This window comes from Arvicola amphibius, chromosome 15 (assembly GCF_903992535.2).
Source record: "Arvicola amphibius chromosome 15, mArvAmp1.2, whole genome shotgun sequence".
NCBI lineage: Eukaryota > Metazoa > Chordata > Mammalia > Rodentia > Cricetidae > Arvicola > Arvicola amphibius.
Genome location: NC_052061.1, coordinates 46724502 through 46796590, shown reverse-complemented (window position 1 = coordinate 46796590; position 72089 = coordinate 46724502).

Here is a 72089-nt window from a genome sequence, read left to right as displayed (position 1 = left end):
CTTTTCTGACTCACCACAGTGGAACTGAGGGCTGTAAACCTTCCAGTGAAACCTGCCTTTCTCGGGAGCCACCAGGGTCGGGGGACATTTAGGCGAGTTCTCAGCCCTCCTCCTCAGGGACGATGATTGGACAGAGCGAGAAAGAGCTAATCTGGTTTGGGGGTGGGGGTGCGCACGTGTGTGCTGTGCTGTGTGGGCGTGTGTTGTGTGTATGTGTGTTGAAATTACAAACTTCCCCAGGCTAACGCGATATGCAGGGCAGGCCTGCCCGCCGCCGTGGGTGGTCTTCCTTGAGCCCTCTGGAGGGGGATCGGATGGAGCGGGACATGAGTTTAGCAACATTTCCAATGGGGTAATGACAGCCGTAATGATGGCTGTCCCGCTTGGGAAGAGGAAATCAAAAAAGCCTACACAGCGACAAAAATAAACAAGCATGTAACGTCGGCCCAGGGAGGCCGGCCCGTTTTGAACTTGGAGAACATCAAAGCAGGGCTGGTTATCGGACATCCCAGGCTCCAGGCTCCACTGCGTCCTGCCCCTCACTTTTATCAGTCTTGTGGATGTGCCCAGAAACTCACAGCAGCACAGCTGTGGCTGCCCTGCAGGGTTCTGTTTCTGGGGACGCTCAGACTGCAGCAGATAGGAGAAAGGACTTAGGATGACCTGCAGTGTTACAGGGACAATGGAGCCACCTACACATAGATTCCAGATTCTGGACCACAGAAAGCAGGCTGAGTTTGGAAAGCATCCAGGATGGAGCATCACGGCTGGGATGGGACATGCATCCTCCAGCTCACATTTGGGAAGGGACACATATCCTCAGCAGCTTGTCCTGGCATGGGCTGCATGGCCCTGAGCCAGGGGCCTCCCCTCCTGTTCAGATGGGGTGAATTACACCCAGCATTCAGGCAGTCCATGTGTGCCCAACGTACACCATGACCAGACAAGGCATGGGGTTCCAGGAAAAAGGTGAAGAAATCTGCTCCCCACCCCACTGAAACAGGATCAGAGAAATGGCTCAGAAGTTAGAACACATACCACTCTACCGCAGGAGCCAAGTTTGATCCCCAGCACTTATGTCAGGGGGTTCACAGTTGCCTATAATTCCACTCTGACCTCCACAGACACCACACACATGAGGCACACATAACATAGACACAGACTTTTAGTCTACACGACTAAAAGTCAATCCCATCAAATACTGAAGAAATCAGATTTTTCAAAACTGCTCATGATCCTTAGCCGTCAGGAAAGTGTAGATTAAAACTTCACTGAGATTCCCTCACCCCCAAGTCAGAATGGAGATCAATAAGAAAACAAATGGTGGAAGGGATACAAGGAAGCAGAACTTTGTCCTCTGCTGAAGGGAATGTGACTGTCCAGCCTGGACACGGGTCAGCCCAGATGCCCGTCGGCAGATGAGTGGAGGGAGAAAATGTGGTACGGGTACCCAAAGGAGTCTTGCTCAGGTGCAGAGGAGGAAATGAAGCCATCTGCAGGGAAATGCAACACTGGGAATCCTCACGTTCAACAGAGTGAGCCAGACTCAGGGAGGAGAGACCATGGGTTTTCTCACACATAAAATCTAGATGTTGAATTAGGAGGACCATGGAAGGAAAGAAGAGAGACAGAGGAAGGAGAGGAGGGAACAAGAGAGGGAAAGAAAGGCCGACATCTGGGTCTGGAGAGATGGCTCAGTGGTTAAGAGGACCCAGGTTCAGTTCCCAGCATCCATGTGGTGGCTCACAGCTCCAGAGGATCTGATGCCCTCTTCTGGTTTCCCTGGGCGCTGCAACCAGGTCACACATCCAAGCAAGCAGATGTTCTTAAAAGAGAGGCAAATACCACTTGACCTCTCATACAATATATTATTTGTATGTTATTATTATTATTATTATGATGATGATGATGATGATGAAGATAGATAGATAGATAGATAGATAGATAGATAGATAGATAGATAGACAGACAGACAGACATTATTTTGGGGGCAAAGAGGATTTGAGGCAAGGAAGAAAAAAATAAGAAATAAAAGAGACCAAGGAGATGATAAAAGATGACCAAGGAAATAAAAATTTCATAGTAAGTGACTCTTTTGTATACTAACAAAATTAATAAAAATTTAAACAAACCGGGCAGAGGCAGGTGTGTGTCCCCGTGGTGATTGATGACAGTGACTGTTGACAGTGGTAGACACAGAAGCCTACACATCAAACGTGGTAAGAAACAAAATAAAGACCTTAGGGGCTGTTGTGTGCTGTCTCGACACTGATAATTTGCTGTGATGCAGAACTCGGTTTGGGGCCATCGGGGAGAGTGGCAGGACACATCACACACACACCACACCCCTCTCGGGTCCTTCTCACACTGTAGATACAGCTGAAAGGAAAACCAGCAGGACTCTGCCCTACTGGGCTCAGGTCCTGGCAGAAATGTCCACACTGGCGTCTGAAGGAGCAGTATTGGATGCAAAGGTGCACGTAGAGGAGACCACTGTGGCCATTTCCAGGGATACCATATGCCCAGCCCAACCCTAGCAGCCATTTGAAGCCCAGTGTGGCCAACTGTGTCCCCTTGGATGCTCTAGAGATATCTGTCAGCCTCCAGATATCCCAGGTGTCCCTTGGCTTGTGGCCACATCCCTCTGTGTTCATGCTTCCATTGCCACACAGTTTTTCCTGTTTCTGTGCCCTCTTCACTACTCTCCCAGAACACTAGTCGGTGTCCTTAATCTTAGATGGTTTCATCAAGGTCCTAAACCAGGCAGAGGGTGGTGGTGCATATCTTTAGTCCCAGCACTTGGGACACAGAGGATCTCTGTGAGTCTAGGCCAGCCTGGTCTACATAGTGTGTTCCAGACCAACCAAGGCAACATAGTGATACCCTATCTCAATAACAACAACAACAACAATAATAATACAATTAATAAGCCATCTCTGCAAGAACCCTTTTTCTACTAAGTACATCTCCAGGTCACAAGGTTGGATGTGAATGTGTCTGTGTCATGAGGGCATTTCCAGAGAGCTTTAACTGAGTGAGTAAGACCCACTCTTGATGTGGGATTCCCCCCTGTATGCCGTGAATACCATTGGTTAATAAAGAAATTGTTTTGGGCCTATGCATGGAATAGAATAGTAGGTGGGGAAAACTAAACTGAATGCTGGGAGAAAAGAGGCAGAATCAGGGAGACAGGTGTGCTGAAACTTTGCTGGTAGGCCACGACCTTGTGGTGAAGCACAGATGAATGGAGTTGGGTTAAATTAAGATGTAAGACTTAGCCAATAAGAAACTAGAGCTAATGGGCCAAGCGGTGATTTAATTAATACAGTTTCTTTGCGGTTATTTCGGGGCTGAGCAGTCAGGAACCAACAAGCGGCCTCCTTTCAACACACTCTTAACTGTGAGCAGCACCACTCCCTGGGCTGGGGTCCTGGACCAAATAAAAATGAGAAGGTGAGCTGAGCACCAGCGTTCATCTCTCTGTTTCCTGGCTGTGCCTGCAGTGTGACCAGCTGCCTCATGCTCCTGCTGCCATGTCTACCCTGTCATGATGGACTGCACCCTTGATCGAAGGGCCAGTTAAACCCTTCCTTCCTCAGATGTTCTTGTCTGGCTTCGGTCACAGCAACAAGAAAGTAGCTAACACAGGTGCCATTAGCCCATTTCATGGATGAGAAAACAGGCTACACAGAAACCGATCAGGTAAGCGGTAAGGCTGGGATTTGAACACAGTCCAAATGTGTTCCAGAGTGAAGACTTGGCTCACTCAAGGAAAGCCAGAACTCCATGGTTCAGCTACATACAGGGGCACTTGGGTGTGCAAATACAATGCCAGAAGGGGGTTTCCTATAACCCTCTCTCCAAATACTGGTGCCTTCTCAGGACTCTGACCCGAGACACAATCACCAAAATCCAGTTGTGGCATTCTTGGCCTCCACGCGCTGAGCTTGCTGCCTGACCTGATAAGACTTCTCTGTGCCCAGGCTCAGCTGTGCAGGTTGGCAGGTCTTCAAGCTGACCCACACAGATGTCTTTCCCAAGGCAGATTGACTATAGGTCTGGGGCTCCCAGGAAACCTGGTACAGCTGCTAAAGGGAACTCATGTCCAAGAGGCAAAGGGCTGGGAATCAGATTTCCACCTTGGCTGCTTCTTAGATCCTCTGAGTCAACACAGAAAGAAACAAAAACACAAGATAATCCATTGCTACTGGATTCAGATGTGGAATCTGAATAACCAATGAGGCCCAGATATCAACACTTGAGGAACAATTCCCGCCATCCTCTCCACTTTCACATGGTCTATGTCTTGGGTTTGCACCTATGAGCTAAGGACAGATGTCAGGAGTAGGCAGAGCAGCTGGGAGGATGAACAATATTCTTCAACACTACTGTACACAATGGGTCTGTGAGTGTTACCTGCTCTATTACTAGGTAATAACACTTATCACTGTCTTCTTCTTCTTCTTCTTCTTCTTCTTCTTCTTCTTCTTCTTCTTCTTCTTCTTCTTCTTCTTCTTCTTCTTCTTCTTCTTCGTCGTCGTCGTCGTCGTCGTCGTCGTCATCGTCGTCTTCTTTGTCTTCATCTTTTTCTTTTCTTCCCTTCCTCTTCTCCTCCTCCTCCTCCTCCTCCTCTTCCTCTTCCTCCTCTTCTTTCTCTTTTCTTGTTTTTCAAGACAGGGTTTCTCTGTGTAGCCTTGGCTGTCCTGGACTCACTCTGTAGACCAAGCCAGCCTCAACCTCAGAGATCCACCTGTCTCTGCCTCCCAAGTACTGGGATTAAAGGCGTGTTCCACCGCTGCCCAGTTTATGGCTGTCTCCTTAAGGAAAGGACACAGTAGAGAGACAGAGATGTGAACATCTAAGCAAGATCTCAGGCAGCAAAGCAAAAAGAGATTGGAGCAGGCTGATCTAAGGGCAAAATCAGCCAGTGAGTCCTGCATTGTGAAATTTGATAAAGATTTATGAGGTGTCTGGCACATTCATGGGGTGATGACCCCTCTCATTGTGGTGAATGGAATTTTCACTGTAGGACACTTCTTCCCATTATCCTCTAAGGAAGCCCACAGGGGTCAGAACCACAATGGGGGTCTTTTGAGGCTACAACTACCTTGTTATCCCCCACATGTGGTAACCAGGAAAGTGCCCATGCCTCTGTTCTGACATCATAGGAACTACCATTCTGCAGCTTCAAGAGCGGTTACTCATGAAGTTTTTAACCATCTTAAGACACAGTCACCAAGCTTCAACTGGGGTGTCCTTGGCTTGCTTCCTAAGCAGGAGGCACAGCTGCTGAGGACTATGGCAGTTCCTCTGCTCTCTCACATCTACCTCCTTGCCTACCTGGTCCCGAGACCACGCATCACCATGTGTGAGACCCTACACAGTGTCCTTCAGTGACTAAAGAAGGCTTGGGAACGTGATTAGATGGCAGTTTCTGAGGCTGTTTGTATTCCAGCTTCTTCTTACTGCCCACTGCCTTCCTGCTAACACCAGGGACTGGAAGAATCTTACACATTTTTTTCACATTGATTGATTGGTTGGTTGATTTCTGTGTATGCAGCACCCTTTTGAGAGCCACAGGACAGCTAACAGGGAGTTGTTTCTCCCCTTCCCCCATGTGGGTGCTGGGAATTGAACTCAGGACCACAGGTTTATCAGCAAGCACCTTTTCCCACTGAGCCATCTCACTGGCCCAAATCTGCTCTTTATGTTTCTTTTTAAAACACGATTGTTAGGTGATTTTAAATGACAGGTACATCTTGATTTGTGCTTCCATGGGGCAGTCCCACCATGTCCATACAATAATTCACACCTTCTCAGAGCTGGGACATTTGCCTTCCTTGTCCTCTTTGATCTCCCAGCAGCCTGGTCAGCTGGCGCGTTCTCATCTGCATTGCCGGAGTGAACTGCTAGGAGCTAGACAGACAGCACCCACCCGCGCAGCTCACTGGGAACCAGGCAGTCGGGACCAGACCTCTGGCTGGGTCAGCAGCGCCTTGTGGTCATCGTCCTCAGAGCCATCTGCCTGGACTCCCCGCCCAGGCTCCCTGCATTCCAGCCCAGGCTGCCAGGCTTTGAAGTGTGACAGCTCTGGAGTCGTCCAGGAGCCTGGACTCCAGGGGCCATCTGGCTCTGATCCCATAAGCCCCAGGGAGCTGGCAGGATAGCTGGGGAGGGGGACAGCTTCCCCCATAATCCACAGCCCTCTTCCTGCCCTCAGTCTTCCCTATGTCCCCTCTTCTAGCCCTGATTTTTCTGAGACTCCACCCTGAAGCCCTCCCTGCCTTTCAGCCCCCACCCTAACCCCCCCTCTGCTGCCCAAGAAGGGCGGGGCCCAAGGAGGGGCTGCCATACTGCTCTGGCCAGCTCCGTTCCCATTAGGGTGACTGTTGACAGGAACATGTCACATAGGAAGATGGATGCTGGCTTTGTCCCATAAGTCCTGAGACCTCGGAGCCAGAGGTGGCCCTGAAAGGCCTTTTCTCGGTAAATTACGACGTTTATTTAGCCCTTGAAAGGTTGTATACACAGCCCGCCTGTCCCCGATGAGGTGGCCACAGCCACTCCCTCCTGGACAGCCTGGGATGCGGGTGGGGGCGGTCCAGATGCGCTTGCCCTCCAGGGAAGTGCTTCAGGCCAGCCTGTTTCCAATGCCCCACTTTGGGCATTTCCTCAGGAGCCCAGAACTCATTATTCTTGCTCTCTTTATTCAGTTAGGGGTTAATAGCGCACTGTAACTTTGCCACAATGCCAAGGGCCCTCAAGGCAGAGCCTACGCAGCATCCCATGCGAGTTCCTGGAAGGACCTCAAAGGTGTTCTTCCACGGGTGCCCACCATGTACTAAGTCCTTCAGCTAGGACTCAGCAGCCTCACTTTCAAGACAGGAAACTGAGACTGGGAGAGAAAGGTAGGGCCTCCGGGGAAGGGAGGCATCTGAACTTGAAGGGACTGCCCTTTCTTGGGGACGGTGACTGCACAGCTTCTCTGGGGACCCTGCTGACCATCCCTCCTTAAGATTGTCACCCAGAAACAGAGTGACAGGGTGTATTCTCCTGACTGTAAACCTAAGCAGATGGCCTGGGCCCCTCCTTCTCTCCTGTCCCAGGAGTGGGAGTGGGGAATGGCAGTTACTGGGAACCAGGCTACCTGTCGCCTACTAAAAACCCAGCGCAAACTTGGGTCCGGCATCTCACCAAATCTCTGGCCCACAGGTGAAATTCAACAAAACACACGTGCACAATTGTCCCAGGTGTTAGCACTGCCCATAACTGCCAAAGCTGCCCGTCCGCAGTGGACAGAGAGCAGGCGATCTGTATGTCACATGGAGCAGGAGGGAGGAGGAACTGATTGTCACCCAAGGGAACCTGTAAAGGCTGTGGGACCTGAAGGAAGCCAGACACAGAAAAACCACACACTGAGTAACTCCATTTACGTAAGACGTCCAGAGCAGGCAAATCCATAGAGCGGAGAAAGGAAAGTGGCTTCCAGGGCTGAAGGGAGGGTGGGAGGATGAGAAATGGTGGTTGTTGGGTCCCAGGTGTCTTTTGGGAGCTGACAGAGTTCTATAAATAGATAGGAGGCCAAGGTTAGGGACCATCAGGACATGGAATGTCATCATGCTATCCCCTTAACGATGGTTACTCTGGCAGCGTGTCCCTGTTTCTCACCAGTTAGAAAACTATTCACTATTAAGCTCCCCCTCCCAGCAGGAAGTGGGCACCAGGGCCATGGTCAGCTGAACAAACAGCTTTGGTTGCGTTTCCTACACGATGCAAGTGTACGAGGATGCAGCTCTGACCACCGACAATCCCTGGTGCCCAGTGCCCCACTCTCCAGTCACTGTTACCAGGCTCAGGTACTTTTGACTAAAAGGCAAAAGGATCAGGCTCCCAACGCTCATGGCCACAAAAGCAGAGTAGCCATTCCCCAAGGCCCAGAGCTCGGCTTAGGTCAAGCCTCTTGTCAATACACCCAGGGATTTGCAAGTCTTCCAGCCATCTCTGAAGGCCTCCTTCCCTGTCCCTGCTCCCCACCAGGCCTTTCCAACAGGTAAAAGAAGAAGAGACATAGGCAAAGTCCAACTCAAGCCCTATAAAGGGAGCTGTTGAACCCCTCACTAAATGAATACCAGTTTCTTGTTAATGTAGTGAGCATTGCTTCCAGGTCCCCCAAAGGGGCAAAATGGAGGTACTAGGACATGAGATCAATTATTTCCAAACCAAACTGGTGAATGGAATTCCCTGGTCCATCAACTGGCCAAAAAAATAAGTGGTTAAGAGTCATAATGCCCAGTGTTTGTGAAGTCACAGATGAAAGAGTGTTTTCAGATTTTGCTCACAGACTACCAAATTTACAGTCTCTCTGAGGCATAATTTGGTGGTGTGTGCCAGGAGCTCCCAAAGGGTCCACTCCCTGTGATCTGAGAACTGCTCCAGCTAGGATTTATGGAGGGAAGCAGAGGCAGGTCCACAGAGATGTGTGTGTAAGGGTCTATGCGGGAGACTGTGCAATTGAGGTCAATACAGGAACCGTCTAAGTGTGTGGCCACGTGGGATAGTCTGCCCAGCAGTAAAACCAATGGCCAGCAGACACTGAAACTCAGCTTGGCCCAAGGCAGAGTCTCCTGCCCTCTCTGGACTTTGCCTTCTTTATTTATACCGCAGGACTGGATTTTCAGTTTAAAAATGTATTCTTAAACAATGTTTCTGAAAATGAAAATAGTTGATGAGAAAATACATGCCTGTAGTCTGGGGCTTAGGGATTGAAGCAGGAGGATAGTCTTGAGTTTGAGGCCAGCCTGAGATATATAGTGAGTTCATGGATAGCCTGGAATGTATAACAAGAGCATTTCAAAAAGCAATAGAAAATCATTCTTTTAAAAAAAAAGTTAGCCTTTTGATTATTATCAGGAGGGTGTGACACACACCGTGGCTAGTGTGGCAATAACTCTGTGGAATGGTTTCTCCGTATCCACCTTTACGTGGGTCCCAGAGATCAAATGGTCGTCATCAGTCTTGCACGGCAGGGGCTTTACCCCCTGAGCCATCTCACCATTTGCCCTCCCCCAGATAATGAGCTCTGGGTTGCTCCATCCTTTCTTAAGCTTGAAGGAGGGAGAAGAGTTTATGCACTCTGGAACTGGAAAGTGGTTTGCTTCCCATCCTCAGGAGAGAAGCAGCCCAGGGCTCAGAGCTCAATTTCTGCCGGACCTGGCTGGCTGCAGCCCTGCCAGGACCACTTCATAGGAAGCTCTAACATTGGCTTACTGTCCATCTCTAGGCAGCATGCCCCTTTCACTCTCTCTGTGCCTCAGTTTCTCCAGATGTGCAATGAGGCACTTGCTCAGCATTTCTGAGAGTCTATCATCCCAGGTCCATCAAAACTGTCAAAGTTTTGCCATTCCTGCTTGCTTATCTTCACACCTAAAAAGCTTTTCATTAGATTTATTTGTTTTATTTTTTTATATGTGAGTGTTTTGTTGGCATGCTTGGTGCCCAGGGAGGTCAGAAGAGGGCATCAGATGCCCTGGAACTGGAGTTGTTATGGATGGATATGAACCTCCATGTGGATGCTGGAAATCAAACCCTGGTCCTCTGCAAAAACAAATGCTTTCTTAATCACTGAGCCCTCTCGTTTTCTTTTTTAAATCACTTCGCTTTAATTTTAAACCAATATTTAAAAACCTTTCCATGGTCTTGCAAGTAGGAAAGAAATAACAACATAACTATGCATTCAATGAAAATGAAAGCAAAACGGTTATTGTTTTTTGTTTGTCCAGTTTTGTTGTTACTGTTGCTGTTGTTGCTGGTTTTGCTTTGTTTTTTGAAACAGAGTCTAGCATAACTAAAGCTGACCTTAGTCACTGTGTAGCTGAGGCTGACCTAGGACATTTGGTCCTCCTCCCTCTACCTGGGATTAGTGGGGTACACCACCAGGCTCATTTTATGCTGTGGATCAACCCAGGACTTTATGAATGCCCAGATGAGTGGCTTTATAAACTGACTTCGGTGCCCAGTCCAGTGTTGCTGAATTCCCATGACAGGGCCACCTGGTGGACTTGGCCTCCAGAGACCTCGCAAGAGGGACTGAGACACAGTCGCTCTGAAAAGGGCATTTGTCTTTGATTTAAGAAGAGAAGAAAGGAAGCTACCAGGCCACGGGACGTCATGGGCAGTTCCCCACAGTCCAGTGGCAGGTGGTCCATGCAGAGGGTTTTCCTTGTGCCCCCTGAGTCCTCAGCTTCCTGGACTGGGGCTGCCATGGTTTTCATTAGTTCACAGAACAAAGGAGGGTGCGAAGTTGTTTGTTATTCCACGTCAGCAGAATTAGTGGCGGCTTTACGCTTGGTGCTCAGTAGTGTTCCCCACTCCAGAAACCTGGCCTCCGCCAAGCCATGCAAATTGCTCTCAAATCTCTTATTAGGGAGGCTCTTAACTGTTGAAAGATCACAGGCCACCAAGGGGCCAGAGAAACCACAGAGACTCTGAAAGCAGGGCAGAGTGCAGTCTGAGAGCTGGCTTCCCTGGGTACCCAGGGCTGAAAGAGAAATCTCCCAGGGACACTAGGCCTGAGCTCCACCCACAGCCCCACCCTGCACGTGGGGAGCACCAGGCACATGGTACAGATTCCTAAATAAATGGCCCAGAAAGGTTATGCGGCTCTGTAAGAAAACACCCTCACTCCTCCATCTCGAAAGGCTGAGCGGGGTTGCCGACAGAGCTCTTGCCTAGCGTGTGTGATGCCCTGGGAAAGCCTCAGCACAAGAATAAATGCATAAAATGCAGATAAGTAAAGCCCACTAAAATCTCCTGCATTGGCATTGTGGGTACATGAGCCCAGCTGACAAAATTGCAGCCTCACAGAGCATGCTCTCGACGGTGCATCTGTATCAGGCACTGCTGTGTGAGGCGCGGGCGGCAGAAGAAGCAAGCATTTCTCAGCATGAAACGGGTGGATACTGTCAGCATCCTGGCGAGGACTGTGTGCTGTAGCTATGAGAAGTGTCACCAGGGCAAATTATGTCAGAGGATTTCCCTGTGTTATTTCTCAAAACTGCATATGCAGATCGGTAATGATGTCATAATCATTTTTAGAAAAACACAACTATATTTCGCAGAAGACAAAATAAGAATATGTAATAGTAACAGCAACTCCATCTCACTGAGAGGTAGGGAGCCAAATGATCAGGGCTGAGTCACACCCCCCCCCCCCCCCCGGGGTTCACTACACAGCTCAACCAGGACAGACCACCAGTGAATGACGCTGCCTCTAGAGCCTTGGCGTTGTATCTGAAGCCTAATGATGTCATGCTCCTGTTATTTAACTCTTTGTTGTCGGTCTTACAGCTGCAGAAAGTTTTAGACAGCTGTGGGCTGGGCATCCAGGAGTAAGTCACTTAACCCTCTTGGTCACCCTTCCCAGGGGAGGAGACCCAGAAGGTGTCTGAGGGACACAGAGGACGTCCGGATCTCCCTCACACCACCATCCCTGAGCTGTGAGGCAGGTGGGGCCACATTTAGACCCTGGCTCTATGGAGTGCACCCCAACTGAGGCAAACCACACAGGCATCTGTCCTGCAGCCACTCTGAGACTACAAGGTCCCTTGTAGATCTTCCTGCCTCTCTGAGAGAACCCTTTAGGCCTTCCTTGCCCCAATCCTCTGTCCACGCAAAGGCTGACTTGGCATTTACAGCTTGTATCTTTTCATCCCTGAGAACACAGGTCCCCAACTTCAGGGGGCCTCAGTACAGAGCCTGGGGCATAGAGGGAAGGACAGCCACACAGCTAGGTGACTGTGGTGTGAGCCGACTGATGATAAAGGAGACTTGGGCCTCAGGAAGGAAAAGAGGCTTTAAAACTGAAGCAGTGATCTGATCACCCTGCCCAAGAAGCCATTTCTACCCTGCACCATAGTCTTGCCCACCCCTGCAGAGCACAGGAGCCCCATAAGCTGAAGACGGGTTCTGGGGCTTTTCTAGCTGTATGTCTTGGCACATGTCATCTGGGCCTCACTAATGCCATCTGTAAAATGAGCACAAAATAATGTCTGGTCACTGGAAAATACTCAAAACTGTGACCCTCCAGCACAGCCCCGTTCAGTAGCTGCTGCACGCCTGGCCAATCCTGCTATGGATGTGATTTGTAGGAAATGGCACAGTACGGGCTATCATGGTCACAAGGGGTTCTAGACAACAAAGACCCAGGGTTGGAGAGGGGCACAGAGGGTCCCTTCTGCCATGGCCACTGAAGGTGGTAGAGCAGAGCAGGCACCTTGGACAGACAGCCCTCACTAGAAGGTCCATCCTGTTTTCCCAAGGGTCAGATGCCGACTACTGTGTCCCGTGCCCAGAATGAAGAAGTGGGTATTTTGGCCACCGGCTGTGCCACTAGGCCAAGACAAGCCCAGGCCAGACAGGCATCTTGAGAGGGGTGGAGCCACAACCTTAGCAAGCCTGAAGCAGGCTGGGAAGAAGCTGCAGGATAAGCAAAAGCTTGAGTTGTGAGGTCCTGGCTCTAGGCTGTGTCTCTCTGGGAGCTGGAGGGCATGGGGGCATGGACGCTGTCAAGGTCTTCAGACTTCCTGGAGCACGGGCCACAGGCAGACCCTCAGCTGTGAAAATTGTCCAAGGTGTAGGGATGACAGGGATGAGAGGCCCAGGAGGGTCAGGGCTCTACAGAGGCAGCTGAGACAGAGCAGACTCCTGGGGAGGTGAGACGCCAAATGGTGCTGGGGTGGAGATCACAGAGTCCCATCTTCCTTGAAGCCCTCTCCCACCCTTTCTTCTCCTCATACTATCTAGAGAGCAGGGCTCCCTTGACCCCACCCCCACCCAGCCTGCCTGCTCATCTCAGCCCTGCTGGCCTCTCCCCAGTTCCCCAGCCCCCCAGCTATCTATCCCACCTCCCTCCCTCAGAGACCTGTCACCTCTTCTTCTCCCTCCCAGTCTCCTTGAGTTCCAGGCAGACTGCAGACCCAGCCCTGCAGGCTTTGATGCCTTGAGGCGTAAGATTGCTGCCATCCACTGCAGAATGAAAGCCAGGCTCCTGCGTATTGATTGATCGCAGCGACTCTGGCCTTCTACAGCAAGGAAGGCGGGGGGCGGGGGGGCAGGGGGTGACAGGCATGCTGCCCACCCTGTTGTTGTCCCTTCTGCCTGGCAGGGACCTTCCCAGTGAAGCATAGAGAAACCAGGATCCCCCTTAGAGCCGGGGACTTTTCCCATGTTGCAATTGCAGTTGGAGCTGATGTCAATGGTGATCTGCTCAAAGCCGGTCTTAAGGACCACCGTCTCTCTGAGAGGCGAGGGGTGTCTGTTATCAGGCTATCAAGCAGGCTAAGATACCCCGGCAGGTGACAGGTGATCCTCCAGAGCACCTGAAATACACCTGGCCCCTAGAGGGCGCCCCAGAGTCCCCCTGCACCCCACTGCTTTCTTCTGAGTTGCCCCCAGGTATTTGAGACACTCTCAACTGGGTCTTACCTGACAACCTCAGTGTCTTAAGGGGAAGGGATCACCCTGGGTCTGTGTGAGTCTGAACAGAAAGGTAAACTGTTCATCTTGCCTGTATTGGGAGAGGGTTACAGGTTCCCAGGCTGGGATTCTGCGGGGCAATAGGCTTGGGTAACATTTTCCTGGGAAATCTATCAGGATGGGTCTGTGAGGCCCCGAGCTTCCTGCTGGGTGTGGTTGTCTTTCGTCAGGAACCGTAAAAAGACAAGTAAGAGTCGTCTTGCGTTTTTGAAGCACCTTGTATTCCAAGGACATTTGAACAGAATGAAATGAGACAGGGCTGGTGAGAGGGCTCAGCAGACAGGGTACCTGCTGCCAAGCCCGGCAACCTGAGTCTGACCCTGGAACCCATGGTGGGAAGAGAAAGCTGACCTCCACGGCTGTCCTCTGGCTTCCACACCAGAGCTACGATACATGCGCGTGTGCGCACACACATACTCTTAATCATTTTTAAATTAATAATGAAGAAAGCCACTGTGACTATTTTTCTACGTGGCAGCCTCCTCTCCAGCGTGGGCGTGCCCTCCACTTTGTGCTGAAGGTCCAAAGATTGGTTCTCAGCTGGTCCACATAGTCAGAAGACTCTGATGTGTAGGCGGGGAACGTGGGGACAGGCATTCACGATGGGGATGCACTAGCAATCTCCCTCAACTCACAGAAGGAGAAAACATGGCCTGGGAAAGTGGCTGGCTTTGGAGTGATGGGCTCCAACCTTTCCCGGACTTGGCAAAGACCCCAAACCCTGGCTCCTAGCTGGCCCCCCCGAGCATAGAAACATCTCCAGAGTACCACATGTATCCACTAAGTTTACAGACGTGACAATGGAGCAGGGGTTTGAGTCCCCAACGATTTTTTCTCTGTTTTAAACACTCATATCTGAGACCTTGCAAATAAAATGTAAAATTGTAAATGTGGGATTAGCCATTAGGGACCGGCTTGGGTTTGGTGACAACTTGGGTCACTTATTTTTCCACGGCTCTAAGGTGGGAAAACATCACCCCACACACAGAGTTCTTGGCCCCTGCCCGCCACCCATGTCCCTGCCTCAGCCACACTACACTGTGTCTTAATAACAAGCAAGAAAACCCGGGTCACTTGCCTTCCGTTTATTATGTCTCATTAACTGTTTCAATAGCCACCTAAAAGCCGGTCTGCCTTTGTTTTATGCACAGAGGAAAACACTCCTGCGGAGGAGGAGGGTGTGCTTTTGACCACCGTCAAGAGCAAATTTCCCTGTACACGGACAGAGCTTGAGACACACAGGCGGCCAGATCCTTAAGATCAGGTTTAAAATATTCTCCAGTGAGCCTGCTGCCTGAGACGTTTTAAACATGCTTTATTTAATAATGTACCATTTGACTCATGCGATTTAAATATTTGCTCCGATCAGCAATCATTTGATCCCCACTTCGTTCCCAGCTGAGGACTAATTTCTCTGGGTTATTTTTCTTTGGAGCTGGGTGAGTCTTGAGACAGGGCGGCTTCTCGGCTCAGTGGAAAGAGAACCCGGCTGGCCGGCCATAAGCAACAACTCCCGGGTTTTTATGATGTTTATGTGGCCGTCCCCACATCGATCTGACCGAATACAGAAGACATCATTTAAAAGACTACTATGGCCAGATAATCAGAGGGAGATTTTTTTTTTTTTTTTTTTTTTTTTGCAATAGAACATCAAAATGTGAAGGAATTCGCAATAAAGAGGTGATTTTGGCCGGGAATATATCCTGCTGTCAACCCACTCTCTGCTTTTTTCCCAGCGGGATATTTTTGTGACGACTGTCCGAACGTCTTTGGACAACCATTCGTTACCAGCTAAGGTTCTAAAGAGGAAAGATGAATGAGGTTTTATTTTAAATTTCAGAATACTGTGTTAGAAAGAAAGAAAGAAAGAAAGAAAGAAAGAAAGAAAGAAAGAAAGAAGAAAACTGACTTGCCAACTTTGGGGACAGTTCATAAGTTTTGTTTCTTTTTTTTTTTTTTTTTGGTTGCTGGTGTTACATTCACTAAGTGTTAACTTAACTAATGCAATATTAGAAAACAAACCTTGCATTTTATCTCTCCATGCTGCTTTCACAAACAGCAGGCTTCCCTGTTGAGGGGTCATAAAGCCATCCTTAACCCCACAGACGCCGGACAAACTGACAAGCCTCCCTGGTCCAGTGCAGTGAGCCGCCTGGGCGCGGGGAGAGGATGGAGGGGCTCTGACCTTATCTTGGCAGCCACGGCATGGGGGCTCTGCTCCCACAGGGAGGGGTGATCTGGTGAAAGCAGCAGCTATTACTGGAGGGTGCCACCCCGCCGCCTGAGCCCGTGTCCTGACCTGACGTGTTTACCCATGAGTTGATTTACAGCGTCCAGGTGTTGGCTTGGGAAACATCTCCACAATCGGACAGACCCTAACAGTCGGTGAGTCCAAAAGACGTTGAAAAAGAAAATGTCCTGGGTCCAAAGCAGGTTCCTCCCCTGTGACTTCAGCACAGGAGCTAAACGACCACATTGGCCTAGCATGGGTGCACTGGCCCCACAGGGGAAATCTATCTCTCAGCTGCCATTCCAGGCTGGTTTCCTCCCTTAATTTCCAATCATCACATTTTTGTAGGTTTCACGGAGCAGAAGGGCATCCCTGGCTTTCCAGGGCTTCCCACCCAGGCCTGCCAAGCAGTCTGAATAAAGCAACTATGGAAGTCGCCTTGCCTTGCTCCCGGTTCCCCACAGGAGCCTGGTTGGCATTCTGCTTTCAGGGTCCCCTCTGGAGAACCGAGTCCCGTCACCACTGCTGGCTTTGCCTGCAGGTGACTGCGAGATTATGTAGCATAGTTTCCTGACTTTGGCCATGAGAGCCCAAGCCAAACTCAAAACAGACTCTGGGATTTAAACATGGCCTTTATAGCTTGGTTACAAAAACATATTTAAATTTTTATTTTGTCATTCTGAACTCCCCAACATTTAAAGGAAGTTGGATATTCCTTGTGTGTCTATTTTTGCGATGTCCTGACTTTCCCTCAGATATCACCGACGCTCAGGAAAACTCAATGCACGTGTGTTTGGGTGCCCACGGGAATGGAGGACAAGCCTTTGCTTCTGTTTTCGTTTTAAGAAATAACTTTCCTCCCGATCTCAGTGGTGTTCTGCTGATGTTAAGAGCTCGTTTGGTCTTAACTGGGTTCTCTTCCCTTTTTTTCTATCCTTAGTGAAATGGAAGAGCTGTCTTCTGCCTCCCTCGAAAGATCCGCAGACAAAAAGCATGTGGTTGATTGCAGGGGCCATTCGATGCAGCCGTGGCAAATGGCATAATTTAAGTCTTTCAAGCCAAAGATTTGAACGCTAACAAATTTCCTTTAAAAAGGGATTTCAGCCTCTCCCTACATGTGTTCCTCTCTCTCTGGGCTCTAAATATACATCCCTCCCCAACATTTAAAAAAAATTGATTTGCCCATGTAGGGACGGGAACTAGCGTGATTGTTGAAAATTACTAGCCCTGGGGCGAGGTGGGGGGATAGCCAGCAATAAAACAAAACTTGTATTCACAAGCACCGGCTTGCAACAGTCAGTTCAGGACCGCGGCTGCCCGGCTCTGCCGTGCCCCACCTCCTGGAGCGGCCGCACCGACGTGGTGGAAACCGTTTTAAGGAAAGACCATCTCTTTACTACGGCGCCCCACACACCTGCGTCTCTGTCTTAATCCAAAGGGGACGCCCAGGCGGAAGGCAACGTGTGATCACAGACCCGTGAAAAATACGTGTGGCTGCCCCTGTTTTAAATGACGGTGGAGAAAATCAGCACGATACTGCTTGGTATAAAAACACACCCAGGGCACATCACAGGCTCCATTTATTTAACCTCTGCTGGAGCTGCCCAGCCCTAGCCAAGCAGGTGACCATGGCAAGATTTTTTTTTTAATTGTAAATTACAAGGATTAAAAGAAAAAAAAAAAAAAACCTGAATGCCATGTTAGCCCATTGGAGGTGAGCGGTGAGATCCAGGGCCTGGTAAACGGCTAAACAGATTTAGTAGCCTTGCTTAACATATAAACATCTGAAAACTGTTTCCTGTTTAAGGAAAAAAAAAGTCTAGGTAGGTGACTTGAAGCTTTTTTTTTTTTTTTTGATTAACAAATGTGAATTGTACATCGTGGTAGGGAAAAAAAAATGATCCACACTTGGTGGTCTTCCGAAGCTCCGTGTATGGGAGAGGGAGAAAAAAATACAAAAATAAACGTTACCTCTCTCTCTCAGGGTGGGCAATGCCATTTCTCCAGGCGTGGAGGGCTCTGGCTAATGTTAGGGCTGTCACTACAGGCAGAATCCCCAGGGCCTGCGAACCTCATTCCTCAAATGCCTAGTACTGGGCCCTATCTCCAGGCCTTGGACTCAGCTCAGCAGGCTGGTCACCCCATCAAGTGGCCTGGTCCGGAGCCCTTCCAGACCCTGGAAGTCCCCAGCGAGTCCTGAAACAGAGGGGTTGGGGGAACAGAGAATATTAATTCACTGCCTAAGCTAGAGGCCACAGTGAATTGGTGCTCACCCACAGGGACAAAGCACCAGCTGCGATCTGTTCCCCGGGAAAGAGCTTAGGGGTTCTGGCGCTTTCTGACAAGATACGTTTTATAGGATTTGTGCTAAAATTTGATATTAGATGTTAGGAATTGCAGTTTAATGTCGCCAATGACAACAGCTGGGACCTTTAACAGCTATGGGGGTCCTTCCCAGTCCAGAGTTCCACAATAAAAGCTTTTTATGTCAAACACCTTATAAGGGAAAGACTTAGCCCTAAAGTCAATATAACATATAATACTTTTTAGACTTGGATAAGGGGAAAACGCCACGATTGGAGATGCATATTGGTTTTGGGCTTGGGCTATTAGATATGTGGGGGCCGTAAATATTAAAAACGTGCCTCCCTTGCTGTAGCGGGCAAAGCCACCAAACATCTCTCTTCCAGTACTATTTATTCTTAGGAAACAAAGATTGCTTCGTTATTCATCCTTTGTTTTCCGAGTCCTGCTGGTGAGCAGACGGGAATTGGCGGGTTTGATTTGATTTCTACATTTTCCAAGGGCACCCCACAGTAACCTCCGGTTGTTAGAAATGGAAGGTTCTCTAATTTTCTAGTAACGGTTTGGTTTGGGGGATGAAGGCACATTTCAGCTCCACAGAGGAAGCCTGTCAGTATCTTACGGAAAATCTTGCCCCCCCGTGAAGGACCGGTGTGACCTGCCGCTTGCTCCGGTGTTTCCAGCCTGATTTTAGAAGAGCTCCTACCTCTCCACACTTTCCCGGACGCAGCACCTCAGAGTTCTCTGAGGAAATGGATGGCAATTCTTGCTCACAGTGGGAACCTGGAGCCAGCACACAGGGCCTGTCCAGCAGGGGCTGCTCAGAGCGGCCCAGCTCCGTCCTTATCTCTTCAACTCAGACAAAGAGCAGGACATCCTGGAGACAGAAGGGCACCCCAATTAGCAGAGTCCAGGGGTTCACGGGCGTCTCATGCTACACACGGCTCTGTTCCTTGGGTCTCTTTAACTAGCAAGCTGCATGATCAGGGTTAAGCAAAACCCCAGTTGGGTGGTGGCTTCCTCACTCACATCCCTGGGCTCCTGCTAGCCTCACTCCCCCACAACAACACGGAAGCCCTGTTTGCTGCGAAACTGGTGAAAACCCCATTTCTGCTCACTTGGCGCCGTCAACAGCTCTCTATACTCAGCAACAAGTAGTCTCTGGCTCCTGCTCTGTGGTTACAACTGAAATGGAAGGACAGACAGACAGACAGATTTTGAAAACTGACTCAGGATTCTTCCCTTGCCTCCTGCTCCAGGCTGGACAGGAAGTAGTCTCTTTTTGCTTTAGAACATGTGGTGGGGGAAGTACTAGACTCTCTTCTGTTTTACCTCCTAGACACCAGCAGCCTGGAGGAGACCCTCCCCTTCATGTCAGCGGTGGAGAAGGCAGCAAGTTGAACGGGATGCTGGGAATGGGATTGCTGGTAGTGACAGCCTTGATTCTGGGAGGGACAGGAAGGTGGCAGAAGCCAGTTGCGAATGCTGGTAGTTCAACCCTTCTTCAGGAGAATGCGAAGCCATAGGTGTCGGTGTGAGTTCTCTCCTGCCCTGCAGAACTTGGTGTCAATATCACTGTCCATTCTAGTCACCAGAAAAGATGGAGGAACAAGGAGTTCCTAACAGCCTTGTGGAGAGGAGCCTGTGGTATGTAGAAGCTCATTTGACATAACAGCCTACCGGGCGGGATCTGCTATGCTCTTCATTATGTAGCTGGGGAAACTGAGGCAAGGACCAGACTGCTGAATCCTATAAGGCAGGAGGGAGGTGACTGTGTCCCAGGAGGCGGTGATGAGCGTTTAATAGCTGTGACTAAAGCCAGTACATTCTGCTGCCTGGGCAGGTCACTGGGCCACACTGAACCTCAGATGCCCATCTGTGAGGTATCCCTGCCTGTGGTCCCCAGTGTCATCAAAGGTGCATGAACAGGGAGTAAAAAACATATGACTCACTGGAAGGGCTCAGCAGACACTAACCACTGTGACCTGGGTACCAGCCTGCTGCCTTCTAGCACCCATGACCACAGGTCTTGCCTCAGGAACCACACTGGGAACTACGGATGCATAACTGGATGCCCGCACCAGCTAAGCTGCAGGGGCAGTGTCGGGGCATACCCTAGCATCGGGGCTCAGTCAGGATAACTGAATCTGCTGGTATCAATGCCCTCAAGTGCCAACTGAGGGTGGTCACCACACCCCATGCTCCAGCCTTCCGCAGAGGGAGCCTACCAACACTCCCTCCATCAGCCCCAAGTCTTGCTGTGTCATCATGGGAACCAGGTCCCGACACAGTATCACTGAATGACACAGGGGACCCGACGGACTCTTGTCACCACACTCTAGCCATCCACTGGCTCCGATCTGTTTGGACACAAAGCTTTTGTCCAAACTTTCTACAAATTCCTCCTGCCCATGCTCTCCCAGCATCATGTGGAGGCTGAGCCGTGAGCCCCAGGAATAATAAACAGCGCACATCCTGTGGCCAGCTCCCAGGCAGGCCTAGGGCTCTCCTCACAGCCAGCCAGGGCTCTGACACTGAGGCCAGGAAGCAGCGGCAGGGGCTTGAGAGCTGGTGTCTGGAAGCCCCAGAATAAAATCCTACTTCTGTCTCCTACGGGCTTGCCCCCTCTGGATCTCAGTTTCCCTAATCGTACGAGGGTGACAGAGACAGCCTGAGGGACATCTCCTCAGAAAATGCATTGCTGTCCAGCCAGACAATCAAAAGGAAACAAGTGATGGTTTAGAGAGTGAGAATTCGCTTTTAAAATTCCGCTCCACAGTGGAAAGATCAGCAGAAGAGAAAGCACCATGGTGGGGCAGTGCCAGGGTGACCCACTGCCACAAAAACCTTATTTTTAACATGTGTGCTTTTGTTCATTGCCCTTTTGCCAGGCAACCCTGGGCACGTCACTTCATTCCTCTGGGCCCATGTCCCTTTCCACCAACGGTGAGCCCTTGTTCACCTTCCACCGTCTGCCTTTTGTTGTTGAATCATATCCTCAACCGCTAATGTGAGCAAGTGCGCCCTTCTCAGCACCAGGTTGTTCTGACAGTGAAAGCCCCCAAGCCTGCGTAACTAAAACGAGAGAAACAGTTCACAAACACCAAACCCTCAGGAAGACCGGACTACCCTTTTCTGTCTGGAACACCTTTCTCTGGTGTCTATCTCTCTTCTTCACCCCTGCCCCTCTCTCATGCTCGCCTTAGTCTCTCACTGGACCTGGAATTCAGCAGGTGGCCACCAAGCTGCAGCCATCCTCCTGCCTCCCCACCATGCACACAGTGATGAGGTTGCAGGTGTCCTTTTGACTACACTCCTCTTCTTCCACAAGTGTTAGGCACGCCCACCTGCTGAATTCTTTGCAGCCCCTAGTGACACTTATTAAGAAGCCTGCATGAAGAACCATCACCCAGGTGACACACAAAGATCTGAGGGGGTGGGGTGGGAATGACCCTGAGGTCAACAACACTAGCGGAAGGAAGTGTCATGAGCACATTGAGCGTTAAGAATTTTCTCACACTTAGGTGATTTCTTTGGGGGGGGGGTCTGGTAGCTTTGTACATGAGAGCAATGGAGGGCCAATTATTAATGGAGAAGGTGGGAGACATGTTTCAACTAATTAGGAATAGACTCTAAACATTAGAAAGAAAGAGATAACACACACACACACGCACAAGCACACACATACATGCACAAGCACACACACACACACACACAGTCTCCCTGGGCATGTCCCCTCCTGAGACCCACCCATCCAGGAGCAAAACGAGGGTCTATAGGATCTCAGAATCCCCTCAGCCCAGAGGCCCTCCTCACAAGTGTGAGGCCACAGGCTCCCCAGCATGATGAAGGCAGTGAGGCAGGGAATGTAGGGTAGTATCCCCTGCTGCTCCTGAAGCCCTGTCCTCATATCCCCTCTGTCATACAGCCACCCGGCGTGATCTCTCATCAGCCGGCCTGGGTCTCTGAGTGTAAGAACCTTTGTGTGTGTGTGTGGGGGGGGGCTTGTGTCAGCAGAGCTCCACTAGGGATTGATTAGTAATGTCTGTGTAGGACTTGCTGCCAATTTACCCTCACTGAACTGAAGCTTACAGGGGCCTGGGTCTCACCTGCGCCTCAGCTCCTGTGAAGTTAGGGCTCGGGTCTGGATTCCTCAATGGCACATTTCTATCCAAGAGTGGAATGTTCAAGTAGCAGGTTCCATATTTTTATTTTTATTAATGTATTAATAATTAATTAATTTGTTATTAGGGTTTCAAGACAGGGTTTCTCCTCGTAGCTTTGGAGCCTGTCCTGGAACTTTCTCTGTAGACCAGGCTGGCTTCAAACTCACAGACATTCGCCTGTCTCTGCCTCCCAAGTGCTGGGATAAAAGGCGTGAGCCGCCACTGCCTGGCAACAGGTTCCATCCCCATGCTAACACTGCCCAGGCTGCAGACCTCGCCAAGCCTCTCCAAGATCCATGTGCTCTGCAAGTTCCAGTAGGTAAGTAAAAATCTGATCCTAAAGGTTACAAGGCAAGAAAGAGAAGCCTGTTACAAGGACAAAGCCCAGAACTGCACAAACTAGAGACCACTCACAAGAGAAACTAATGAGAGACGAACCAGGAAAGCAAATAGACACCTTAATAAAGTCTGCTTTATAAAATGCAATCTGAGCCGGGCGGTGGTGGCGCACGCCTTTAATCCCAGCACTCGGGAGGCAGAGGCAGGCGGATCTCTGAGTTCGAGACCAGCCTGGTCTACAAGAGCTAGTTCCAGGACAGGCTCTAGAAACTACAGGGAAACCCTGTCTCGAAAAAAAAAAAAAAAAAAAACAAAAAAACAAAAAAACAAAAAATAAAATGCAATCTGAGCCCTGCACTACGTGTTGGATTTCCTTATGGTTTGGGGAAACATTGCTCATTTTTTACATGGTCATGAGGATACCAGGATCACTGCAAGGTTTGTCTTGATCTGCCCTGTGCTGAGACCTCAGAGATCCTGAGAGAGGAGACACCGTGAAGTTGCTGCAGATAGAATACCACAAAGCAGAGCAAGGCTTAGGGAAATCTGACATCAAGTCAGGCTTGATGGTGCAGGGCAGATGGATCTCTGTGAGTTCAAGGCCAGCCTGGTCTACATAGCCGGTTCTAGGTCAGCCATGGTTACACAGCAAAACCCTGCCTCACAAAAGGGAAAAAGAAAGTCAAAATAAAAACCATATTAAATTTCAACATAGAAATTGCATGGAAGTTCTCTCTCCCTTCTCTGTTACATCAAATCATATGTTTAATGTGAATTAATTTGGGAGACAGGAACATGGATGTGGTGGGCTATTTTCCCAATGAAATAATACAAGTTGTGTGGGAAGGGAGTTACTGTTGACGGCGGGAAGCAGAACCCTGCAACTGGCTTCCGAAGGGAAGTGAAGGAGGTCCAAACTGGTTTTATCTTCCCAGACCAGATGCTCTGGTGTGTGGGATCGTGGTCCTAGAGCCTAGCAGTCAAGGTGAGGGGCAGGTGTGTGGAAAGCAGGTCCCCTAGTGCCCTGGAATTGCCACAGGTTACTCCCTCTGGTATCCAGCCCCACACCAGGGTGAGCAGCCCCGGGATTTAGCTGGCCTGCTCTGCTAATCTGTGCAGCCAACAAATGGCAGAACTGTTCCCAACAGCCCTGGAACATGGGAACGGGAGCCCAGATCTGTGGAACCCCTTGCTCTGGCTTAATATTCATCATGGCACCCTTTCTCTTTTCTTTCTCCCCAAATTGGGCCTTCATGAAAGTTCCAAGAGGAACTTTCCAGAATGTGCAATATCAAACCATGTCTTTAAGGCTGTGGTGGGTGGCTTCGGCTCACTGCCCTATGTCAGGCCAATACTATTTCCTATCACTATAAATAGGGGGTTTGCGCAGAGGGGCAGCCCGGTACCCCTGTCTGCTTTGTACTTTAATCAAGGTTTTCCTGCCGATGATGTTTGTCTTCCAGCAAAGGGGTGCTAATTTTATCTTGCAAAAGTGGATATCTGCTTACGTCCCTTCTACCTTGGAGAAAGATAACCAAACACGGGTTATGTCATCTAAATTCGGCAAACCTCCGAGATCAAAGGCGTAGTGTATACACCTGCCAAAGTTGATGGAATGGCCATTGGCGGAGCCTTCCGCCTGGCTCGCATGTGCCCCATTGATAGACGCTCTGGCTCTCTGTGAAAGAGACTCTCAGGGCTCTGTTTGTGCCAGTTGATCTCCACGATAGCAGGAGGTTTTGAAGGGAGAATCCAAAATAGATGTGCCCCTGTCACCCCTGTGGAAGCCCTCATCACAGGAAATGGCAAAAATTCAAATTTTCATAATGGGAGCAACGACGGGACTAGATAAGCCGTCTGTTCTCGTAGGGCGTTTCGTGTTTAGAGTATAGTCAGAATGATCCATCGCCAACGCCACCTGGGCATGTCTCCTCGGATGTGCGTCCTGTGTCCGGTCCAGTGTTGTTCGTTGTCGGACTCTATGCTATTGTAAGCACACCCACCCCGGCACAGTACACACAAGGGTACACACATGCGGCTTGAAGCAAACAGTCCTAAAACGGGTTGCAACTTTCTGCTCAGTCTTCTCCCATTCTGACCCAGGGAGGCATCATTCATGTTAAAAGTTTTACTTTGCTGTTTTAAGTTTTGACTTAAAGTTTGTACTAGCATATAAGACAGTATAGTGAGTTTCATAATGACATTTTCATACCTGTATGTAACATAGCTGGATCATGTTTGCTCTTGTCACCCTATGTTTGTTCTTATCAACCCTCTCATGATGCTTCCCAACTATTTTTCTTTCTACTTCCGTGATTTCTTTTTGGTGACCTAATGAGTGACCTGGGCTGATCACAGGAGTACTGAGTTCAATGGCTACTCTAAGAACAAAATGGCTCTCCCCATAAAACAGCCAGAGCCCCAGAGGGACCTTGTGAGTGCTCCTGTCCATGACAGCCAACCTCCAGTGGCTGAGAGGACCTGACTCGTGGGGGATTGATCTGAGAAGCCTCATGAGGCAGGGTATGAAGACCAAAGAAAAGAAGAACTGAGCATCCGATCAAGAGGCCTCTCCTCCTTCCAGAATGAAGGCTGAGAGGAAAAGTTTCTAAAAGACTGAATCCCAACTTCAGCTGAGGGCAGGAGTGCATGGATGGAGAGTTCGCTGTGGCCCTTGAAGCATGTGCACCCCACAGAGGGCAGGAGGGCACACAGCAAGGTCACGGGTACCCACAGGCCCAGCCTAGGGTGTACAAGGCCCCAAGTTTCTTCCCCAATGCTGCAAACACAAAAATCTGAAGCATCTCACATCCCACACTCTGAAGGAAGGGTACAAGTCATGCGGGTGGGGCGGGGTAAGGCTCTATCTACTCTGCCAGAGCAAGTTGCTTCTGGTCTTGTCCACAATGTCCTGTTTGTTTGTTTGTTTGTTTGTTTAATCTACTTTTGTTCTTATCTGGCCAGCTTTGTTTACAAAACTCTAAGCAATCCTCCAGCCTCAGCCTCCCAAATACTAAGATATCTGGGAGGAGCTGTCTCACCCAGTTCGTTGTAACTTCAGCTCCTAAAGTTTGAATTGGCAGAGCCTTGCCACAGGGAAATTCCCAGCGGCACAGTCCAGGTTAGACCACACCGTTCAGCTGTCAGTTACTTCAGCCCTCCACATTGCAGATGCTCCAGAAATGGTCCTGACAGGAAGGAGACAGGGTACTGACCTGTCACAAAGGCTAGTGCTTATCATCTTCACTCTCAGAACAGGTGGTCTCCACGTTCTGGGTCATGTGTGTCGATTACAGTGTTTTATATCTGTGTGTGTGTTGAGCAAGTCACCTGCGCATATGGGTCATTTCTGGCTGGGGTGTAAAAGTGTGAGAATGTTGTCGTTAGCCCAGTGATGACACCAGTCCTGCTTCGGCAAAGCTGGCCCTGAGTTCGAGGTTCTAAAAACCATGCCTGTCCAGTACAGGTGTGACCCCCTGCCTCGCAGACCAGAGCACGTGTCCCACACCTCCCTGGTGCTGCAGTTGTCTCTAGGTGGGCACAGCTCCCTCCAACCCTTGCAAGATGACAAACCAGATTAGCATCAGAGACTTCCGCTGGCCTGGCCTGAGAGCAAACTGCACATTCTTCTGCTTTGGGTCAGGTTTGAAAACTCAAGTTCAAGGTAACATTTCTTTACCGCAAGTTGAGCCCACTTTAAACCTTGCCAGCTGGGTGCCCCGGATACCCAGAACTTGTCTATTCTGTTCCATTTATGCGAACACAGAAGCTGCCCTCCACCAAGCCCTCACCCTGTCCCAAGCCTCCAGTTCAATTTCTGCGGCTGCAGCCTGACAGAGCAGGCTCCAGACCTGCGCTGTGTGACCATAGGTCTTGGATCCTTTGAGTTTGGCTTTTTCATGCAGAAATATGACTTAAATGTCTACGGGATGCCTAATCAATGTCAACCGTGTTCCTTTCCACTGCTGAGTAGTATCCTGTTACACAGGCAAGCCTGACTTACCCGCAGGCCTGGTGACAGTCTTTGGGACTGTACTCAGCCTTTGGCTCTGGTGAATGAGACTCTGAGCACTTGTCTGCAGCCTTTTGGTAAACGTTTGCTTTTAATTTTGACCTCTCTGGAAGGTGGGAATTGTCAGCACACGACAGTGTCCGTCTGCATTCTGTGGTGACGGCAGTGCTGAGTGTCCGACCGACCATGTGCCTGCTGGATCTTTCTGCTTCTGTGCGAGGGTCTGGGCAGAAGTATCAGCCATTTAAAAAACTGAGACCTTGTCTAGGTGGTGGCGGCGCACGCCTTTAACCCAGAACTCGGGAGGCAGAGGCAGGCGGATCTCTGTGAGTCTGAGGCCAACCTGGTCTACAGGAGCTAGTTCCAGTACGATCCAAAGCTGGCTCAGAAAAAAAAAACAAAAAACAAACAAACAAACAAATACTGAGACCACTGAGACATTTGCCTCCCACCGCGGCCCAGTCTGCGCTCTATGCGCTAGACCCCAGTTCGCGAGCTTCGGGCAAGGGGCTGGAGGTTGAGAATACACACGCAGAGACAGACCAACACGCAGACCTTTTAACACTGGTACCAAAAGCCCCTCTTTATTAGCACCATGGTTGGCTTAAATACACTACAGTCAATGGCCAACAGGTGAAAATCCTATCCTCTGATCCTCTAAGCTAGGCACAGCTTCTAGTAACTTCAATTAGAAGGTTCGAGGAGGGAAGAGCAGCTGAAGGCCAGGACTCATTAGTCCCAACAGACATTGACTTAATAGTAAGCTGTATGGGTTCTAGATGTATTTTGGATATAAAACATTTTCCGGATAAACATCCCGAGACCATTCTTATAGCCCTGTGTTTTCTTTCTTGTTTGTTTGTTGATGATGTTTTAATATTTCCAAAGAGCAAGCTTTTAAATGTCCACAGATTTTGGCTTGTCTACACATGTCAGCATTTTTTTTTTCTGTCACACTTAAGAAAGCTTCACCAGCTCTGACAAGATAAATTTGTGTTTCTTGCAGGTTTCTTCTAACAGATTCATGTATTAGTTCTTACACTGAGATCTTGGTGCATTTGAAGTGAGGTCATGTCTACAGTGTGAGGCAGCAGCCAGGTGTCCCCTGGGTCACTCTGCAGCTGCTCCTGACCTGGCAGGGGAGGTTCCCTCTGGTTCTTACTGAGGATTATTGAATTGTAGTAGACACCTCCACGGCACCTGGGACTATCAAGGGACAGTCCCAGGACTGCCCAGCTGGGAGCAGAAGCAGAATTCGTCCTTTAGAGCACATGTGACCTTGTCCTCTGGTGGTCCAGCAGCTACCTGCAGGTCCCTGGTCCTTTCTGTCCTCTCTTCCAGTCTCTCTTGTAGCTGCCTGTGAGCACACGACCCTGCTTGGCCGACCAGCGTGCAGGGAGAGCTCACAGAAAAACTACGGACAAGGAAAGAAGTCAGTGTCCATCGAGCTGCTGATGAAGACACGGTCAGACATGGTACCTACAGAGACTCCTGCTGGAGGTCAGGAGAGCTGAGGGGACACTCAGATGAGTCCCATCACTCTGCCGAGTCCAGCTTCTCACCACAGGCAACAGTCTTGTCTATACTGTGTGTTACACAACATGACATTTTACTACTTAGAAACACCACGGCCTTCACCCTCCAAAGGCAAAGGCCCCAGTCTAGCCTAGGAAGTACCTTTCTCTCAAGAAAATTAGCTGACTGTTTTCATCTCCGGCCCTTTAGGGGTCAGAGCTGGAGGGACAGGAGAATCAAGGGTCCAGACCCAAGGACCTCAGTAGAGAGAACACTGAGCCTGAAGGAGCCGAATCTGGGTTCTGATGCCGCCATTCCCCAGCGTCCCCCATGTGCCTGTGCTCATGCCAGCCTGACTGGAGCATCTGTCCTCTGCCAATGCTCCTCTTACCCCCACCCTTTATCTGTGGCTCCTCAGCCCCAGATCAACCACCAGGCTGTCAGCTTATTTTTCCATTTGTCCAGATGACCCCAACTGGAATGCAGTGAGGATCCACTAGAATTCGTCTCATTCACAGGCCCCTAGGAAAGGACATCAGATCTCCTTGTGGGGACCCCTTTGCTTAGCACCCAGCAAAGACACAGGTCACCTCTGTGCCACGAGTGAGATTCCCCAGGCTGACACATCTTAACAAGACATAAGCCATGTCAGAAGCCACTGCTAACAGACCCTTAGAGGCTGCAGAAGGGACATTGCACTTTAGCTCAGGTTTGCTCTACAGCCGCACTGTGTCCTGACCCTTCCTCCAAAAGCTCCAGAAGATTCTAGCATTTTTCTGACGGACCTTATCCACGGGGACTAACAACAGCCTTCCCAGGTAAAATGTCAGGGCTAGTTTCTCCACTCTCCCAGCTCAGAAATACGAATGATGGGAGCTGGGGGTCAAATGGCCAGCATCCCATCCAGGGCTGCAATCTGCAGCCGATGCTCAGGTCAGGCACGCTCTGGTAGCACTCATCACCAACCCTGCCATTAGCGAAGGCAAACCCGTACTTACAATCAAAGGGGATTGTGTGACCTAGAGGCCCAGTGCTTCCAGGAACACCGGCCACATCGACGTCGGACGTCAGCCTCCACTGCCCCGCAGCATCCGTGAGCTCAGCGGTGGAGCCTATGACATCAAGGGCTGGAACGCTCCTGTTCCTCTTCCTCTCCAATAGAAGCACACATGACTGGCCATGGTACAAGCTCAGGGGGAACAGCCTGCTTTTGGCAGCAAGGAGTCTAACTTGGTGCCATCAGCCTCAGAGGACAAGTTGGCTACATACAGCTTAACCCCTTGGGATGTGCAGGTTGAGGGCCAGCAGTGTCGTTTAGGGTAGGCGTGGGTGGCTACTCCCAGACACACAGATGCGAGACTATGAATGGTTGTCACTCAGAGGCTAAGGAAAACGGGATATGGGAGGGAAGACAGTCACATCCATTATCTGTGGCAACTACCCTTGGACTAAGTCATTTGACAGAACATAATGGTTTCCAGGGCTGGGGAGACGGCTGAGAGGGTAAAGCACCCGCTGTGCAAACACGAGGACCTGCGTTCCTATCCCCCGGAGAATGCTGGGCAGGGCAACGCATGCTTGCAATCCTCATGCTAGGGAGGAAGAGACAAGAGGACATCTAAAGCTCACCAATCAGTCAGTCCAGCCTATTTGGTGAACTTCGGGTTCAGGGAGAGACCCTGTCCCCCCAAATAAGGTAGAGGCTGGGTGTGATGGCGCACACCTTTTATCCCGGCACTCAGGAGGCAGAGGCAGGTAAATCTCTGTGAGCCTGGGTCAGCCAGGTCTACATAACTGAGACCTTGACTCAGAAATAAAAAAAAAATAAATAAAAGGTGGAAAGAGATTGAGACTAGGGAACGACACTTAACGTTATCTTTGACCTCCGTGTGTACGTGTGTGCACACACCACATGTGCACAGCCATTTCTGACCAGGTGATGACAAGGGTCAGGAGGGTCCTTTGGCTCCCAGGTGTTGGTGGGATTGCCTACAAGGACAACTGCACTGTTGAAATTGAGCTGAAGTCAACCAAGACCCTTCTCTCCCGCAGCCCATCCACACGCACTGCTGCTCCCAAGGGCACACGGCAGCTGGGCCCCCAGGGGAGATGCATCCATAAAGATGAAGCCAGAAACTGAGCTCTCCTTCCCTCCTGTGACATCCTACCAGCCAAAGCCAGTGTCTGGCTTCCCCTGCTCAACGGAGGACATGGCAAATACATCAGCCTTGGGTTGTCTGCCTCTGCCTACCACCTCTGGATGTGATGACTGATGAGCCCCTCATCTGCCCTTCCCTGATCTTACCTGCTTCTCCTGCCATCCCTGTGACATCACCTGACAGGTGTGACTTAGAGGGAGGATTTCTATTGGCCCATGGTTTAAACGGGTGCACGCTTGGAAGGGAAGTCATGGTGGAGTCGACTGTGGCCCCAGGAGGGTAGGGCTGCTTGCTCACATCTCTGTGGATCCCAAGCAGGAAGCTTGTGCTAGAAGGGAGGCAGGGCAGTCACCCACGAGGCCCACCTCCCAGCTTACCATTCCCTCTAGCAACACCCCACATTCTAAAGGTGCTACAACTTCCCCAAATAGCCTGAGGGACCAAGTGCTCAAATACATGAGCCTGTGTGGGACATGTCATGTTCAAACTCCATTCCTGCCAAAATGCACCTCTCCTCCCTCTAGGTGCGTCGGCCAGACATAGGGTCACAGATTTCTAACAGAAACGCAATGCTCACATACCAGCTGTACATTTTACTGACAGCCCCTGAATTTGGTACCTTCTCGGGAATCTAATTTGTTTTCACAGATTTTACTTTCTGGAGAGAACTTTCTGCAGCCCTTACATTCAGCCTCTGGCTCATTTCTACTTCTTTCTCATTTTTGTTAGGAATCATCTCCCACCCCGAGGGGTGATGTCATCCAGCCCTTACATTTTTGACAGGAAGTTTCCTCATCAGCTTTCACCCACTTTCTGATTTCAGAGCCAATAACCTAATGTTTTCCTACTCACATAAACAGAACCCCACTTCTGGTATCTAACAACTCCTGCCAGCTATTCACAGAAGCAGAACCCCACTTCTGGTACTTAACTCCTGTCAGTTATTCACAGAAGCAGAACTCCACTTCTGGTACCAACTCCTGCCAGCTATCTATCATGGCACCACAAACCAATTTAAATCATGGTAGCTGAAAAGTTTGCTATTGACTATCTTTCCTGATTATGAAGATTTACTGGGGGGCTCATCTGCTCTGTGTGGGAGGTACTGGGCATTCACAAAAGCTTACTCATACGGTTGATACTAGTCTGGCTGTCACTGGAGCTCAGTTACATTTCACAACCTGAATTCTTTACTGTTTTTCTTGGGAGTGGGATCATCCCAGGCCAGAAAACAAAAGATTCAGATGCCTTAGACTAGCTCACATTCACCACGATCTGTAGTTCACAGTGAGTCCCATAGCAGGTATAAGAATCCTTCTTTTAGTGGGAAAAAACAGTGTTTTGGATTCATGTATATTGCTATGATAAAATACTCTGAAAAAATATAGTGGAAAGTGTTTATTTTAGCCCACAGTTCCAGGTTATAATCTGTCACCGAGGAAAGGTCACAGCGACAGAAGCTTGAGTCAGCTGGTCACATCAGATCCACAGTCAGTGCTCGCTCGCCCTCAGCTCTTTCTTACTCTCAATACAGTTCAGAGCCCAGCCCCCGAAACTGTGCCACCACATTCAGGCTGGGTTGTTCTACATCAGTTACCAGCCTCCCTACACACACACAAGCTAACCTGACCTAGACAGTCCTTCATTGAGACCCTCTGCCCAAGTGGGTATGCTGTGTCAAGTTACAACCAACCATCACAAATATTATAGAATGTCTGGCTGGAGGCATGGTGCTCAGAGGGCACACTCCACCCAAGCCGCCACAGCCAGGATCAACCCGTCTACCCCAGGGCTCTTTCTGTTAGAGACTCTCACTGAAGGCCAGATTAAAAAGAAAATGATCAGTTGGCATTGGCTCTGACACTTTCCTGGTGTGACTCTGAACATTTTCTACTCTGAAATCAACAGTAGGGGCCCATTACCTCCACCCGGCTACACCCTGGCTGTGAAGTGATGTCCTCAACGGCATAGCTTCCTTAGCTCCATCTTCAATTGGATCCTCCATCCCTCTGCTCTGTATCCCTCTTAAGACCATGAATGACAGGAGCTTTGCATCTGATAGTTTGCTTGGGCTACCAGTGGGTCTCTCTCTCTCTCTCTCTCTCTCTCTCTCTCTCTCTCTCTCTCTCTCTCTCTCTCTCTCTCTCTCTCTCTCTCACACACACACACACACACACGGGGGGGGGGGGAGGGAAGGAGGGAGGGAGGGAGGGAGAGAGAGAGACGGAGAGAGAGAGAGTCTCTCTCACTGGACCTGCATCTCATCAATACAGCTACAACAGCTGCCCAGGGAGCCCCAGAGATTCTCCTGTCCTGCCTCCCCAATATGGGGATTCCAAGCATTCCCTGCTGCACCTAGCTTTTATTTTTTATTTTTTTTACATATTATATAATTCCATTTATATGAAATAAAATAAATCAAACCATGGAGAGAGAACACAGATTAATGGTTGTCAGAGTTGGAGGGGAAGAAAGGAGAAGGTAGAAAACGTTGAATGTTTATGATCAATACAGAATATATGGATGTATGGAAAATAATGAATCCCACTAATTTGTGTAATCCATGTGTTAATTCTAAAAGAAAAGGCAAATGGTCTAACAACTCTAATAAAGATTTATGCTGAGTTTAAAAAACAATAACCAAATATATACTGCCTATGAGAACTCTGCTTTAAATATAGAGACACAGAAGTAAAACAATGGGCAAAGATGTGGTGTGTTAATGTTAATTTAGATTTTTGGAGTGGGAATATTAGTTGCACTATAAAACTGAAAAAAAAATTCCAGTGGTAAAGAAGGTGGCTTCATAATGTTGAGAATCTATTAAGATCACGTAACAATCTCAGATGTTATGTCTTTGGTAAAAGAGCTTCAAAACATAAGCAAAAACTGATAGACCTAAAAAAGAGAAATAACCAGTTTTCAATTATGTCCCTAGCTTTTCTATGTGGGTGCTGGGCATCAAACTTAGTTCTCAAGCTCATGCGTGTTTGTGCTTGTGTGTGAGAACTCATTTTGGTTCTTTTATTTCTTTTGTTTTTGTCTTTGTTCTTTAAGAACAAAGCCTATGTAAGCCTGGGTGTCCTGGAACTCACTGTGTAGCCTTGTAATCACAGAGATCCACCTGCCTCTTTCTCCCAAGTGCTGGGATTAAAGACCACACCCCTCAATTAGTTCTTGAAGGAAAAAAGCCACACTAAAACCGGCCTTGGAAACAGGGAACACTTCGCCGGTATTGACAGTTTGTCTCCATCAACCAGTGAGCACCAGAATGGTACCCAGCCCCCAGCCCAGGGATGGGAATCGAGTATGTGAAGTGATAAATTAAGTCATGAGCTCGGGAGCCCTCCCTCTGGGGACTGTGCCTCTGTGTGGTCTTGAGCCATGCAGTGTGACCCAAGTGCCTCTGTTTCCCAGAAGCAGCATAAATTCCAATGTAACTCTCTTCCCTGAAGATTTTATTTTCCCTCCAGAAACTCAAACGTCAGATTAAAAACTAAGCTGTAGAAACGTCTTCACAGTGGGGTGTGTCACAGAATCCAAGAGGCAAAGACAGACAAACAGACAGAGGCATCATTGGTTCATGTCTACAACCAGTCTGAGGTGCAGAGTGAGGCTCTGTCTCAGAACAAAACAAAACCAAACCCAGATCAAAGTTCTAATCCAACCTGGAGAGCAGTTGGAGAGGGATACCACAGCCTACAGCCTCCTAGGGTCTCAACTTCCATTTAACAAAGGCCGTCAGACTCAAATAGCCATTCTCAACTTTGGTGATGTTTAGAATCTTCTAGAAAGTTGTTTGCTTGTTTGTTTTAATGTTGATGCTGAAACCTCACCATGGTCTCACTGAGGCAATTTCTGAATGTCAAACACTGGGTAGTTACAATTCCCCCCAGGGATTCCAGCACACAACAAGAGGAAGGACCCTCAGAATGAGGGCTATAACTCTTTAGCTATTTTTAATCTGAGACTCATTTCTTTAAACACAAATTTAGCTCAAAGCCTAGGGTGCAGAGCCAAGGCTGTTCAGAGTGCCTCAAAGGGGAAGGCCCCAAAGTCCTGCCTACTATGTCACACTCAACCCAGGAACAGTCCCTACCCCTACGCCATGCAGCCGAACCCCAGCACACACACATGCACACACACACACACACACACACACACACATGCACACACACACACACACACACACATGTACACACACGCACGCACGCACGCACACACGCATGCACGCACGCATGATTTCTACTGGATTTGATTCAAAACTCTTGGAGATAAGACAGTTTCTTAGATCACTTGAAGAGTAACATCACCTGAGGCTCTGAGGATGGCCTGCAACTGAAAACTGTCATGAATAGCCTTGTTCATTTTTCTTCCTGATAAAACTAGCTTCAACTGGTTTTGGATGTAACCACGGCGCACACTCTGCCTAAGTCCAGCAACTCAGCCAGCGCTAACTCCCATCTATACCCTCACTAGACATCTTGGTGTCTTGGCTCTCAGAAGCCGAGAGGATGTTCCCATCCTGCCCTGTAATGACCACAAAGCGGTGGTCAAAAATGCTCATCAGAAGCAGCCCCAGGACCATTTCAGGGGCTGCACGAGGGAAGGTTGCTGATGTCACACAGCAAGTTGGGAACTCCACTTAGCAGACACAGTAGTTTGTTTGAGGCTGCTTGATGGTTCCCAGCTGTCCAGGCCTTAAATAATCACTCATAAACCATATTATTTGCAATAGTCTTTGGCCAATAGCTTAAGCATATTTCTGGCTTACTCTTATATCTTCAACTAACCCATTTCCATTATTCTATATTTTACAATGAGACTCGTGGCCTACAGGCAAGGTACCAGGCTAGGACCTTACATCTGTCTCCGGTGGCGGTCTATGGCTTCTTGCAACTCCACCTTCTTTCTCCCAGCATTCAGTTGAGTTTTCCCCTGCCTAGCTTTACTCTACCCTATCACAGGTTAAGCCAGTTTCTTTATTCATTAACCAATAAAAGCAACACATATACAAAAGGACTTCCCTTTCCACAGTGGAGAGGGCTTTTTGTTTTGTTGTTTTGTTTTGTTTGTTTTTGTTGTTTTTTCAGGAACCAGACCCCAGCCAGGAGGTCCTACTTCTAGACCCAAAATGTTTAAAACGAACTTCACTTTGCTGGCCAGGCTTATTGATGTTGCCTGTAATCCTATAGCCCACTTCTGTGAAGACGGAAGAAGAATCAGGAGCCACATGGCAAGTCCAAGACTAGCCTGGGCTGCATGAGATTCTGTCTCAAAAGAAGAAAAGAAAAAGAAGGAAGAGGAGAAGGAAGAAGGGAAGAGAAAGAGTGGGAGGAAGGGAGGGAGGGAAGAGGTAGGATGAGGAGGAAAGAAAGAGAAGTAAACCCCAAACCTTATCTTTGCTGTTGGAGGTCAGCATGGTGGCTTATTCTGATGTCCCCTTGACTGGGCCTGGGATCCCCAAATTATGTGGGTCTGGGCCTGTCTGGAAGAGCATTTCCAGATACTTGGTTCCATTTAACCAAAAGGGGTCTTTTTCTGAGGGCAGCCTAATCTAGACAGCCCAGAGTCTAGGAAGAACCAACAGGCCAGAAAAGCAGAACCAGCCGATATACCCAGCCTAAGAAGAAGCCTGAGAAGGCTGACCTCACCCTATATTTCCTGTCCTTGTGCTGAGGTTTGCAGCAGAGTCTCCTCTGCTGCCCCCCGCAGGACTTCAGACTCAGGCCAGAATCCCACCATGGTCTCACCTGGTCTTCTATATTAACTAGGCCTATTTGAGTCACAGAACTACTGGAATGAATCTCTCTCTCTCTCTCTCTCTCTCTCTCTCTCTCTCTCTCTCCATAAATATATATGGGATTTACTGGAATGAAATACCTGCTGCCGTTCAGCTAACCCAACAAGGGCTAACTGTAAATGCAAAGTTGAAGAATCCAGTAGTTGCTCAGTCCCACAAGACTGGGTGCCCAGCTGGTCTTCTGTAGATGCTGGAATCCTGAAGAAGTAGGCTCTAATGCCAGTGAAGGAATGGATGTGCCATCAAGGTGAGGAAAAGAAAGCAAAGAGCAAAAGCTTCCTTCTTCCATGTCCTTATATAGACTGCCAGCAGAAGGTATGATCCATATTAAGGGTGTATCTTCCCGCCTCATGATCCACATTAAAGGCCTGTGTCTTTCTGCCTCAAAGTCTGGATCAAAAGTGTGTGTCTTCCAACCCCAAAGGTCTGGACTAGAAGTGAATTGACCCATTTCATACCAAGCAAAGGATCTTTCCCTAAATTGCCAAAGTTGGCCTTGAACTCACTCTGTAGCCCAGGCTAGCCTCAAACCTGCTATCTCCCTGCCTCAGCCTCCTGACAGCTAGGATCATAGGCCTGGGCCACCAGGTCTGGCACATGCAGCCTTGGTGATCATGATAATATGACAGTCTGGATAATACAATGCTTTCTAACTGTCATGGTGCAGGAAGCAAGCCTCTGCATGGCACATAGCCCCTGCATGGAAGTTAACGGCGGTGCCACTGGCGGTGAACCAAAGCCGTGCGGCATTCACCCAGCAGCACTAGGTCAGTCCCCACCACCATTACCCAACAGCCATGGTAACGAGGCACTCATCCACCGAGAATTTTATCAGGGTTATCAGGTAAGCCTCAAATTCTCACAGCCATCGCCATGAGCAGACATGGAGGGCTACTTCATCCTGAGTGTGTAGAAGAAGGAAGTGGGAAGTACCCAGAAAACCATCCGCAGAGTCTAGATCACTGGGGATGTCAACGTGTCTTAGTTCCTAAGCCTGGAGATGCTGGCATGGTGCTGGGGACTTCTCTCACCCGACAGAATCAACCGAAGGGAGGCGGGGTGTGTTTGGGCTCTCTGTCTGAGAGGGCACAGTCAGTCATGAAGATCACCGAGGAGAGGGTGTGGTGGGGTTCGCGGTGACAGGACACACAGCAGCTGAGAGTCGTCGGGAAACAGGAAGAGGCAAAGGCTAGAATGTGTTGCTCATCAGACCCATCCCCAGTGACCCGCTTCCTCTAGAGGCCCCACCTCCTAAAGGCTCCATAATGTTCCTGCAGAGCACCACCAGCGGGGAGTGGGGGTGGGTGGGCTGATGTTTAAACATAGGAGCCTCCAGGGGAGCTGCTCCCATGTAAACCATAGTGAACACTGAGGCCTATCACACAGTGTCAGCTGGACCTATGAAGAGCAGTCACTGCATCAACTTTACAGGAACAGGGTTCAGTGGTTATTCTTGGACCACACGCTCAGCCACACCCCATCTTCCATGCCAAGCAGACTACTCAGCCAGGAATAGGAGTGCCTCATGGGTCTCCCAACCCTAAAAGCTCCTGCCTGCCCACATCCATCCACTGCACTAGTAGGTACCCGTGGATGATCGTGAACCCTGGGGCTACTCTTGGCATAATACCATGCCTCCTATTGCAATTCCCGGTTGAGCCAGCTGTGTGTGTTGCTGGTGACAATGAGTAACCTCATGGAGAGCCCAACCGTGACGTCCTCCTTCTGGAGTCCCAGCAATTGCCACAGAGGTTCTGAGCAAATGCTTAGTCAGTCAGTGCATAAGCAGCCCACCCGGCCTGTCCTCCTCTTCAAAGCTGCCCTCCTAAAGTCTGCCTCTCCAAGAGCTTCAGCTCTGTGGCTGCTGTGAGGACCAGCATGGCACATGGAACAGAGTCACAGGTTACAGAGTAGCTGGGTTTGAGTTTAATCAGCAGGCGGGATAATTTCACGAGCGCTCTGCAGAGGAGCACTGAGGGAGCGGATGCAGTCCCAGATGAATGTAGGGATAGTTCTCAGGGTTGGGGAGGGGAGGAAACGTCAAAGCGAGCAGGGTGGAGGGGACGCGTCTTTTTTTTTTTAATGAGCGTTTGATGCAGCTGTTGGTGGGTGGTTTAGTTTCCAGAACATCTGGAAGTCACCGCAAGACCTCAAAACTCCATCCTCCTTTGCGATCCAGAATTACGTAGCCTGAGATTGGGTAAAATCCCTGGAAACCTGCAAGGCTCTGGGGGTGGCAGCGTGCGCACTGGTGGGAACCAACCTACATTCCTGAGTTCAGTTGGTCCACGCTCAAGGGCCGTGGGCTCCTGGTTACCACCATCTGTGGATGGTCATCAACAGCTGGCTTCTGTGGTTCTGTTGTGACCCCCTCAACAATGACAGTTTACAGCCTGCAATGACTTCCATCGGAACTGTCCCACATGGGCACCTGTTCTAAGTGTACGGTTCCCAGCCAGCAGTCACAAGGCCTTTCCAGCTAGTCGGCCATTGTCCTGTGTCCTGCTGTGTCTGGTTGGAATTAGAGTGAAGTGTTTGGAATCAGATGCTCTGAGTGGCTTGTGTGGCAGCTTAAAGTAGTACAGCAATGAATACCATTTTCCTTTCTATGATCTTTTAAGAAATGTGGTTCCGTGCATTCCAGGCTACACCCAAACTCAACTACGCAGTTGAGGATGACCTTGAACTTCTGGTCTTCCTGCTTCTGCCTCCCAAGTTCTGGGAACCGCTGGTGTGCCCCACTGTGCCTGCTTTATTCAGAGCTGAGGGTGGAACCCAGGACCAGGGCATGTTAGGCAATCGCTCTACCCACCAAGCCACAGTCACCCACCCTGATTTTTCTAAATAGATCATATAATAAGCCAAACAGTATGTTTGTCTTCTGTTTTGGCTGGTTGGTTTTAGTTGTTGCTGTTATTGATTGAGTTTGTTGTTGTTGTTCTTTTTGAAACAGAGTCTCACTCATTATGTAGACCAGGCTGACCTCAGACAGAGAGAGATCTGCCTCTCTGCCTCCAACCACTGGGAGCCTTGAGATGTAACTTACACACTGCTATGACGGAGGCCCACAAGCTGAACCTGGCTCCACAGCCCATGGCAGAGAGAAAGGAGGTCATGGGACTCACTAGATGGCCAGCCTGGTCTAATCCTGGAATGCCAGGCCAACGAGACCCTGCCTCAGAAAGCAAGTGGATGGCAGCTGAGGAAGAACACATGAGGTTGGCTTCTGACTTAGACACACAAACACACACGCAGAGACAGACAGACAGACAGACAGACAGACAGACAGACACACACACACACAAACCACATATACACCGGTATTAAATTTAAGAAGAGATGATGGAGGGGGCAGAAGGGAGGGGAACAAGGGACCGCAGCACATGCCAGCAAGCACAGGCACAGGGCTCGCTCCCCTCTCCTCAGCCCCTCTCACCTCCAGCACCGTCTGCTCCCAGGATCACCCGGATGTCTTAGTTAGGGTTTCTATTGCTGTGATAAAACACTATCACCAAGAGTTACTCAAGAAAGAAAGGGTTTATTTTACCTTACAGCTTATAAGTCTATCACTGAGAGAAGCTGGGGCAGGAACTCAAAAGGCACAGGAACCTGGAGACAGGAACTAATGCAGGACCAGGGAGGAGCGCCACCTACTGGCTTGTTCCGTTATCACCTACTCAGTTTGCTTTCCTTAAAGAACTCAGGACCACCAGCCCAGGGATAACCCACACCCAGTGAGCTGGCCCCTCCCATATCAATCCTTAATCAAGGAAATACCCATGGCTTGTCTACAGGCCTATTTGAAGGTGGCATTTCCTCAATTAAAACTCCCTCTTCCAAAATGACTGACTCTAGATTGTGTCAAACTGACATAGAACTAGCCAGCACAATGGACCCCTTGTCATCCGGACACACACAAACCCATCACTCTTCAACTAGAACCTTTCCTTTCTCATTTGTCCCCAAGATGACATGCTAATAGTGACATCACAATACACAACCTTCTGACTTCTCTAAGTCCCTCAGTCTTTCAAAATCCAGATACTTTAAAATAGGCAAAGTCTTGTTCAAAGTTCAGTGTCTCTCTGGGGGCTTCTGCAAAGTAAAAGAACAAATTGCAAACTTTCTTATTCCAAGAAGGAAGAATCGGGGCACAGTCACAATCAAATGAAACCGAAACCAAAGTCTGCAGGGTAATATGCTCAGTGGTTGGCATCAGGAACCCACTCATAATCCTCTGGACCCTAAAATGTCCCATTTCTCCAGCTCTGCCATTCACAGCACGTACAGTTTATCTCCCAGACTCAGGCCACCAGCTTCCCGCCACAGCCGCTGCTGTCCTTGCTGGTCACTTCCTGGTATTGGTCTCTTCAAAATGTTGGAGTCTCCACTGCAGCTACTTGCAATAACTTCACCAATAGCCTCTCCCGGACTCAACTTCCAGGGATTCTAACCCTGCCAGATGGTGCCAAGCCTCAGCTTCTCTCCTCTATCCCTTCTGTCCTGGGTCTTTTACTTCAGCTGAGGCTGCACCTTCACCAATGGTCTCTCCTGGCCTCTCACAGTGCTAAGCCTCAGCTGCTCTACATGACCCCTTCATTGCATTCAAATCCAGCATCACATGGGTGACTTACAAATTACCAAATAAGATGCAATCTCAGCCTCGTCTGGATCACAGCTTCTGTGTGCTTGCCCTGAGAAAATATCTCCAGATTTATGATCCTCAGTGATGCTGGTCTCTTCTTCTGCAGATTCTTCAGCTACAGATGGCCAGACACCACATATTATTAATTCAAAATATTACATAAATACCCATGATAGAGTCTTTGCTTCCCTCTGAAACTTCACAAGCCAAGCCTCCACTGTTTGTACTTGGAGGGCAATGCTTAAAGAGCTGCTCTCAGCTCCCACAATAGCTCAGTAAAATAAAGCTTTGAATATTAAATGGACTTTCCGACCCAAAGTTCCAAACTCTCTCTACAATCCTCCCAAAAACTCAGCCAGGTCTGTCACAGCAATACCCGACTCCTGGCACTAATTCCTATCTCAGCTAAGGTTCCTATTGCCGTGATAAAAACACCATGACCAAAAGCAACTTGGGGACAAAAGAATTTTTTTTTCTGCTTACATTTTACAGTCCGTCACTGAGAAAAGCCAAGGCAGGAATCTGGAGGCAGGAACTAATGCAGAGGCCATGGAGGATGCTGTTTACTGGCTTGCTCAGCCCGCCTTCTTTTACAACCCAGAACTACGGCCCTGGGGTGGCACAACCCACAGTGATCTGGGCCCTCTCACACTAATCATTAATCAAGGAAATGTCCCCACTGCTTGCCAATAGGCCACTCTGATGGAGGCATTTTCTCATTTGAGGTTTTCTCTTCTCAAATGGCTCTTGCTGTGTCAAGTTGACATAAAACTAGATGGCACACTGACATTCTAGAAAATTCCTGAGAATTCTAGGCAAACTCCCCCCCGCGCCCCATTTTTGACTGGACTAGGAGATGTTGAAGAAACAACAGAGCCAACAAGGAACTCTAGAGCCCCCGCGCCCCCCCCCCCCCACTTCATGCTAGGCAAACGAATGAATGAATGAATAAATGAATGAAAACTGACTCTGCCTCCTGGCTGGAAGTGCTGACAGCACAGAGATCCAACAGTTAACCTCCTCTGTGAACCTGGTGCCCTGCGCACAGAAGTTGCTCTATTAATTTGCATGTGCGACTGGACCAGCATGGCCACTTCTCTCAAAGCACATTGAGCTTTTTTTTGGAGGAGGCCGCTTGCTTGTTTCCTGGCTGTTCAGCCCTAAAATAATCACACAGAAACTATATTATTTAAAACACTGCTTGGTCCATTAGCTCTAGCTTCTTATTGGCTCACTCTTACACATAATTTAACCCATTTCTATTAATCTGTGAATTGCCACGTGGCTGTGGCTTACTGGGTAAAGTTCCTTCCGGCTCCAGCAGGGCTACAGGCTTTCTTCTCTCGACTGAACGCTTTTCCCAGCCCTGGCGTTAGAGAACAATGTGGCCTGTGAACCGGTCTGGAGTTGCCCGTGTTGCCCTCTCGCTAGGTATTAGTTGGGTGGGATGGTGCTTGCTCTCCCCACATCTTTCTCTCAGGGCGTGCTTTTATTCAGAGTCTGGAAAGAGGAGGCAAAAGCTCAAGGCTTAGAATTTTGAGGGAAGAGGGGGAAATAGAGCCTGTCATTCTGAGAGTTTTCTGGCTCTGCCTGGCTAGAATAGCTGTCCCCTATGGCAGATGAGCACTTTAAATGGAGCTGGTATATCCACATGTTCAGGTTGCAACCTGACTTGAGTTCAGTTAATTTATACAAATGCCAGGGGCCACATAAGACCCTAGACTATCCCTTCCCACTTGCCAGGCCCTTTCCTGATCTGTTTCCAATGCTTCTCCAGCATCCCAATGTCTCTCGTAGGAAGGTCTCCGTGGTAAGTTCCCACCCACTGTGTCACGGGTTCCATGAAGTCACTCCTGCCTGCCTCACACCCCCAGAACCCTACTTAGAATGTAGGGAGTTTCCAGAATATATGTTGAATACAAACCCGAGCAGCAGCCTCCCTTGCCTGCCTGGCTGGGCTCGTAAGAGGCAAGGATTGATGCAAGCTCTAGCCAGCACCCCTGGCTCTCACAGGACTCCAGGGTTCCAGAGATTCTGGGTCCAGGGAATGGGAAATCTCTGGGCCATGGTGGCTATAGCTGCCACTCTGGACCTCCTGGCTCATCCTCACACACACAAGTCTCTAGCAGGCTGGTAGGGGAGGGCGCAGTGCTAGAAGTCAAGTTCCCCACAGTAGCCAAACCTCTCACAGTTCCCTTAGCTGTCCCCACACACACAGCCCAGACACCAAGGCCTTCTGCTCTGAGGTGGGCTTCAGTGAGCTAGCATTGCTGGCTTGCCAGTTCAAGTGTTCCATGCCACCGTTCCCACATCTGAGAGAGGACTGTTTTTTTTGTTGTTGTTGTTGTTGTTGTTTTTTGTTGTTTTTTGTTTTTTGTTGCAGGGAGTCAGCCACAGGTGCTTTCCCACAATCAGGAGGGCAAAGCCCCTTCACTTCACCCTGTTGGGGGGGGGGGCGGAGGAGTGAATGTGAGCATACAAATGTGTATGTATGTGTGTGTGCACATGCATGTAGGCATGTGTATATATGCATGTGTGGACATGTATGTATGCTTATGCATGCATGTTCCTTAGGCGGCAGCTGGTCTTTATAACTCTGCAACCTTGCCCTCTGCACCCCTCATTTCAAACAGAAGCTATCAGAGTGAATCCCCACGCTGGCCCTTGTCCCTCTCGAAGATCTGCCTTGCTTGAGGCTAGCAGGCTGCAGCAGGCCAGCCTGCCGCCACAGCGGAGCATTGGTCCTGGCCCCCCGACAGGAGGTTTACAGTTTATAATCTGGCCTGTGTAAAGCACTTGTCAGCCGGATCCTCCAGTCTCGGCCGACCACCCAGGCAGAGGGCCTGCAGGAAGAGGCTGCGTGCGCAGTCAGCTCGAGGCTGGCTGCAGACCCACAGGACTCGGTTGCACGGGGGACTTTTTTGGCATTATCTGCTCGGCCTCTCTACTGCAAACGCAGCCTTGTTTATACGGAGCCATTCCTGCATGCTAAATTTGGAAATTCTACGTATTTCTCTAATCCGCCAGGCCCCAGGCAGGATGGGGCGCCTCTCTGAAGCCTAGTCACTTTTCCAGCATCTCCACATGAGCCTCCCAGTGCGTGGGGAAGGCCCTGAGCCTAGGCCCAGCCATGCCCACCCCATCACTCCTGTTGTCAGCCTGGGAGGCGCTGGTCACCAGGCTGCCTTCTTATTCTAAGTGCCAGTGTTCAGCTGTGTGATGGTGGCTCCCTCTGGGCCGGCCCGTATCTGGTGGAGTCTCCGGGCTTCGATCCACTGGAGGAGGAGGCAGCGGCTGGGCACGGAACCTCCCCTGATAAGGGTTCCGGGAGCTGGGCTGGCACGCTAGCAGGGAGGAATGTGAACCTAATAAGTCACACTCACGTTTTTATCTGGGCTGCTGAAGACATCTCCAAGGGAGGAAATCACACCATTCCGGGCAGCAGATAAAGGAGATGGAGGCAGAGATGGTTCGTCCATGAGCTCCGCTCCCCCAATCCTGCCCCCCCCAAACCCCTACCTGAGCAAAATCCTTGGAATTTGGCCACAGGCCTTCTTGCTGCGGCTGCAACTGCTTATCATGCTGCTGTCTCCCTGAGACCCAGCCTCTCTCGGCCCCCTCTGCACCCGCCTCCACCCTAGCTGCCAGGCCTCCCTAGCCCAGCTTGCGCCCCGGGTGGTCTGAACTCTCTGTGACATTATCACAAGGAACCCAGGACCAGTTGGTCCACAAGGACAGAGTCGTGGAAACCCAGGACTCGGCTTTCCAAGGATATGTCCCATGCCTTTGCTCGCCTGGCCCTGGGGCTCCTTTGCCATCAGGAAACAGGTTAATTCTGAGCTCCAGGACGATGCAGAGATGTGTTTGCAGAAGGGCTGAGACTGGGCCATTCTATCCAGTCTGGAGCTGGGTTTCTCCCAAGCAGAGCCTGAGGCAAGGATTCAGATTCAAATAGATTGCAACACTAGATGGGAAGTAGACAGTGAGCCAGGGAGTGGCCCAGTCTCTGCCCAGGCCTTGTCTATAAAGTTCCCATCATAGCATGGGCCTCCATGGGAGTTCTGTGGAACTGCGTGCTGGCTGAGTCTCAGGGTCACTCATCTAAGGGCATGTGGAGCTGTAGGCCCCTAGCAGTGGCCCTTGCCGTCAACTAAGGGACAATCCCAGGCAGTATGGTTTCCTGGCATAACTGGCTTACTGACTACAGGGCCAACGCCAGGTCCAATAACAGACAAAATCCCAGCAGAGATGAGGGTAGGGGTACACATCAGACAGATAGTCAAAGGCTACAGATGGAGCCTAAACCTGGGAGACTGTGTCTTCTTCTCCAGGATACTCTCTTCCCCTACCTCACAAAGCCTGATGTATTAGCCCAGAAGACTCTCCCAAGTGTTTTTTATCAATTCTTCAGACTGACCACCAGAGCTCCCCAGTTCCTTAGGGGAGACACATATTTTATGAGAACAGGTGCCTCACACAGCCTGTTGAGAAAGCCCCTGCTCCCAAAGCCCATGATGCCATGTGAGTAGTCACAGACAAGCCCTGATGGCCACCGAGAAGGGTCAACCTTCACTGTCCACTTTGAAAGGTCAGGATCACCATGGGAACAAACCTCTGTGTCTATTAGGATGTCTCTAGATTGGGTTAACTGAAGTGGGAAGACCCATGCAGTACTCCCCTATGGGCTATGGCGCCAGACTGAGAAGAGGGGAAAGGGACTAAGCACCAGCCCTCAAGTCTCTGCTTCCTGGCTGTGGATGCCGTGTGACCAGCTGCCTCACTCCTGCCACCATGCCCTCCCCATCATGGTGGGCTGCATCCTCAAACTGTGAGCCAAATTAAACCCTCCCTTCCTTACCTTGACTTTGTCATGGGTTCGGTCACAGCAACAAGGAACGTGGCTAATTAAGATACCTACATTGTCATCATGTCTATCCAAAATCGAAACACATCAGTCTCTTGTCCCCTGAGGCTCCTGTGAGTTGGCTAGCTAAATAGTGGGTGGGCTGGGACTTGCTAGGACTAGTTCCTGATGACTTACACCCTATATTCTCAAAGAAGAAGACTTTGTGATCTTTGGAGAAATGGGATATGAGGCTAGAAACACAGAAAATAACTTTGGGGTACCTTATCATATCTGCGGGTACTCTGGCACCCACAGGAACCATGATGGACTATCAAAGGTCAGAGCAGCCAAATGCTGAGTGTCCCAGTGGCTAGGGCCGGAGATTCTGAGGAACAAAATAAGTATTGTATCATAGCCCATGATATAAAGTAAACATCATGGGCTCGTAGCTGGATAAACAGATGATGGAATAAATAAGTCAACAGGATGGATGAGGCAGTTTGTCCGTGTGCAAGAAGTTGTTCCTACCCCTAACAGAGATGGTGCCTCAAGCCCGATCCTTAGGACCACCAGGAAGAAGAGGATAAGAAGAGGAATACTTGAGAACGCAGAAACAGTTCCATCCAGATGACGGGGAGGCACAGGGCAGGTCGGATTCATGCTGGAGGCTGATACACCCTTGGTCTGATGGAGTGATTCACCCTTGGTCACCCTCAGAAAGCCACTTCACTCTGTGAGGAAGGCACCAGATGCATGCCAAACAAGGAACCTTCTAGAAAAACCCTGAACCTCATAAAACTCCCCATGGCTTTAAAACTAAGATGCTTCAAAACCAAACCAAGTCAAGAAGGATCTCAGGAGACTCAATGGATAATGTGGGACCTGAGGAGCAAGGGGAGGCCACCCAAGGATGGTGCTTGCTGTTAGGGTAATGGTAACATCGGCTTCTACAGCTGAACTGGGTTAGGTATGAGGGCCCAGTCATCTCAGGGAGCCTGTGGCAGGGGTGGCAGATCTTGGTTACTTCATTTAAACTCCATAAAAGGAGGCTCTCGAGTCCATGAACTCTGTGCTTTCTGCTGCCATTTGTCTCTTTTTAGAGATTCTGGCCATCAGAGCTTCCCATTTTTACCCCCAACCACCTCCAGGGAAACATCATCATCTCTGTGTTTGCCCAAGACAGAGCCAACACTGAGCACGCGAGGCTTTATAATGTGACCCACGAGAGCGTAAAGACATAGGAGTGATGACCTCCCTATACAGCAAGAATTGACGGGTTGACAGGCAGGTCCCCTCTGTGAGGAGTTTCGGCCAGTCACCATGGATCCTCCATGACAGGAGGGGGTCTGCAGACCTGACCCACAGCTACCACCCTTCTGGGGTGAGGGTTTCTCTTGGACTCCTGCAGCTTCTGAGCTGTCTGGCCCAAGTCATCGGTTTCCTCTGTCCTGGAAGAAGCCACCAGGTACGGTGGTGTCTTAATCAATGTCCTACTGCTGTGGAAAGACAGCACGACCACAGCACTTCCTTACAAGTGTTCTACCACTGAGCTGTATTGTACCCTCTTTTTTTTTTTTTTTTACTAATTTTCTACTTTGAGGCAGTCTTATTAGGTTACCCAGGCTGGATTTGAACTTTCCATCCTTCTGCCTCTGCCCCCATCCAGAAGCAATTAAAGGCCTGTGCTACCAATAGCATGCTCCCTTGTTGGTGTATTTTAATTTTTTCCCCCTGTTTTGTCTTATAAGACAGGGTTTCATGTAGCCCAGGCTGGTCCAAAACTCACAACATAGCTAAGGATAACCTTGAACTTCTGAGCCTCTGACATCTACCTCCCAAGTTCTGGGATTACAAGCGTGAGCCCTGCTCCAGGTTTATGCCGTCCTGGGGGTGGAGCCCAAGGGCTCCATGCATGCTCAGCCAGCCACATTTCCCCCTATCCTCAGGCTTCTCTGAAAGCTTGTCCCATCCCACTGGGGCTTCTCCTCTGCTTTCACCAGTCACGCTCCTGATGGACACTGCCAACCTCCATCCCACGGCTAAACAGATTTCCAAGACAGCCCGCTGTGGCTCCCGGCCGCCTGGTCCTGTGTGCCGTCTGAGGGAGGAAGGGCTCCACAGAGAAAAACCTCATTTTGCAGAAGATGTTCTGTCAAAGAACAGCTGCCTCATGTGACCAGTGCCCTGGGGCAGAGCAGACAGACGTAATGCTAAGTGCCCCCAACCGCATGCAAGGGAAGGTTCCCGGAAGAAAACAGCGCCAGCGGTCCACAGCCACGAGCCTGGCCCAGCCGCATGGGTAATTCCAGGACAGACACTGATTAAGCTGCTTTTGGTTTTGGCTTTGAACTCACAGAGCTCCAGGCTAGAGGAGAATGTCAGCGCTCATCCTGCCTGTGGAGCCTCTCAGGGGCAATCAGAGGCTGTGGCCAGGTTCCCACGCCCACCCCAAGCTGCCTGTGCCCACCACCATGAAACACCACAGAGAGGGGAGACCTCAGTTGGAATCCGGGTCTGTCACTAACTGGTTGCTGATGGTTCCAGCTCCCTGAGGTATCATACTGAGTACCTCGGAGTGTCTGTCCCCTTTCCTGGACTCCAAAACCAGAGTATCAACAGGGCCTGGCCCCTTCTACAAGCCCAGATGGCTTCACCTTACCTCCCTGAGCTCCCGATGTGACTTTGCCCCATGTCACCTCATCTTCACAAGACCTTCCCTTAGAGTGCTTGTGTCCCTGTGGTCCTATCTTTTCTTAAGGCCACCACCAGTCACTGGGCTGGGGCCCCCTCTATCCAGCATGGCCTCACGGCCTCATCTTAACTTGGTGATGTTTCCAAAGACCCTATTAACAGAATCTCTGGGGATGGGGCACATCCTCAGGAGCACTTGTGCAGGAAACTGAGCAGCATCCAGGCTTTGAGCCATGAAGGATCCCTCTTAGAGCTGTGTGGATGGTCCCCTTCCCAAATGCCACATGCAACGGTGGCTGCCGCCTCCATCACTCCATCAAGCACACGAGCTGTCCAGGGGCCCTGGAGGTACAAAGCCAGAAGGGATTTATACCCCCATTTGGTCACGGAGTGAGTGGAACAGCGGGGTGGCTGCAGTCAGCCTAGGCTCGCTGGCTTCTTTTTGTTCAGGCTCTGGAGACCTTTCAGGGTCAGGGTCAAGTCTCTGAGCCTCATCACCTTCATCCTGCAGTGCTTTGAGAAGAATCCAGAGGTCTCAGAAGTGACAGGCTGATGGGAACCCAGGAGCCCAAACCAGTGTCCAGGCCAGATCCTGAGGCCAGGTCCCCGAGCCAGATCCTGCAGAGATCTGCTTCAGGAGCAGCTCCGCAGTGGTCGTGCTAGGGCTCCTGGAACCCACATGTGACCCTGTGGCCCTGTGCTATGCCTTTCCCACCTCTGTGCCCTCCCTGCCTGTCACTCTGTCCCTAAAGATTGGCTTAAAGTCCCTCCCTAAGGATGCCACTCATCGTACCCTCCAGAGAGCTGTGCCTTCCTCTCCTTTCCTGCCTGCCCTGGCACAGGCAGGCCAGGCGGTGTCTGCTCCCCCTGTTATCTTGAACACCTCTGGACCCTGCACTGCTGGGTACTTTTAAACTCCAAGCTTTCTTTTTGCATGCCTCCCCAAGAGACAGAGGCATCTGTCCTTCCCGCCAGCACCTCAGCTCCCTAAAGCAATTTCTCCCACAGATGTGGAGGCCATCTCCTGCTGCTGGACCAGCATTCTCCTGGAGTCTGCAGAAGCCACAGACAAGGGCAACAATGCCATGAGGCAAGATGGGACCTCCTGAGCCCCAATCATGCCACAAGCAGGATGTCCCCCACCAGTCCTTTGGGCCCAAAAGGAGCAAAGGAGAGGAGACAGTGCCCTCTCTGATGAGTACCCCCAACCCAGCCAATCAGAATGGGAGCTCACTGCTTGAGCTCTTTCCCTAGACACAGTTGTTGTTGCTTTGGTCTGTTCAGGCTGCTGTAACAAAATGCCACAGAACAAGCAGTTTAGAAACAACAACAAAAGGATCGCTCAGTTCTGGAGAGAGGTAAGGGCCCCTGTAGGTCCAGGGTCTGGTGAGAAACACTGGTCCTTAGATGGGGCCTTATAGCTGTGTTTTAACGTGAAGGGGACAAAGAGGTCTCTCTTGGGCCTTTCAGTCAGGGGAGGCCTTGCCAAGGTGATGAGAAAAACCAAAGAAGAGAGAATGCTAGAACTAGAACTAGGGCAATGAGAGGGAAGGGCGCTCCAGTCTGAGGGGCCAAGGCGTGCGTGGGCCCTGAGGTGGGAGAGCAGGTCTTGTCAGGAGCTGACAGGAGGCAAAGGCAGAAGAAAAGAGTGAGGGGGCCAGGACACAGTCACACGGGGCTTCCCAGAGGCCCAAACGTTCACTGTGCCTCCGGGCAGTGGGAGACACTGGTGTGGAGCTCTCTGACTGACTGAGGACTTCTCAGGAGGTAGCAGATAGCAGGGTGTTAGCTACCCTCCTGGGACACAATGCTCTACTTAAGAATGTAAGGGAAGAAGGGTTCCCTGGGACTCAGTGTGAGAGTTCAGCCCATCATAGCCGGGAAGTCTGAGACGGCTGGTCACGGTGAACCAGTCGGGAGAACCGGACGCTGGTGCTCAGTTCACTTTCTTCTTTTCATTGGGTCCAGGACACCGGCCTAGGGAATGGCGCTGCCCACACTCAGGGCACGTTGTCCCACCTGAAAGTATCCTCACAGACAAGCCCAGAGATGTGTTCCTGTGATTTTTAAAAATCTAGTCAAGTTGTTGTTGAAAATGAGACATTACACAGGGATGGGATGGGGGCAGCTCAATGGGTACCCGGCAAGCTCACTTGTGTCGTGTTATAGAAGCCAGACAAGCAGGTAGGCAGGTATGAAGTCAGGTGTGTGTGTGGAAGGGGTGTTTGGGAAGATATGTGGGTAGGTGTGTGGCATATGTGGGTTGGTGTATAGTTGATATACAGTCAGGTGTGGGCAGGTGTAGATGGCTGTATTATCCAGGCCTACAGTCAGGTGTGGGCAGGTGTAGTTAGCTGTATTATACAGATCTACAATCAGGTGTGGGCAGGTGTAGCTAGCTGTATTATACAGGTCTACAGTCAGGTGTGGGCAGGTGTAGCTAGCTGTATTATACAGGTCTACAGTCAGGTGTGGGCAGGTGTATAGGCAGGTATGGAGAGGTGTAAAGTCAGGTATGGGCAGGTGTGTGAGCAAGGGTACAGTAAGGGTGTGTGCAGGCATTTATCAAAATGATAATAAAGACTTGGAGATTAGAGCTGCACCCAAGTTCAAGCAGGTGCAGCCATTGACAGCAACAGAGCCGGGGAAGCTCCTGGCCCGCATGCTGGTTTGAGCCTTAGTCAGCTATTCGGAAGGTGTGTGACCACCAAGCTTAGTGTGTCCTACCTGGTGAATCCTAGGTGTTGTCAGACAAACTGGTACCTATAGCTCTCCCAGGTCCCAGCAGAGGCTTTTACCTCATGGGCATAGCTTTTCCCATCTTGGCCTCTTGGCTTGGCCATCATTAGACACACACACACACACACACACACACACACACACACACACACAGAAACCCTCCTGGCCCCTCATTCACACTAAGGTGTAAATGACTCAGAGGGTGATAATGACCTCTGTTCCCCAGGGTTTTACATTTTAAGTAGGGTGGGAGGACTCTTGAGCCAGGACAGAGTTCCCAGTGATAAAGATGAAAATACAACAATTGTCAAGAATCTGAGTAAATAGGACTCCAAGGAAGACAAGCACAGCAAAGATGCCCTGAGTTAGGGGCAAGGTGACACTTGAACTCGACACCCACAAGTGTGGCTACAATCCAAAAGATGGAATAGCAGGTGTCAGGAAGGGGAGCCACTCCCCGGACTACTGGTGGGGGGGGGGGGCAGCACAGTCTCTCTGGACTTAGACTTTTGGCCCTCAAAAGTTACACATGAGGTCACTGTGTGACGCAGAGAATCTACTCCTAGATATACCCAAAAGACCCAGAGCCGTGTATTCTCGGGGATATTCTTCTGGTGATGTTTATCGTGGCATGATTAATAACCATAAGGCCAAAAATCCCAAAGCCTCCCAGTTCAGACAATGGCAAAATGGACAAACCTTAGCTCCGCTCAATGGAGTATTATTCTCCATATAAAGGGCCAAAGCATCCGATGCTGGTGGAGAGCCATCAGGAAGCACAGCTAAGGGTATGAAGAATGGACCAGGACCCCAGTTATCCTACACAAGCATCTGTTGCTGGCCCACAGCACCAGCCCCCAATGACCTCCTACTTCTCTTTACTTTGAGACAAGGTCTCTGTGAATGTGACAGTTAACACTGACTGCTACCTTGATGGGATCAAGAATCATGGAAGTGACAAGACTCTGAGCCTGTGGGGAAGTTTCTGGATGATACTAATTTTGGGTGGGAAGAGCTACCTTAGCTGTGGATGGCACCGTCCCGTAGGCTAGGCCCTGAAGCCCTCCACCATGTGTGAGCTGTCATTCTGAATGAGCATCTCTGAGTCTCCATTTTTCTCTTTTTCCTCCATGGTCACACCCAACTCAGAGTGGCGACATCTAACCATGTGTAGACACTGACCACAGGGCCTTGACACATGCAGGAGCACTTCAGTGTCACCAGGTAACACAATGGCTGTGTCTCCAGCAGTGTAGATGTGGGACTTGGTGTTTTGTGACTCCCTTTCCTCAGGTCTTCTCTGGTCTCAGTTTCCCCGTTGGAAGCACAGGGACTGTAAAGAGAGCTTTACTGAGTGATGTGGAAGGTGGCCCCTCACAGGAATCAGTGTCAGGTCTCCTCATCCACAACACCACACCGTAGACCCCTGATCCTAGTCCTCCAGCCCCATCCGTGTCACAGCAGCACCAGACTTGTTTCTGACTGCACAGACCCACGGGACCCAGGCCAAGTTCTCCGAGAGTGCCCTGCAGACGACAAACGGGAAATGTGAGCCATTCGCAGGACGAGTCTCTGGTCTTCCCAAGTATGTCCCCACAGCCCAAACAAAACATAGAGAATGAAATTACCAGCTGTCAGCCAAGGGCCACGCAGGACCTCATGAGAGCATTGCCCACAGTCACAGCAGGAACGGGGGCGGGAGGGGCAGTAAAAGGAGTATGCCCTGATATTCAAGATGCTGTGAGAGACAGGATGTCCCCATAAACGTGATTGTCCCTAACACAGAGATCGGCCCCAAGTCAGAGAGGGTGAGGGTAACCCTCAGAAGGGCCAAGAGTGACCAAGATTTGTAGTGAGGGAGCCAAGGCCACATGTGCACAGGGCCTGGGGCCACCACCCCCACCCCCACCTCACTGGCCCGGATCCATCTGCCGGCCCTGTGTCTGCACTGATGCTGTTTGGACAGCCTGCGAGGGTGGGTGGTCAGGCCCGAGCCAGGCAAAGTTTACAGAAGGCCCTGGCACAAATGAACTGTTGATGACCGACTGGAAGGGCTCCATGAAATCACAACATGTAAAATATGAAAAGGGAATAAAGGAAAGAAAGGCCATTTGGAAGGAAGTCGAGCGACCACATGAAGGCCGGGACACCGAGCGCAGAAGCCCCCATCAAACGTGTGCACTCGCCCCAGCCAGGCCTTTCCTTCCCACCACACACGCAGCTTCAAAAAAAAAAGAAAATCGTAGGTTTAAATAGTTTTTATGCATCAAATACAAGAAACAGGCCGACATTTTCTCACCCTATGTTACGTGGCAGGCTAATATTTGGCCATTTACGCTCCATTGGAGACCATTTCTGGGGAACAGGGCCCTTCCAGGTTGGTGGCCGCCCGCCCTGGTGGCCAGCACTTCCAGGCCAGGTCTAAGCAAGGAGGGCCCACAGTCCCGCTGCAGAGGGAACAAAGGCCTGGCTCCCCAGCCAGCCAAGTTGTGTGACACTGTCTGGAGGTAGAGGTGAAGACTGTGTTTGTAAATGAACTTATCGAGTGACCCAGAGCCCCATGCCATCAGCTCTTGTCCCCGCTGCTCTAAGAGCCCAGCCAGCACAGTGGGTTTGAGACCTTATTCTCAAGGCCCAGAAATCCCTACTGCCAAGCCGTGCTTAGGGGGACAGATTCTTCTCCCGGCTTGGGCTTCATTCTCAATACATCCACAAGTACCTACTGCATGGTGTTGCTTGGTGTGTGGAACTCAGGACCCTTCTGCCTCCTCCCCCCAAGTGCCTTGACTATAACTGTGCCTCCACCCAGGCTGAGTTTACATCTTTTTAAAAAGTTTCAGCAGTTGAGCATGAGAGGCTGAGGCAGGAGGATTGCAAGTATCCTAGAGAAAGGGACAGGGTGCAGTAACTATTTCATAATCCCAGCATTGGGAGGCAGGGCCTGGAGGAGGATTCCCAAGAGTTCTAGGGCAGCCTGGGCTCCAACTTGAGATGCTATGTAAGAAAAAAAATTCAGAATTACCTACTGATATTTACTTGAAGCTTTTTAGATCCCAAAGTCTACTTGGATCGTAGCTGTGAACACTAAGTACTAGTGTGTAGATCTGGTTTCTGTTCCAACCCTCCTTTTCTCTGAGCTGCCCACCTGCCTCTTCTGGCCTCCAACCCTGCAGATGCTCCTGCAGTGGGCTTTCCCAGATAGTTTTTAATTGCCATTATTGGAAATCTGGAAATTGTACATTTACACCCTCAGATATGTTTGGGTTTGGTTGTGGTCATTCATATATATATATATATATATATATATATATATATTTGTTATTTTTTGCTTATGGGGTGCATGTGCACACAAAACTGCAATGCCCTTAGAGGCCAGAAGAGGGCATCTGGAACCCTGAAGCTGTAGTTACAGACAGTTGTTAGCTGACTGATGTGGGTGCTGGGAATAAAAGCAGTGTGTGCCCTTAGCTACTTAGCCATCTCTCCAGCCCAGTTGATTTATTTCTAATTGTTGATTTGTTTTAAGTTGCCTTATGAGCTGGGATCATTTCGCAGTGCCTAGCTGTATTAAATGTTATTCAGAACATAGTTCAAATGTCTTCTTTATGATCTTAGTAACATTTCAGAAAGAGACCCAAGGGAAGATGGTGACAAGTGTGGCAGACTGGCTGAGAGCATGTCCTCCTCTTCTACTCCTTACCCCATTTTAAGAGGAGAACCCTAATATAATTAGTTGTCAGATAACCAAACATCATCATGGTCTGTGACATTTGATCCCTGAGAGTGGTCCCTAGGCTGCGCGTTGGAGACAGTCTGATCATCTTCTTGGAGTCCGTCCCCACCAGACCCCCAGCCCTCCGCATTTAGATCAGTATCTAATGCTGATGACATCTAGTTCATTTTGACTTGATTTGCATAAATAGTTCCTGTTATTTTGTGGTCCCCCTGCTGATAGTGGTCCCACGGTGAACTGTCTTGACTCCTTGCCAGTGTCCCTGACCTGGTCCCTAAAGGGGTGGGGGGATATCACAAAAACATTGAAAGCTCTTGTCTGCAGGCAAGAGCATCTCAGGACTGCAAAATACGGATTCTATTTATATATTTATTTCCCTAGTCCTGGGCGATGGATGCCCCAGCTGCCACGGGACACCCAGGCTCTGACCTGGCCTTGCTCGTAAGGCTGACAGCCTGGGTCTGCACCACCAGGCTCTGCCAGGACAATGACCCCGGTTATCTCAGCCTCGGCCTTCTAGGTTTGTATCAATGCAGACAATTCTGTTGGCTATAGTACGTGTGTGTGTGTGTGTGTGTGTGTGTGTGCCCCCTTATGTGGAAGACAAAGGTGTCTCCACGTTACCTTTTGAGACAGGGTCTCTCTTAACCTGAAGCTGGTGGACTGGCTGCTCAGAGGACTGTCCTGTCCCCAGCTTCCAGGCCTCCGTGCTGGCTTTCTTCGTGGGTGCTAGAAAGCCACGTCTGGTCCTAATGTGTGTGTAGTAGACACTTTACCCACGGAGCCACCCAGCCCCAAGCCCTTTTACTTCCAGTTCACGGATGTGGGGCACTGATGCTCAGGGGTCCCACAGTGACAGGAACAGAGCTGTCCCTCCTACAGAGCAAACTCACACCCACAGGTCCTTTCTCTCTGTCCTTTCCCTGAATGAGAGGCCTGCTTTCTGCGAGTTTCAGAGCTACATGGGGAGGGGGCTTTAGCCATTGTTGATTCATTTCGATTGAATTGGAGGTGGTCCACTCCACCTCTCAGTGCAGGTCAAAGTTCTTCCCTGCCAGGTCACAACTCACCCAACCCACATTCTCCCTGTGTCTATTCCACCGGCTTGAAATGGACAGAGAATAGGGGTATCCATCTGCGTAAAATGCTAAGACCGGTGCCTGATGCAATGGGAGAATTCTGTGAAGGCTAAGATTAAAGGGGGATTCTATTTAAAGAAAGATATCATGATTGGCCAAGCATAAACATAAGTGAGCAATTTTCTCTGAAATAATATCTATGGAGAGTGAAATGGCCCTGGTATTTTGTTGATCCCATTCCAAGCCTGGTGGCACTATGCCCTCGGGGTGAATCTCTGTCCTTAGCATACTTCTGGATCATGGGGAGAGACCAATGGCCAGTGTTCTCAGAGGAAAAGGAGTGTGGCTAGGATGGAGCCTGGGGTCAGGATGCATTCAGTTCCCACTGGCCACAGCTTACAGAAAGTGGAGAGCCAGCCTGAAGGAGCAGAGCAGGACTAGCAGTGACCTGCACATTAGAAGAACGGAATCTAGTGCATGAGCTGGGAGAAGCATTGAGAAACAGCCTCACTGGAGTGGGTTGGGCAGGCCTGGAACTGGAGCAGCCACAAACAGGGAGACAGGATGCCACACACAGATGCCCACCTGAATGAGAGAGGGAGAGGAAGAAGAAACTGGGGTAGGAGAACGAAGAAAGTAGAGAAGAGAGAGAAAGAAGAGGAAGGGAGGAAAAGAAGGAGGATTGTGGGTAAAAGGGGGGGAAAAGAAGCAAGGATTGGGAAGAGGTTTGGGGGAGAAACAGGAGAAAGAGGAGATGGATAAGGAAGGAGAGAAAGAGGGAAAGGAGGAGAGAGAAGGAAGAGGAAAATAAAAAGGAGGGTGTGAGGGAGGGAGGAAAGCCAGAGGCAGGCAACCTGGGTCCCCGGTCCTCATTTTCAATATGGGCTTCAATTACACATGTGGGGCCAGCAAAGGAAAACACGAACCCCCAAGAGGGTCACGACCCTCAAATATGTTTTTAAATCCGTGGAGGAAATTCCCAATTTGCTGCTGCTGGACAGTGTTTTCATTCCTCCCCTAAATGCGGTTCACGACCCTCAGCAAAGAAGCGCGACCTCCACGCGGGGCTTTTAACTTCTGCAGAGGCCCCGGCGGTGTTGCCTGTTCCGGATGAGATGCAGGATGGGGGTGAGCTGGGAGCCCACTGGCTGTAAATCACAGGGGATCACAGCAGAGGCACCTTCTGTTTGGGTAAGAGCTGCAGGGCCACCTCGGAGTGGCCAGAGCAGGGAGGAGGGAGGGGCGAAAACATGCTTTTAGAAGTTGTTAGCACTGAAAAAGACAGGGAGCGGTGTGCTTTTTTTTTTTTTTTTTTCCTAATTCAAAAGCATGCCAGGCTAATTGAATAGATTGCAGCTTGAGCCACAAAGCCTAGTGATTGGTTTGCTAGGGAACGGAACTGTGTGGAGCACACACAAGTGGCTAAACAATCCAACCAAGTGCACCCCACTCCATCCATGCCCCTTTAATCTTGAAAACATATTTGGATTCTTTCCGTGGGAATTTCCCCCAAAGGACCTGGGCCTTTCTCAAATGACTTGAGACCCATGTTGAAATATGCCAGGGCTTTGGCTGGCTGCCTCTGGGGTACTTCCCAGAACCACCTTGTCAGGAGACTTCTGGGACCACTTAATGGCACTGGGGTGCTATGGGTACCTTAGCTCCAGGAGAGAAAGCCACCAGAGTCTGGAGCATGGTTGACCCCCACCCCCAAGGGGGGCGGTGACTGGAGAGATGACTCAGCAGTTAACAGCCCTGGCTGATCTTCTAGATGAACTGGGTTCAGTTCCTCACACCCACATGGCAGGTCACAATCGGCTCCAGGGGGTCCAACGCCCTGCCCTCTTTTGGCCTCTTCAGGCACCAGACACACATGTCATACATATACATGCATGCTGGTAAAACTTACATACACATATTACAATAAAATAATTATTGTTGTTGTTATTACTATTACTTTTTATTTGTTTTTATTGGGCTATATATTTTTCTCTGTGCCCTTCCTCTCTTCTCCCCTTCTACCCTCTCCCATGGTCCCCATGCTCCCAATTTACTCAGGAGAGCTTGTCTTTTTCTACTTCCCATGTAGATTAGATCCATTGTCTAGTTTCTCTGGGATAGTGAATTGTAGGCTGGTTTTTCCCTACTTTATGTCTAAAAGCCACTCATGATTGAGTACATATGATAATTGTCTTTCTGGGTCTGGGTTACCTCACTCAATATGATGTTTTCTAGATCCATCCATTTGCCTGCAAATTTCAAGATGTCATTATTTTTTCTGCTGTGTAGTACTCCAATGTGTAAATGCACCACATTTTCCTTATCCATTCTTCAGACGAGGGGTATTTAGGTTGTTTCCATGTTCTGGCTATGACAGATAATGCTGCTATGAACATAGTTGAGCACATGTACTTGTGGTACGATTGAGCCTCCTTTGGGTATATATCCAAAAATGGTATTGCTGGGTCTTGAGGAAGGTGGTTTCCTAATTTTCTGAGAAATCATCACACTGATATCCAAAGGGGCTGTACCAGTTTGCACTCCCACCAGCAATGCCGAAGTGTTCCCTTTACCCCACATTCTATCCAGCATAAATTTTCAACAGTGTTTTTGATCTTGGCCATTCTTGGACAGGCATAAGATGGAATCTCAGAGTTGTTTTGATTTGTATTTCTCTGATGGCTAAGGATGTTGAACATTTCCTTAAGTGTCTTCCAGCCATTTTGGATTCCTCTGTTGAGAGTTTTCTGTTTAGGTTTGTACCCCATTTTTTTCATTGGATTATTTGTTCTTTGGATGACCAATTTCTTGAGTTCTTTGTATATTTTGGAGATTTGGGGTTGGTGAAGATCTTTTCCCATTCTGTAGGCTACTGTTTTGTCTTCTCAGTTTCAGGAGGTCCATTTATTAATTGTTTCTCTAAGTGTCTGTGCTACTGGGGTTATATTTAGGAAGCGGTCTCCTGCGCCAATGCATCAAAGTGTACTTCCCACTTTCACTTCTATGAGGTTCAGTGTGGTTGGTTTTATGTTGAGGTCTTTGAACCTTTTGGATTTGAGTTTTGTGCATGGAATAGATATGGATCCATTTTCATTCTTCTACATGTTGATATCCAGTTGTTCTAGAACAATTTGTTGAGTTATTATTTAAAGAAGGGGGAAAAGCTAAGTCAGGGAGAGTATACATGTGTGTGTATGTATATATAGTGAGAACATATATATCCCTGGCTATGTTGGAACTCACTATGTAGATAGACCAGGCTGATAGACCAGGCTGGCCTCAAACTCACAGAGATTCATCTGCCTCTGCCTCCTAAGGGCTGGGATTCAAAGTGTGTGCCACCATGCCCGGCTCCACCACATTCTTTGAGACAAAGTCTCTCTCACTGAATTTGGAGCTCACCATTTCGGCTAGACTGGCTGGCCAGTGAGTACCCAGGGATCTGCCTGCCTCCCCCACAGCACCCCTGCGCTAGGTTACACATTTATGCTGCCAGGCTCGGCTTCTTTATGTGGGCTCTGGTTAGCTGGAATGTTTCTGCAGTGAGGGCTGTGAAATGGGACAAGGTGTTACCAAGGGCCCAGGGATGGCTCCCACCTCCTCAGAACCCTAGGGGCGTGTGCCATCCCTCGGAAGGAGCTCTGCAGAGCTCTGCAGCCACTCATATGGCTGTCCATCCACATGGAGCAGAGCACTCCCTCCTACTCCGGACTCTCCATTCCTCACGCCAGCCCCAATGCTGCCTCTAAACAGCACCCCAGGAAGTGGAGCATATCAGCGGCCATTTTTCTCCTGTCTAGATCGGCGCTGTGGGCGATAAAGACAGCGCTGGCTGTTGGTGGAGACCCCATGGCTAATGAGATCCAGATGTGGCCCAATCAGCCATCCAGCAAGAGGGCAGCCAGGCCTCATAGGCACCTGAACCCTCTTCTCAGAAGAGGCACAGCCCAGGCCTGGGGGGGGGGGGTCGTGTACGGGCTAAGTGACAAATGCTGCATGCAAGCCGCAGAGTGAGGAGTGGCTCTGCTTAATGAGAAAGGAAGGCGCCAAGCAGGAGCTGTGCACTGTGGCTGGCATGAGGACCTGGGGCCTCAGGGAAAGGCCCTGATGCCCATAGCACATGACAGTCCATGGACTCGAAGATCAGCTGAAATCCCAGAGCAGACAGACACAGCATGTCTTCCCTGGACTGTCCAGGCAGGCTCAAGCACCAAGTGCATGCCTTTCCTCAGGGCTCACACTTACATGAGATGTGGCCTCTTGCTCCCCTGAACCCTGTGTAGTAGTGTCTCCCACCGGTAGAACTGTGGACCCCAGACCATTGCCTCTTGAACCAGCTCAACCATACTAATAGATGCTAATAGATGCTAATAGACTTGGGTTGTCCACAGCCCCACCTCAGCTCAGCTTTCTGCTAGGGCTGTGAGCCCCAGAGGACTCCCTTCCAGTAACCTGAGCATCCAGGACAGGGCCCAGACTCTACCCAATCAACCCAGCAAGCTTCATCTGCAGCCTGGGGCTGATCTGCAAACTTCTGGGCTTCTCCTGCCTCCTGCGAGCTTCTTCTTAAGTCCCATGTGCTTCCTCAGCACCCCTACAAACACCCCTGTACCCCCAGGGCCTTCTGTGCACCCTTGATCTGTGATCCTGGTGTAAATGTGGTTTGGCCTCCAAGCAGCCCTTCCCAAGATGAGACCGCAGAGGCCAGTCAGCATTAGCTTCCCTACGGGACTCAGCGCCGTTGCTTTCTGCCGTCTTGATACAAACCTAGGCACACCTTGAAGAAAGGATGTTAACTGACAACAAGCCTCCCTAAGACCACCTTATAGGCAAGTCCGTGGTGCATTTTCTAGACGAATGATTGATATAAGTGGGCCCAGTCCACTGTGGCTGGGGCCACCCCTAAAAAGAGGGTCCTGGGTTGTATAAGAAAGCTGGTTAAGGCTGGACGGTGGCGGCGCACACCTTTAATCCCAGCACTCAGGAGGCAGAGGCAGGTGGATCTCTGAGTTTGAGGCCAGCCTGCTCTACAGAACGAGCTCCAGGACAGGCTCCAAAGCTACAGAGAAACCCTGTTCCTGCCCTGCTGACTTCCTTCAGTGATGGACTGTGACCCGGAAGTGTAAGATGAAATAAGCCCTTATCTTCCTAAGTTGCTTTTGCCTATGGTTATGGCAATGGAAACCCTAACTATGACCATGGCTGCCCTACCTCATTGCTGTTGTTGGGAAATGAAAGGCACGGAAGGTACTTAGAGGAAGCCAGGGCAAGACCCTGTTGCTGCTCATGAAGACGGTACCACCTCCTAACTGTGTCCCCACCCCACAGCGGGGGTGGGGAGATGGGGGTGGGGTCCCAAAGCCTCTCTAAAGTGTCGGGGAAGTTCTCTCTCTCTCTCTCTCTCTCTCTCTCTCTCTCTCTCTCTCTCTCACACACACACACACACACACACACACACACACACCTTTCAACCCAGCAAATACACAGAGCCTCCTGAGGAGGCCCCAAAGAACTGTTGCCAACAAGATGCTGCTATTTGGAAGTTTTCTGCAAACTGAAAGGCCCTACCCTGGAGGGAGGCTAAGACTCAGGAAATGATCAGGTACTCAGGAAGTACCCCAAACCCACAGATTCCCAAGGCCCCTCCTTGCCAAGGCTATAAGCAGTGCAAGCTGCTGTGAACAAAACTCTGCACCCAAGTGTCTGTAAGTCATGCAGAGAGCTCATTAAAAAGTCTCTACCCATGCTGGAGTGGGCTTTAGTGACCCAACTGCCCTTGAGCCATCCATATTAATGAAAGTCACCCTTTACCCCTACTCCTGTAAGTCACCCCAATAAATTCATTAGTTTACCATGTTGAACCTTCCTGGTATCATTTCTTCGGTCTGTCATCAGTTCCTTGTCTAGGGTTTGTCATACCTCCCCTGTGATTGTGTCACGAAACAGGTGTGAGACACCAGCCTGTCACAAGCTCCCATCTATCTTGGGTCTATAAAGCAGGACACAGTTTAAAGTTCCCAGATGCTCCCAGGCTGCTGGGTCTTCTGGCCATGCCTAGTTCAGAGTTCCTGTAGCTGGTGGCCTCAGGATTCCAAGTCAACTGCCAGTCTGTGGCCTCAGGTCTTCAGGGGAGCCTTGTCCCAAGAAGCAGCCACAAGCACCTACCCCACCCCATGCTGGCTTTGGAAGCCCACAGTCAGTGTTCATTGTGAAGCTGCTGGGCAAAGCCCTGTCCACAAACACTATGGTTTAAACAAGGGTGATGAATCCCTCTGGCAGTCCTGGAGGCCAAGAGTCCGACAGCCTGGGTCTGTAAGCTTAACTCCCCTCAGAAACCCTGAGGAGGCTCCTTCCTGGCTCTTACTGGTCCCTGGTGGCTGCCAATATTGAGGCGTTGGAGGCAGTGTGTTCTAAGCACTTGTGAGCACCCGGGAGAAGCCCCAGGATAAGGTCAGAAGCAGGAAGGCCAGGTGGCTAATAAGAGACTCAAGCAGACATGGGCTGAAGAACAGGAGGCCGTGGGGGTGCGGGAGAGGCAGCTGGACCTCGAGTTGGATCTGAGCAGCCTGAACGTGGCGTGCGAAGAAGAGAAATGAGACAGAGCCCAGGGTTTTGGCCGGAGCAACTGGAAGGGGAATAGTCATTTATGCTTGTCTTTGATATCCAGCTGTGAGTGGAGCGCTGAGGCCTTCGCTTTGCCAGACGGCACAGTCCAGCAACGGGGGGAGCTCATTAAAAAGTAAACACTGGCATTAAACGCAGGCATGTTCAAACGTGTGGAAACTGTAACAAGTACAGTAAAAAAGCAGAAGAGGAAGCACATTCCATAAAAGGTCCCTGGGAGAAGCCTGCATCTCAGTCCCTCTTTGCTCCCCCCCATGTGAAAGGCACCTGCCAACACAGCACCGGGTGCTTGCTAAATACCTGGCAAACAGTGAGGGCTAGGAGATGGTTCTGTGTGTAAGAAAACACGTTCTCTGGGAATGAGAATCCGAGTTAGAATCTCCAGCGCCTATGTAAGAAGCCAGGTGTGGCTGCATACACCTGTAACTCCAGTGTTGGGGGCAACGACAAGAAGATGGACGGCCAGCCAGCCAGCCTAGCCAAAGCAGCATGCTGCTGGCTCAGTGAGAGACCCCGCTTAAAGGAAATCAGGAGGAGAGCAATGGAAGAGGATGTCTGGTATCTTGTTCTAGCCTCCATATGTGTATTCACGGGTGTGTACATACACACACACGCATCACACACACACACACACACAAATAAACAAATATTTAGGGAAAAACAAGTGAAAGCAGACAGGGCCAGCCAGGGTTTCTAAGCTGGGGCATGGCTAATGCTCTGTAAAGTTGTTTGGTAATACAACAACTTGAGCCAGTGACCCAGCACTCTCTGAGCTGAGTTCGGCAGTGTCCACACTTGCTGATCAAAAAACCAAGTCCTAGGGAGGCTACATACTGACTCGAGCTTGACAGGCTAGTACCAAGCAGAGATGGATTTAAACCTGGAAATGTGGCATCAAGATGTTCTCAGCAGGCATGTGGCTCAGTCTCCATGTCACCTTCCTTCCGTTTCTCAGTGCTTTGCCCATCCATCCGTCCACCTACCCGTCCATCCGTCCACCTACCCGACCATCCATCCACCTACCCGTCCATCCGTCCACCTACCCGTCCATCCGTCCACCTACCCGTCCATCCGTCCACCTACCCGTCCATCCGTCCACCTACCCATCCATCTATCCACCTACCTATTCATTTATCTAGCTACCCAGCCATTCTCCAATGTATGTCCCCATCCATCCATTCATCCATTCGTCCATCCATTCATCCATCTGTCTGTCCGTCCATCCATCCTTCCACCCATCCACCTACCTACCCATCTATTCATCCACTTGCCTACCTATCCACCCAACCATTCATCCATCATCTACTCATCCGTCCATTCATCTATGTACCTATCCATCATCTATCCTTCTACCTATCCAGCCGGCAAGCAATACAACCATCCATTCACTCACCTGCCCATTCATTCATTCGCCCATGCATCCACCAGTTTTTCAATCCACTATGCATCTTCCCCTTTATCCATTTCTGTCCATCCATTCATCAGTTTTCTCAGCCAAGCACTCATCTTCCTGTACATTGATTTGTCTGTCCAGCCATCCATCTGCCCTTGCACACACCCATTCATCGATCCACCCATCCACCCATCCATTTATCCGTATACACATCTCTCTATTCATCTCTCTACTCAACCAGCTGCTTATCTACTTGGTCATCCATTCATTCCTCTGTCCTTCTACTTGTACATCCATCCATCTACCCTTCCTCTCAGCTCACTGGTCTTCTGTCTGCGGAGCTCTGTCTAGTTGTTACAGGGACCTGCACCAGGAAAACCACGCACTTCCTGACATAAAACTAACCTAGAGCAGGGCCGAGCCCAGAGAAGAGGAAAGGACCTGCTCTTGGTATGTCATTCAAGTACCTGGAGCCAGCCAGGCCTGGGGGAGGTACACTCTGAATCATAAGAGTCGATTAAGTCTTCTATAAAAACCTAGACGGGAAGTGAGAATAGGGTCAAAGTATTAAAGATGAATAATCTCCAGCTGCAGGATTTCAAACGTATAGATTTAATTCTTTGTGCCTCTGGAGTTAACATTTTACTGATCTTTTATCATGGAGACCCAGTCCTTTTACGATTGGACCGAAATGAATCACATTTAGAAGAAAGAACTAAAAACATGAATAACATGGATCTCAAAGCAAGCAAGGGGAAGGAGCTGGACTTACCTTACAGAACCGAGGTGCAGGCTGTTCCTGGGTAGCACACTAAATTGCTGGGGATTCTCCTCAGGGATTCCGTCAGTGAGATTTTATCTAAAATGGGAGAGAGAGAAATTTTCTCAATAGGACTATGAAGAAAATAGATTGCTAAGTCCAAGTGAAGCTGAAAGATGTAAACAGATACAGCCACACACACACACATATACACACATACATATATACACACATACACACATATACATCACATAAACACACATACACATCACATACTCGCACACACATACACATATACACATACACTCCAATGATGATGATCAGTTTTCCAAGTGTAGAGACTTCTGACCTAGATGGAAAAGTGTGTGGGGAGCCCAGGAATCCCTGAGTAAATATGTAAAGAGCAGATGAAGTCCTGAATAGATTGCAGACACTCAGCAGGCAATGGAAGTCCTCTACGGCCATACCCATGCAGACAGTACTAATCAATTGCTGTAGGGCACCTACCAAGCTCGGGTAGACAGATTGTTGTACTCCTCCTATGCAGGCAATGCAGACAACACTAATAAGTTGCCATACTTCTCTCATTCAGTCTGTAAAGCTTCTTGACCCGGGTCAGGGAGATGGTTCAGTGCATAAAGATGCTGACCACTGTGTCTGACGATCTGAGTTCAATCCCTGGGACCTCTCTGGTGAAAGGAAAGAACTGACTTCTGAAAACTGACCTTAGACCACCAGACACACGCATGTGCACACGTGCACACACACAGACACATACAAACACACACATTCACACAAACATACACATGTTCACGTGCACACACACATATCCCCACCTCCTTGCAGGATGCCCTCTTAGCATCTCACAGGAGGGGAACGTGAAGCTCACCAAGGTCAGCTTCAGCAAAGATGCGAGCTGAGCCTATGGCAGCCATTCTCAAGCCCCAGCTCTGCCCACAAAACTCAGCCAAGGGCAGCCTGGTCTCTGCCTAGAGCTGCCATTCTGGAGCCAAATCCTTGGGTCCAAGGGTGGAGCCAGCACAGAAGGGCTGCCGCCAGGAAATCCCAGGGGCTTGCGACATGTGAAGTTTCAGCCAATGGCAGGTACACGAAGGCTACAACACAGAGTCACAGGGGACAGCCAGGACCCTTGGTATCCAAAGAGCTGAGGACATGGCCATGCTGATTCCTTTGGTCTTGTCCTATAGACTACCTGCTTCCCTAGACTGTGGTGACAACCGGTATCCCAGCAGATGAAGGACAAAGTTCTGGAAAGAGTGCTTCTGGCCAGAGGAGGTAGGAGGAGGGGGCAGCTGGCCCCACATGCTTACAGGGCTATTTTTAAAATGATCCACATCTTTGCACCAGGGCCTGGGCCAGGCAGGCCCCTCCTCCTGAGGGGCACTCCTGCAAGCTGAGAGACGTAGCCCATTCCTCCCCAGTCACAAATTCTGGGACCGAGTCGTCTTTCTCTAAATAAGTAAATTAGCTCTAATACCCTTATTTGCCATCAACCTTATAAACCTAACACAAACCAGATGGGCCTCGCTTCCCGAACCCCCACGCCGCCGGCCTGGCCTCCTCACGGCTGCCCTTGGCGAGCTAGCTTCCTTCACCCTTTGTTGGAATAAAAGCCAAAGAGAGGAAGATGTGGTAGCTATAGCCGGGCAACAGCCTGCCAAGGTCCCACACTCCTTAGAGAAGCTTGGGGCTCCTTATCAGGGCTGACTTAAAAGCCCCTTTCAAACTAACTATGGTTTATTAATTCACTTCTTGTTTGTTTGTTTTTCGAGACTGGGTTTCTCTGTGTAATAGCCCTAGCTGTCCTAAAACTTACTTTGTAGACCAGGCTGGTCTCGAACTCACAGAGATCCGCCTGCCTCTGCCTCCCGAGTGCTGGGATTAAAGGCTCTAAAGCTGCAGAGAAACCCTGTCTCGAAAAACCAAAAAAAAACCCAAAAAACAAATAAAGGCGTGCACCACAACTTAATTCACAAGTTTTAAATAAGCATTTATGATTTTCCATATTATAAAAAAATGTTTTCATCCCTAAAATATTAGCAAAGACAGAGATGTTAAGAAAAATAAAATCTCACAAGGTCTCAAAGCCGAAATTGCTGATGTCTTGTTCTAGAGACTGTGAGAGCCATTGTCAGCCAATATTTTATTCAAAAGTCCAGAGGACAAATATTCTAGCCTCTGAGGACACATAGCTTATTAGTTACATGTTTTGTTGCTGTGACATGTTGTATGAGGTCGCTTGTCCGTTTCCCTAACAAAGATGACACAAGGAAGGGATGGCTTACTTTGACTGACAGATCAAGGGTACAGTCATCATGGCAGGGATGTCAAGGAGGCAGAGCCACAGGGCAACTGGTCACATGACTGTCAGGAAGCAGAGATGGATGGATGCTGGCTCTCAGTTCACTTTCTCGTGTCTGTTTCACTCAGAACGACAGCACAGAGGACGATGCTGTTCACATTCAGGGCAGGACTTCCAACTCCAGTTAACCTAGAGACTCCCTTCCAGACACCCACAGGTTTGTTTCCAAGGTGATTTGTATCCTGGCCAGATGCAGCCACACATAAGGTCTCTACTGAAGCTCATCTACTCTGCTCTTGCAGTAGTAAGCCAGCCAGTCAACACGTCAGCAGATGAACATGTCTGTGCCAATAAAACTTTATTTAAAAGAGGATAGGCACATCAGCTGTGGGCCAAGATAACCTGGACCTGGATCATGGTGCTGTGGTGGAAAACCTGCCAAAGAAGGTTGTCTACCTGTGCCATAAAATTAACAATAATATTGGCTGGGCGATGGTGGTGCAAGCCTTTAATCCCAGCACTCCCAGCACTCAAGAGACAGGCAAATCTCTGTGAGTTCAAGGCCAGCCTTGTCTAGAAGAGCTAGTTCTAGGACAGGCTCCAAAGATACAGAGAAACCCTGTCTTGAAAAAAATAAAAAATTGCAATATAATAAGAATAATAAGTGAAATTCATTGTACACAAAACACTATACTAGCATAAGCTTCCAGCGCTCTGCCTCTGTGGCCCTCACTCAGACAATGAGTTCTTGCTCAAGTGATTAAAGATATTGAAGGGGTTGTCCTGGATCAGTGTTCACCCTAACTCTAATGTAAAGATGCCCTGGCATTTGTGTATGTAGCAGAAGATAAACCGAGGAAATATGAGTACAGTCTGGAACCAGAAAGTCCTAGCAGGAACACCTGAAGCACTCAGAAGCTGAAGGATACTTCCCAGAGCCTTGGGGGGAGCATGTCCCCACCCACCTGCAACCTCTGCACTGGGAGAGACTTTCCTGTGATCCTGAGCCAGTGCCCTACATATGATCCATGCTCCAAGTGTTGACTAAGCATCTACCTGTCCTGAGTCCTATGTGTCCTGAGCCCTGTGTGTCCTGAGCCACTGTGTGTCCTGAGCCTGTGTGTCCTGAGCCACTGTGTGTCCTGAGTCCTGTGTGTCCTGAGCCTGTGTGTCCTGAGTCCTGTGTGTCCTGAGTCCTGTGTGTCCTGAGTCCTGTGTGTCCTGAGTCCTGTGTGTCCTGAGTCCTGTGTGTCCTGAGTCCCCATGTGTCCCATTCCCCTGTGTGGCCATGCTCCATCTGGCACTGAAGACCCATGGTGAACTCCATTCACTTGCAGCCTTTTCCCACATCCTGGTAGTCACCACCATCATGCAACCTTGCAGCAAATCCCTCCGAAAGGAACCACAGACCCAACATTACCGTCTCCCATTGACGCCTTCCTCACAAACCATGCCTCCTCCCCTCCTCTTCCTCTTTCTCCTCATCCTTTCTACTACTTCTTCCTCATCCTCTTCCACATTCTCCTCATCCACTCCTTTCCTCCCCTCCTCCCCTCCTTCTCCACCTACAAAGTCCAGCTCTCCATTCTCAGCTCTGTAGACTGGCTGCATGTTCTCCAGGGAAGAACCCCAGCCCACTTTGGCAGGTGCCATCAGACACGGCTGCTATAGTCTAGAAATACCCAGTTTCTTCCAAAACCATCATCAGGGTCAAAGTAGTTAACCAAATAGCTCCAACTCTAAGTTTTTGATCTAATCTGCCCATCTCCAGACCAGGCAAATTGAGAAGGAAGAACATGAGCGCAGGTGAGGATAGATTGGAACATGTCACAGTGGCTGCACCCAGGGTTGCAGGGTGTAACAGGGTCTGTGGACCATGATGGAGCCCACACTGGCAGGACACCCTTTCTGGACCCTGAGCCAGGCAGTGTGAGAGGCTTCCCGGCACTTTGACCTTTAACACAATAAAATCTTTCTAAGACGAGCAGAGGAGCAGCAAAGACGTGGGTCTAAGTGGGGAGGTTATTGCTGGGAGCCTGCTGCCCCAAGACTGCCAAAGGCACCAGGAACTTTACCAGACTTATAGACACAGTCAAAACCATGTCCCAGCTCATCCCAAAGGGACTTGACTTGGGGGGGGCAATGTCTGTTCAGACTTGAGGCATGTCCAAGGTGGACCGTGGATGGTGAGATGCACTGAGATACCCTACCTCCAAAGTTCACTCCTGAAGACCTGGCTCTGAGCCAGTACCAGAGTCCCTGTCTCCCACATCTCTAGAAGCCCTTTCAATGGCTCCCTCTGGATCACTGTTCCAGAAGCCATAGGAGGCCTCTGAGCAGCCCCTCTGAGGTTAAGTAAACTGAGTCTGGCTCAGTCCCAGTGGGGTTAGGGTAGCCCCCACACCATGTAGGGATTTACCACCCAAACTGGCTTTGCTAGAACTGCCAGTGGCTCCTCTTAATGGCTACACCCTCCTAAGTCACACTCCTACCCCACAGGGCTGCCCATCTTCCCACCAGCTGGGCTGTCCCCACATCGCCATCTCCTTTCAGGCTGGCTCACTGGTGGCCCATTCCTGTTCCCACCTCTGTGCATCCTGCAGGGTGGACCCCTGGGGCTGGCTGGATTTTTGTTGTTGGTTTTATTCCCCCACCTTTTATACCTAGAATGGAGTCCAGCACGCAGCAGGGGCCCAATAAACGCTTCTTGAGAGAGCGATTCCAACTCCTGGGGCCTCCTACAAGCCAGAAAACAGGCAGGGCTGCAGTCCTGAAGAAGCTTCCTTCTAGATGTCCTGGCCGTGCACTCTGGAAGGTTCGTTCTATTTCTGGAAGTCTTTGCTTTCCTGACATCCAGTCAGGCAAATCCATTGCCAGCAGTGGGGCCTCTCAGCCCATCCTCCATGCCCTGTCCCCTTCCCCCCCCCCCAATTCCCATGAACCCCAGATGAGGTCTTGGCCTTTGCTCTTCCACTTTGCACTCAGTCACAGGCAGAGACCCAAACCCTCACCTCGACACATCCCCCTGCAGAGACCCACCCTCTCCCCGGGTAAAGTCTACTCTCTTTCCAGTGACCTGGGTTCTCCCTGGAGCTGCCTGCCACCCAGGCGTGGCAGAGACTTAATCCATCCCACATGGGGCTCTGGTGGCCACTGACCTATGACCCTGCTGCCCTGGGAGAACTACCGTCTGTCACTGATAACCTCCTGTGTCATTGGCTGGATCGGAGCACTAGCTACAGAGATGGGCCGATAGTGGCGGCTATCCTGGGGTCAAGTCAGCGGAGCAGGACTGACAGCCCTTGATGCTTATGGAAACAAAGCAGAGCATGGGGTGGGGGTGGGGGCTGAACCCTTTCCCAGAGAGCCCAGAGGAAGACAGCAGCAGGTCAGCGTGTGCAGAGACTGAAGAAGGGTTCATCCGGCAGGCAGCAGCCACATCTACCCAAAAGATACCCCTGGGCATGTGCCTAGGAACAGGCCACTGAAGTTCCTGGGGACCCCCAAAAGCACAACAAGGATCGTAGTAGTTGCAAGGAAGGTCAACCTGAGGCCTCTGAGCACATCGACATCCTCAGGCTGAGGTAGCAGCCTGGACAGCTACTCACCCACTCCTCGGCCCACTGTCCCCAGCTTCCCCACCAGGCAATAGGAAAACCACAACTCCTTGTAATCATTTATTTGCCCCATCTGTGTCCTCTGCCTGTCTTCGTTTTCAGCTGTGTCTGCCTTTGAGGACAATACTGAGTCTGTGGCCTGAGCCACAGAAGCTTGTGGGCCCTACGTGAAGCTAGGTTGGGCATTCTCTGTGGCCATCCCAGCTTTGACTCTGATGCTAAATACTGCTTGGACACAGAAGGCTCGTGATGAGAATGTTGGCCACCCTCCCCACTGCCTAAGTTTGATCAGTTTTAACCAGGCATAGTGAGCAGGCACGGTGGGCCTACTTATAGCAAAAGCACTTGCAAGACTGAGGCCAAAAGATCATAAGTTTGGGGCCAATTTGGGCTACATATCAAATTCCAAGCAAGCCTGGACTACAGAATGAGGCTCTGCCCCCCAAAAATTAAAAATAAAATAGCATCAATAGCCAGGTGTGGTAGTGTTATGCTTAGGGAGCTGAAGCAGGACGAGTTGTAAGTTCGAGGCCTATCTAGATTACATAGTCTATGAGAGAGAGAGAGAGAGAGAGAGAGAGAGAGAGAGAGAGAGAGAGAGAGAGAGAGAGAGAGAAACAGAGAGAGAGAAACAGAGAGAGAGAGAGAGAGAGAGACTGGTATTATTTTGCGCAGTTGTAGAATTTTACACAGCACTTCCAAGTCCACGGAGGGCTAGGAGTGTGGACCAGGAAACAGGGCCATCCTGTCAATCATAGGCTTCTTCTGGATGGCGGTGTCTCCTAACAAAGACTCTCTGGTGGCAGATTCCAGGACATGGCAGTCCAAGGGAGGCGCACCGGGTGCCGCGAGGCCTGGCAAGCAGCGGCCAGTTCCACTTTGACAAATGGGCCGCCCCTGCTTGACAGGGCTCACAGGCTCTGGACCAGATAAATGCACCACGGGCTCAGGTCATTTTTCCTCCGCTATCTCTTGCTGAGGCCACGCTGACACCCAGGAGTGATGGATGGAGAGGCAAACGACCACCCCACCCGCTGGGTGAAGGTGGTCCTCCAGCACCTGCCTGCTGACCTTCAGGACTGGCTGTCTTTGGGGTAAAAAGTGAGAACCCCCAAGTTTCACTCTGGGGCTCCACACACTTGCACTCATGTGCCACACATAGGCATATGCATGTGTGTGTACAAGCCTATGCTCATACAAACATATCCACCACACACACACATACATACTCATACATATACACATGCATGTCAATGTGCACATGCATACATACACAGGCACACAAAGTTGTGTGCACAAGCACATAGATATACACATGTACACATGCACGCACACACACAAACACACACATACACACTCACATGCACTCACACACTTCCTGAATCTGCAACCTTTGGTTTCATTTTGTCTTTGAGATGGATCTCTCTGTTGCCTTGGCTATCGCTGAGTCCCTGGGCCCATGAAATCCTCCTACATCAGTTTCTAAGTGGCTGGCTCCACAGGCATGTGCCATGGTACCCTGCTGAGCCAGCCAACTTATAAAACTTGGAAGCCAGCAAGCCTAGGTCCCAAATTGCT